The following is a 72089-nucleotide window of genomic DNA, read 5'->3' as shown; positions in this document are numbered from 1 at the left end:
CTCCCTGGAAGCCATGAGTTGGTTTTCTAAATCTGTGAATCTCTTTCTGTTTTGTGAGTAAGTCCACTGGTATCATTTCTTTTTAGATTCCATATATAAGGGATGTCATATGATATTTCTCCTTCTCTGTCTGACTTCCTTCACTCAGTATGACACTCTCTAGGTCCATCCATGTGGCTGCAAATGGCATTATTTCATTCTTTTTAATGACTAAGTAATATCCCATTGTGTATATGCACCACATCTTCTTTATCAACTCCTCTGTCCATGGACACTTAAGTTGCTTCCATGTCTTGGCTATTGTAAACAGTGCTGCAATGAACACTGGAGTGCATGCATCCTTTTGGATTATGTTTTTCTCTGGGTATAAGCCTAGGAGTGGGATTGCAGGGTCATATGGTAGCTCTATTTTTATTTTTGTAAGGAACCTCCGTACTTTTCTCCATAGTGGCTGCACCAATTTACATTCCCACCAACAGTGTAAGAGGGTTCCCTTCTCCGAAACCTCTCCAGCATTTGTTGTTTGTGGATTTTTTGATGATAGCCATTCTGACCAGTGTGAGGTGATATTTCATTGTAGTTTTGATTTACATTTCTCCAATAACTAGCAATGTTGAACATCTTTTCATGTGGCTGCTGGCCATCTGTATGTCCTCCTTAAAAAATGTCTATTTAGGTCTTCTGCCAATTTTTTGAATGGGTTGTTTGTTCTGATGCTGTTAAACGTCATAAGCTGTTTGTAAATTTTGGAGACTAATCCCTTACCAGTCACATTATTTGCAAATATTTTCTCCCTGTCTGTGGGTTACTTTTGTTTTGTTTATTGTTTCCTTTGCTGTGCAAAAGCTTTTGAGTTTAAGTAAGTCCCATTTGTTTATTTCTGCTTTTATTTCCATTATTCTGGGAGATGGATTGAAAAAGATGTTGTGATTTATGTCACAGAATGTTCTGCCTATGTTTTCCTCTAGGAGCTTCATAGTGTCTAGCTTCACACTTAGGTCTTCAATCCATTTTGAGCTTATTTTGGGGTATAGTGTTAAAGAATGATCTAATTTCTTTTTTTTACATATGGCTGTCCAGTTTTCCCAGCACCTTGAGATTTTTAAAGTACCCCACAGTGGAAAGTACTATGCAGATCATTAAAACAGAATGACATGATAGCAAGTGATTAAATGGCTACTTAGAACAGGTGGTTGGGGAGCATCTCTCAAAGGAAATGACCTTTAAACTGAGTCCTGAATGACCGGAAGGAACCAGCCGCGTGGGCAGCTGAGAGGAGAGGAGTCCAGAGGTCCAGCCAAGAGCAGAAACAGCCATAGTGTCCTTGAGGAGGGTGCTGGAGGAATCGGAGGAAGAGGGGTGGGAGGTGTGGCTGGAGCAAGGAAGCTACATCCTGTCAGGCTTCATACGCCAAGGCAGAGAGTTGAGGTTTTGAAGATTTGTTGGGAACCTATCAGAGGCTTTTAAGCAGAATGATATGATCTGTTTAGAAGAGCATTTTGGCTTTGATATGGAGACTAAACCATCAAGCAGTGGGGCTCCTGCAATTAGGAGAGAATGGGGGTGATTTAGGCCAGAGCGGGAGCAGTGAAGACGGAGGGATGAAGGAAGACTGGGGAGATGTTTTGGAGCCCAGGTTCGCAGGTCTTGTGAAAGGCCTGGATGCCGAGGCAAGGAAAAGTCAGGGACGTTCCTGGAAGGAGAAAGGGCACTCCTATAGAACGATGGAGGCAGCCTGGGCAGGGGAGGAGGTGATCAGGGAGCGTCCGCGAGTGAACAGCAGTGTGTTCGTGCGTGACACCAGGTGTGCTCACAGTTGCATTTTAGAGGCTTCGGCGTCAGCCTCAGTTTCCTCTTCCGTCAAATGGGCATGGAGATAGCATCTTGAGGCTTTCTTTTGAAGGTTAAATGAGAAAGAGTGTAAAGGGCCAGCTCTGTCTGGCACACAGTCAAGGCACAATGAATGAGCGCTCTCATCGAGTGCCCCACCCTCGACACACCCTCAACCCACCAGCCACAGACTGTCTGCGGCTCTCTCCTGGGGCGTGCACGTACGCCTCTGCCTTCTCTGGAAGGGTCCCAATTCCCAGGGAGAACCAATTCCCCTACCCGCTTCCTGGGGGATTCTTCTACTTGTGGTGCTTCCTGTAGGAAGGGCTGGGGCAAACAGCGGGGGAAACCGTGGCCCCAGGACTGAGTTTTCTCAGATGAGTGAGACCCAGAAGTCCTGCGGGGACTTGCAGAGGGGTAAGAATGAGTGAATGGAGGAAGAAGGAAGGCAGTAGACGCTGCTCCTCTGTCCCATGGGGGACCAAGGGTCACAGGACCCTGAGGACTTACAGTTCTCTGCTCAGGATCCCTCCCCACCCGTCAGTGACCCAGGGAGCCCAAAGGGCCCCAGGAACTTGCCTCAGCTTGCCTTTACTGGAAATGCTTCTGGATCTTCCAGAACTAGAACCCCTGAGCAGCGCCCAGGGCATCCAGGAGTTCCTCCTCCCATCTGTTCTCCTCCCCTACAGAGCACAAGTGCTATTTTTTTTTTTTTAAGTTATGTATGTATGTGTGGGGGAGGTATATATACATAAATACATATATGTCATATTTTATAAATATATATATGCATAGAAAGACTAAAAATATGTACATTAAAATGTTACAGGTGAATTCTCTCTGAGTGGCTAAACTGTAAGTGATTTCCATCTTTATCTTTGTGCTTTTTTGTATTTTTCCACCACATAGTGTTTTCCAACAAGGGCAAAATGTTATAAAGAACCTCCAAAATATCTTCCATGATTCTAATCTCTCCCTGAAATGGAGGGGAATGTTTGTGTAGGAGTAAGAGAGAACATTCATTTACTTACTCATTCAATTCATTCATTCTTTCATTTGACAAATATTTGAGAGCAAAATGGGTATGATTGCTGGACCCTGTGGTAACAGCAGACATGTAAGATATAATTCCTGTCCTAAGGAGCTTTTAAATTCATATTTTAAAAACTGAAAGCAGAAAACCACAAGGAAACGAGTGAGTAATGCAGGAAATGAAAGGTCCTGAGAAGGACGAGAGGACTTGCAGCTGGAAGCATTGGAGACAATGCGAGAAATGGGGTTTGAACTGGGCTTTAAGGGGTGGGTCAGACTTGGACAGGGGAGCAGGTGGAAGGATATTCCAGACAAGGTGAATGATGGAAGCAAAGGCACAGAGGCAGGAAATGATCAGGGATGTTTTCAAATTAGCAAGTAAAGCACACAGTGTGTCTTGGCCACCAACAGCTAACAAGTCAAGGCTCATTTTGTATATTGATAGTTTTGCTCAAAGTAATCCTGTGAAGAAGCAGGATTCATAGGCAGGGAAACTAAAATCTGAGGAGATAATGGCTTCTGTCCAATGCCTCCAAGTTGCAGTGGAAGGTATGGAAAGAGAAAGTTTTCAGATCTCCTGACCCCATGCGTGCTCACATCGGGGAAAGAACATGTGGATAGAGATAGAGGGTTTCTCATCAATAGAGAAACTAATGGGACTTTCCTGAGGCTCCACTGGCTAAGAGTCTCAATGCAGGGGGCCTGGGTTTGATACCTGGTCAGGGAACCAGGTCCTGCATGTCACAATTAAAACACAGGACAGCCAAATAAATGAATAAATATAAATATCTTTTTTAAAAAAGAGAAAAAAGCCAATCACTAAGAATGTGGAGCAGCATTCCATTACTCATAAACAAGTGGTCAAATGCATACAAGGGTCCATAGGCTGTGAGGAACTGAAGAGCCTCCTGATGAAGGTGAAAGAGGAGAGTGAAAAGGCTGGCGTAAAACTCAACACTCAAAAAACTAAGATCATGGCATCTGGCCCCCTCACTTCATGGCAAATAGATGGGCAAATAATGGAAACAGTGACACACTTTATTTTCTTGGGCTCCCAAATCATTGCAGATGGTGACGGCAGTCATGAAATTAAAAGACACTTGCTCCTTGGAAGAAAAGCTATGACAAACCTAGACAGCATATTAAAAAGCAGAGACATCACTTTGCCGACAATGGCACGTATAGTCAAAGCTATGGTTTCTCCAGTAGTCATGTACGGATGTGAGAGCTGGACCATAAAGAAGGCTGAGCACCAAAGAATTGATGCTTTCGAACTGTAGTGCTAGAGAAGATTCTTGAGAGTCTCTTGGACAGCAAGGAGATGAAACCAGTCCATCCTAAAGGAAATCAACCCTGAATATTCATTGGAAGGACTGATGCTGAAGCTGAAGCTCCAATACTTTGGCTACCTGATGCGAAGAACCGACCCCTTGGAAAAGACCCAGATACTGGGAAAGACTGAGGGCAGGAGGAGAAGAGGACAACAGAGGATGAGATGGCTGGATGGCACCACCAACTCGAAGGACATGAGTTTGAACAAACTCCGGGAGATAGCGAAGGACCTTGGTGTGCTGCAGTCCATAGGGTCACAAAGGGTCAGACACGGCCGAGTGACTGAACAACGACAAGCTGTACATCATTGCTTAGGCATAGAGAAAGGCGTAGAAAAATACATACTGTTTTGTCAACATTCATTTGAGTGGAGGAAGGTGCAGGAAAGAGAGAAGAAAGGTGGGAAAAAGAAGAAAGAAAATGAGTTAAAAGTTTTAGAGACGGCAGTTGGGAAAAGCATAAGAATATATGGACAAATACATTGTTGCAAATGGCAAAAATGTAAACAATTGAGGTGTTTAGGTATAGATTTTGTTGTTCAGTCGCTAAGCTGTGTCCAACTCTTTTGTGACCCCATAGACTGTAGCCCATGAGGCTCCCCTGTCCATGGGATTTCCCAGGCAAGGATATTGGAGTGGGTTGCCATTTCTTTCTCCAGGGGATCTTCCCCACCAAGGGATTAAACCCACGTCTCCTGCATCCATGGAGGCTCAGCAGTAGAGAATCTACCAGAAATGCAGGAGACTCGAGTTTGAGCCCTGGTTCAGGAAGATGCCCTGGAGAAGGAAATGACAACCCACTCCAGTATTCTTGCCTGGGAAATCCCATGGACAGAGGAGCCTGGTGGCCTGCTGTCCATGGGGTCACAAAAGAGTTGGAGTCTTCAAAAATGATAAAGAACATACATGATTATCAACATGAAATAGTGTTTTAGAAGACACATTTTTTTAGGGGGAAAATTTGTAATAGTATGGCTCAGACGGTAAAGAATCTGCCTGCAATGCAGGAGACCTGGGTTCAATTCCTGGGTTGGGAAGATGGCCCAGAGGAGGGTATGGCAACCCACTCCAGTATTCTTGCCTGGGAAATCCCATGGACAGAGGAGCCTGGAGGGCTATATAGTCCATGGGGTTGCAAAGAGTTGGACACGACTGAGCGACTATCACTTTCACTTTTCATGTATAATATAAGCCTATCTCTTTATGTTAATTTGTACTTGGAATTTACTTCAATACTGGCTGTCAGTGGCTGTGGGATTTTTTTTTTTTTATAAAAATAGCTTGGTTATAAGATGGGAAAAATTAGCAAGAATTCTAATCTTCTTTTATTTACTTTTCTTAAGTTACTTTTTCTTGTTTACTAGATTTAATCTCAGGCATTGTCCCTTCCTTTACTTCCCTGCTTGATCAATGGTCCTTCGGGAGCTCTGTGACAAGGGCTGTCTGTTTCCTGAGATACCCCACACGTGGGAACACTTGTCCTGCGACCCATCCTAGGGCTTATTCACAACAGATCCTCAACCCCAAAATAAACATCTGGGGTGTTTCCTCTTCCTAAAGGGGAAGCAGAAGGCCCTGGTGAACAGAGGGAAGGGTGAGCCCTGTCTAGACCATCATCCCAGGGGAATTCTGTCCACGCAGTTCCCCCTGGAAACCCCCAAGACCCAGAACAGCTCTGCTGACTCAGGCCACCCATTCTGGTGGCACCTCAGATCCCAGCCCTTCTCCAGCACCCCACTCCTTCCCATCCCCACAAGGAAAGGCAGGTTATCCTAGAGGCAGGTGGAGCATGGTGATCTTACAAAGGAGAATTTGCTCAGATAAGTAATGGATCCAATTAGGGCCTCCTAGGTTGATGGGCCTATCAAGTTCAGCCTTGAGCCTTGCCTGCGAAAAATCATCTCTCCCAGTTCTGGGAGCACAACTGGTGGGGGCCTGGTCCAAAGGGACTCAAAGAACAAAGAGGCATTCCAGGGGTGCAGGCTAACAGGCTCCACTTTCATTTCCAAGTAAAAGAAGCAAGGAAAGTGATTCTCAACCATGTGCAACTTGCTCCAAGGAGTGTGTTTGTGTTGCTGGCCTGAGATGCTACTAAGCATCTCAGAAGGCACAGAATAGCACCCTCCCCCATCAAAGAATTATCCAGCCCCAAATGTCAATAGTGCTAAGGCTGAGAAACCAGTCTAAGGGGTATTTTCTGCTTTACAGATGCAAAGCAAAGGGACTTGGGTAAATCCCCAGAATTGGGGACACCTGAAAATGAAGACCTAGTGGGAGGAGAATTTTCCTAAAGATAAGAGCAATGTTTCCAAGCTGTTGTTCCCCCTCAAAATATGGTACAGCTCTATTTCAAAAATATGTTTTAAATAAATGATGAATGGATAAAGAGACGTGGTACATATATAGAATGGAAGACTGCTCAGCCATAAAAAGAATGAAATGATGCCATTTGCAGCAACATGGATGAACCTAGAGATTATCATACCAAGTGAAGTAGGTCAAAAACAGAAAGACAAATATCATATGATTTCACTTACATGTGGAATCTAAAATATCACACAAGTGAAATTATCTACGAAACAGAAACAGACTCACAGGCGTAAAGAACAGACTTATGATTGCCAAAGGGAGGAGGAGAAGGGGAGGGATGGATTGGGAGTTTGGGGTCAGCAGATGCAAACTATTGTATACAGAATGGATAAACAGCAAGGTCCTACTGTATAGCACAGAGAACTATGTTCAATATCCTGTGATAAACCATAATGGAAAGGACCCCTGAAGAAAGAATGTATATATCTGTATAACTGAATCACTTTGCTGCACAGCAGAAATTAACACAACATTGTAAATCCATTATACCTCAATAAAAATTATTAAAAACATGAAATGATAACAAAAATAAATTATTGTCTTATAAATATTTTTTAAGGCAAAGAAAGAGTGTGGGAAAGAACAGAGGACAAAGGAGAAACACCTAGATTCTGGTCACTAGCTTGCTCTGGTTCTGAACATTCGGTAATTAAAAACAGACTTCTTCATCAGGAACCCAGAAGAATAAAGCAAAAGAATAAAATCCATATTTGTCATGTAACCTTTATCATTATTCAGAACCTTGGAAATATCTTTGACTGCCCCTGAAACCTATGTCAACATAAACAAAGTGAGCTAGAAATTTAATAACACTTGAGTTAACTACCAGATGGTCAAATGTCTATGGATGAAGTTGAATCAGTGAAAATTTGAATAACTACACCTGCATGGATCATATCTGCCAGATCTTCATTTGGCATCTTCCAGGAAATCTTGGTTACTTCCTTGAATATCTTGTGCCTCTGGAAGGATGCTGTGACATGTCCTCCTCCTTAGACTCATTCCCAAGATTTGATTTGATTTACCAAGCATTTACTGAGTCCTTCCAATGTGTCCAGCAGGAAGGTAGCTGCTGTTGTTCTTTAGTTGCTAAGTTGTGTCCAACTCTTTTGTGACCCCATGAACCGTAACCCACCAGGCTTCTCTGTCCATGGGATTTCCCGGGCAAGAATATTGGAGTGGATTGCCATTTCCTCCTTCAGGGGATCTTCTCAACCCAGGGATCAAACTCACATCTCCTGCTTGGCAGGTGGATTCTTTTCCAAAAAACTACCCGGGAAGCACTGCTGCTGCAAATATGTAATACAATGCATGGATGCTAATTTGGGATTAGCATCTCCAGGATTTGAGACTGAAAGCTTGAAAAAACACTGATGCTTTTAATGGAAGAGGATGCCAGGTGAGTAAGTGGGAGCTGGATAGGGCTGCAAGATAATGACTTGGCATCAGATGATCAAGGATCAGTTCAGCTCAGTCACTCATTTGTGTCTGACTCTTTGTGACCCCAGGGACTGCAGCATGCCAGGCCCCCCTGTGCATCACAAACTCCCAAAGTTTAGTCAAACTCATGTCCATTGAGTCGGTGATGCCATCCAACCATCTCATTCTCTGTTGTCCCCTTCTCCTCCTGCCTTCAATCTTTCTCAGCATCAGGGTCTTTTCCAATGAGTCAACTCTTCGCATCAGGTGGCCAAAGTGTTGGACTTTCAACTTCAACATCAGTGCTTCCAATGAACACCCAGGACTCATCTCCTTTAGGATGGACTGGTTGGATCTCCTTGCAGTGCAAGAGACTCTCAAGAGTCTTCTCCAACACCACAGTTCAAAAGCATCAATTCTTCAGCACTCAGCTTTCTTTATAGTCCAACTCTCACATGCATACATGACCACTGGAAAAACCATAGCCTTGACTGGACGGATATCCCAGTAGAAAATGTTCATGAAAATGTTGGAACTGGAGGGTTGGATCTCAAGCAGGACTAGCAGCTCAAGATCGAAACATGGAAATCTTCCCCGTAAAGATGAGTCCACTGAGGTGGGTAGAAAATAGAACAGAAGCCCAAGGGCTGGACCTTGAGATGCAATTCATAGTTGAGGGTTAGGAGGGGGAAGAGAATGCCGCAAAGGAGATGAGTAAGAGCAGTTAGAGAACTAGGAAAGAAAACCAGGAGAGCGGGCGCTATTGTAGCTGAGGAGGGAGAGTTGGTTGGTTTTGAGGGTTTTGTTTGTTTGTCTTTTTATTGTTTTTTTAAGGAACAGTCAAAAGGTGTCAAAACTTCAGAGCATAAACCCTGAGAAAAGGATCCTGGGATTCAGGATGACCAACTGTCCTAGTTTGCCCAAGGCTGTCTGGGTTTTAGTACTGAAAGTCTCACATCCCAGGAAATAGCTCAGTCCTGGGCAAACAGGACAGCTGGGATGTGCAAAGCCTGAAGCCAGAGACTAAGCTGGGGCACCACAAATGAATGTTTCAACAGCTAGTCATGTAGACATACACCGTCCAAGAGACCACATTTTTAAAAAATCAGACTCTATATTTGCCACATTCTCTGAGCGCAACCCTGGGCTCGGACAAAGGCCAAGGTTAATGAACTGAACTAGTTGGGTCCAGTCTTTGAAAACCTTCGACCAGTTTTTGAGGTTTTTGGCCTGGAGACATTTCGTATCATAAAATTTAGTTAGCCAAACTCTTATTTGGCTCAAGTACTGTTTCTCTAAATTGCCTTCACTCAAGTAATTGCTTTTACTGGAAACACAGCTGTCAAGATAAAGTTGCTGGCCTTTCAGAAAAGAAAGTAAACGTAAAAACTGATGTACCAAAACAAATAAACAACAACAAAATACCTGATGGGCCTGAGAGAAAGATGCAAGAAAATGAACTCACTCCATCAAAGCTATAGGTCCAATTTGGGGAAAACTGCAACAGATTTGGAGAACTACACGGTGCTTCTCTGGCAACTCCAGAAGCCTATAGCTTTTCTGAAGACCAAACATATTGTGGTTTTCTGAGCAGTTGTTGCCAAACTCTTTTTCTAGTAGTATCTTGTGGTGTTTGGAAATTAAGGGAAACTGTGAATTGAATGATTTTCATGTTTTCTGTTTTTGTTTTTTACATGTGTCTATTTCTGCCCATTTCCTTTAAGCTGGAGGCCAAAAGCTGGCAGCCTGTGAGCCAACTCAGACTGTGAATGTGTTTTCTTTGGCCTGCAGGCTGTTTTTCAAATTTTTGAATTAGTTGCCAGCATTGAAAAATCAGGAGATATCCCCTCCCCCACTTACACACCAAAAAAAAATCAGGATTTCCTGCTTTTCTTGGAAAATTGGAGACACAGGGTTGCATGTCCACGCTGCAATGATCCACAGGAGCCGAGCAACAATGGCCCCCTTTGGACAGGGTATGTGTTTGTCCCTTGGCCCCATCCCCACCTGGCCTGCCACCTCACTTTGCTTTACCTACCAGGCCCATCTCAAGACTCCACAGAAGAATGAGGCTTCCAAAATACCTAGCTCATTAGTTCTAAACCACTTGCCTTGACCTGCTTTCCATTCTACATCCCAAAAGGTTCCCAAGACTTGGAGGTTCTGAAATCGTGACTGATTTCCTGTTTGTGGATTCGACTCATCCACCTGGTCTAACACCTGGCACAATTTCCTCAGGCTACCTGTATTTCCTGCCCACTTTGCCCCTAGGTCTCTACACCAGGAAGACCTCCTCATGTTCCACGCTCCGGCAGCCGCAGAAACCAAGCCGGAGGCTCCTCGTCTGCTTGGCTCTCACCGTGTATCTGTCCCTTCTCTGGTTCCCCACTCACAGCTTCTTTCAGGGCCCACCTGGGGGCTGACCCTCCAACTTTGTCTCCTGTTTCCATCCTTGATATCATCTCTTGGACTTAACCACAGAATTAAGCTCTTGTTTCTACTCTGGGCCAGTCTGTCTCAAGCTTTGCTTGTGACTCTTTGTACTTATAAAATCTTCAGCTAAACCCAGCTCCAGCTCTTGGAAGTGTATTAGTCAGAGTAGTGCTCACTGCTATAACCAACAAATCCTCAACATTTCAAGGACTTAAATCCAGAAGAGTTATTTCTCACTCATATAACAGTCAAAGGGGAACTTTCCTGGTCTTAAGGCAAGACCCAGACTCCTTCCAACTGTGGCTCTGCTATCCTTGAAGGTCTCAGAATCCCCTTTATCCAGCTAATGGACAGGAAAAGGAAGAGAATGCTGAGGAACCCCTGCCTCTTCACTGCTTTCCAGCCTGAAATTGATACATGTCATTTCCACTCATTCGCTTGATGAGAGCTAACCATGCATGCTCACCTAAATGGAGAAGATGAGAAGTACAGTCTGGGGAAGGCAGGGTAGGGGTGCCATCCCCCAGTGACAGTGTCTGCAAGGGAGGGGAGAGCCTGAGTTTGCAGAGGGCAGTAGGTCTTTGCGGCCACAGTGCCCTGTCCAAGTGGAGACCTGCAGAGCTGTTTCCTGGCTGAGCTGGTACTAGTCCCCATTAAGCTGACTCATTTGAAAAGACCCTGATGCTGGGAAAGATTGAGGGCAGAAGGAGAAGGGGACGACAGAGGATGAGATGGTTGGATGGCATCACTGACTCAATGGACACGGGTTTGGGAGTTGGTGATGGACAGGGAGGGCTGGCATGCTGCGGTTCATGGGGTCGTAAAGAGTCAGGCACGACTGAGTGACTGAACTGATGGACTGACTGAAGTATGGGAAGGAAATTGCATGTTTTCCTCCAGGATTATAGAACTCTTCATGGCAACTGACAAAAACCCAAATCAGCCTAAGGAGAAAGGGCGTTTGCTGGTTCCCTGAACTGGGAAGTTCAGGGGAACGAGGCAACCTAAAGTGCAATTGGACCCAGACCCTTAACTATGGGTGTTAGGTTTCTCTTTTTCTTTGCATTGCCATTTCTTGACTGAGGACCCTCTGTCCTTCTGGAGATTTTCTCAGTGTGGCAGGTGAGGAGGCTGATAGCTGTGCTTATATCGCACCCTCCCAATTCCATGCTCTAAAAGGCAAAGGCCACTTCTCCTCCAGCTCCAAACTTTAAAAACCACAGAGAAGGCTCCAATTAGCCTGGCAGGGGCTAGAGGCCTACCCGGGAGACATACCAACTGTGAGTTCCTTTTCCAGCACATTGGAGTAGGAGAGGAGCAGCCTCCTTAGCGAGGGAGGTACTGAAGAACAGACAAAGCAATACATGCATGAACCTTTGGTCACACAGCCTCTGAGCATACCTCTGTGGCCAGCTCAGATCCCAGGCCTCATGCACGTTCCAAGGAGCAGCCCCCTGAGGCCAGAGCACACTCACTCTACACTGTTTTAGTTAAAGCCATAGTTTCCATAAGAGTTAATAGGACCTTCATGAATTTCCATAAATTCGCCACAGATGGAAAAGGCCTGATAAGTTTCTTGACAAGATCTGAAGGCCTTTTAAGTTTCATCAAATTCCACCAAAGGGAAATCTTTACATAATGAAATATCATTAGAAAATTTGTATTTTTCAGGCAGGAATTCACTTCAAATGCTAAAGTATCTCCTTTACTCATCTGTCCAACAAATAATTATTAATAATGTATAATGTGTCCAGTTAGGAGTCAGGTGCTGGGCATGCAGTGATGGATAAGTTCAATCCGTGACCTCACTAGGCTTACAGTCTCCAGAAACAAGTCAAGCTTACAGTCTCTTAAGCAAACACAGCTAAAGCAAAATGGGATATCTTGACCAAGTCTTGAAGATCATATTGTTATACAAACAAAAACACTCTGAATCCTGAGTATAGAATCAAGGGATTCTCAGGAATGGAAAAAATTCCTGGCATGTTGGATAAATAAAGGCAGGAATCAGTAGCAAACAGCAGGCAGAATATCTTGGAGTCATGGCATATGGCTAAGCAATTTGGAGAGTAGGTATCACTGGTATGCTACCTTGCAGGTATGCCGTTAGGACCAGCCATCCTCCAACTCCTTCCTTGACTGCTGCTGAGTTTTAGAGGGAGATTTTTTCCCCATGAATACACATTACCAATTTTTTAAAATAAATTTTTATTTTATTTTTATTATTTTGGTTGCCCTGGGTCTTCATTGCAGCACACAGGCTTTCTCTAGCTGTGGCAAGCGAGGGCTACCCTCCAGCTGCAGTGCCTGGGCTTCTCATTGCGGTGCCTTCTCTTGTTGCAGAGCCTGGGCACTATATTTGTGGCATTCGGGCTTAGTTGCTCTGTAAGCAACTAAGAATCTTCCTGGATCAGGGATTGAACCCGTGTCCCCTGCATTGACAAGTGAATTCTTAACCATTGGGCCACTAGGGAAGTCCCCCCCCCAGTATATTTTCAGAGACTTATAATACCATTACATGAAGTAAAGAAAATCTATACAGTCTAACTCTTGATTCTTTTAATATACTTTTTACTTATGACTAATTTTTGATTTCCAGAAAAGTTGCAAAGACAATACAGAGAGTTTCTATATAACACTCACCCAGTTTCTCCAAACAGTACCTTTGTCAGAACTAAGGAACTAACATTGCTCTATTACTATTCACTAAAGGCCCTACTTCACTTAGGCATTTTCGTTAGGCGTTATTCTGATTTCACTGGTTTCCGGCTGCTATCCTTTTTCTGTTCCAAGATCCAATCCAGGATACCACATTGAATTTTGTGGCTCTTGATTTTTAAGGATCATTATTCGTCAGGCATGGGTCAGCTGTCTCTCTCTCTCTCTTTGCTGCCAATGCCTCAGACATTTCATGGTTCATTAGCACCTGCTATAGAGTGTGAACAAGGGAAGGAAACAATTTTGAAATGCAAATCAGCCAAATGTTGTTATTTATTGGTTTGTGGCAGTTAGCTCAGTTGTTAATAAGGCCAAGGTTACTGGCTCCATCTCTGTAAATGAGTCAGCTGGCTTAGCGATGACAGGGGAAATTTTCTCCTGTGGCCATTATTTGCTCCCTAAATCTTGCTCAGCTTCTCTGAAACGCAATCTTTTTACCACAGTGGGATAGTGGTGGGAGTGTCTACCCTATTACCTTGTTACACAAAGTGTGGGTCATGGGCCAGTAGCATCAGCATACCCTGGAGCTTGTTGGAAATACAGAATCTGAGGCCCCACCCAGATCTAGGAATCAGAACCTGCACTTTAATAGGATTCGCAGGTGACAAAGAGGCATGACCATTCTGCAAACATTTCTTGAAAACCTACCCTATAAAGATGCTGGAGTCTCACGCGAAAAAAGGAAGCACATCCCACCATCAGAGAACATACCCACCACCTAGTGGGGATTCCAGACAAGCCGACTGACAATTATAATGTCATATGTAAGCTGAGAGCTGAAGAATAAGAAGACTTAGCCAGTTGAAAGAGGGAGGAAGGTACAAGGGGTGAGGGATGGAGGAAAAGCAGGCTAAGGGTGGAGAAACTCAGAGGTAAGGGAGACCATGGTATCTCCTGGGAATTGCACATAGTACAACATGGCTAGAGCATCACATGTCAACTCTGGGAATGTATGATGGGGATGATCCAGAGATTTCCTTCTCTCTGTATTCACCAGCATCATCAATGCATATCATTGAGCACCAACTACATGCCTGGCACCGTGTTAGGTGTTGGGGATATGGGTAATAAATTTCCCATTTGATAGATTCCCGGGACTCTAGTCCAGGTCAGTTAAATGTAGTAATTACCCAAACAACTGAGGGAAACGGTGCACAATACACCAGAGGCCTTGCAGGTGCAGCTCAAGGATCCCTGAGATGCCACAGTCCCAGGGAGGTTAGGCTTATGTTCACATAAGGTCAGTAGAGTGTGACAAATATTGAAGGGCTAAGAAAAGGGGACCCAACTAAATCATCCTTTAACTAGAGTTACATGAGTTCCATAGGGCCAAAAGGTGATGCCAAGGTCAGCGCTTGCATTCATTTTGTATTGCTGCATAACAAATCACCACTTATTTAGTGTCTCAAAAATAAACCCACATGTTAGCTGACAGTCCTATAGGTCAGAAGCCCAGCAGACTCGGTTAAGCTCTCTGCATAGTTTCTCGCAAGGCTGAACTCAAGGTATCAGCCAGCCTGGGTGCTTATCTGGGGACCCTGGGGAAGAACTCATTTCTAAATTCATCCAGGTATTGGCAAAATTCAAGTGCTTGTGGCTGTAGAGCTGAGGTCCCTGTTTTCTTGCTGGCTGCCAGCCAGAGTCCACCACTGTCCACTCCTAGACACCACTCACATTCTTCCTCAAGTGGCCTCTTAAATCTTCAAAGCCATCAGTGTTAGTTGTTAAGTCGTGTCTGACTCTTTGCAACCTGTGGACTGTAGCCTGCCAGGCTCCTCTGTCCATGGGATTCTCCAGGCAAGAATACTGGAGTGGGTTGCCATTTCCTCCTCCAGGGGATCTTCCCGACCCAGGGATTGAAGCTGGGTCTCCTGCACGGCAGGCAGACTCTTCACCATCTGAGCCACCAGTAAAAGCTCCCTCACACTCTGAATCTCCAACTTCCTCTTCTGCTGCAAGCTGAGAAAACTCCCTGCTCCTAAGGGATCACATGATTAGATCAGTCCCACCTGGATAATCTCCCTCTCTAAAGGTTAATTGTGCCATATAACATGCTATAATCAAGGGAGTCACATCTCATCATATGCAGAGGTTCCGGGAGTAGGCAATCTGTGGGTTTGGGGATGGGGACCAGGGACCATTTTAGAAATGCTGTCTGCTACAGGAGCTAGGAATCAAATGGAGTTTTGGAATCCTAATTGGCAGGTCTTGGTTCCACATGAGGTTGATGGTGAGAGTGGGAAGAGGAGTGTGCCATGCTTCTGATGAGCTCTGGGGAGGCGTGTCCTGGCACTGTTCTGACTGCAGACACTCAAAGATTGCACACAGATAAACCTTGTGTTTTATCTGATCTCTTGCAGGATTCTGGTGATCACGGTTACTTTTGGGGCCAAGCTCCTCCTTCCCCTAAATTAGGTCAGCCTGTAAATCTTCTTGCCATCCCCATGGTCTCTTCTGTTCTGTTCCATGAGAACCCAGATCTGGAGCTCAGTCCCATTTCAGTCTTGGCCCCAAAAGTCACTCGCTGTGGCTTTGGTGGGAGCAGCAGACCCTACCAAGCTTTGAGACATGCACCCTATCATCGCCACAAGAGCACTAAGCATTTCTCTCCCTGGAGTTCCTTCATGATGATTGGCCCTCTCCCCTCTCTACTGGCATGCTGCGGTCCATGGGGTGGCAAAGAACCGGATACGACTTAGCGACTGAAGAGCAACCACCTTGCCCCCTCCCTAACTTCCATCCTGCACCACTTTACCTCTTCCTGCCTCTCAGAAGCCAACCCCCTTTCTCCCTTTATCATTTATAAAGCAATTCCATTTTCCCCAGCTTCAGATTTTCTTCTGCACAGCTGATGACTTGGCTAAAGCTTTGGTGTCACCACTTGTAAGGATCTACTAGATTCAGTCCTTAAGTCAAGACCACCCTCCTCCCAAGTCTTTGTCTTCCCAGGGGAGTGAGGGCGGCAGTGGTTTCACATCCCTGTGGATGGAAGTGCCGAGTACAGGGGGAGTGCAGAGTTGCAGCACCTCCCCTCATGGGTCACAGGGAAGGGAAGACCTGAAACAGTGACTAGGAGGGTGGAAACTAGGTCCCAACTAAGGAGAATAGTTCGTGGTAAAGTGGGAGCAGATAGAGAGCTCACACAAAGCCTGTTTTAGAAAGTGAAGAAGCACAGAACTGGACCTTGAAGGAAGATTAAGATTCAAGTGAGTGAAGTCGCTCAGTCGTGTCCAACTCTTTGTGGTCCCATGGACTGTAGCCTACCAGGCTCCCCCATCCATGGAATTTTCCAGGCAAGAATACTGGAGTGGGTTGCCATTTCCCTTCTCCAGGGGATCTTCCCGACCCAGGGATCGAACCCAGGTCTCTCGCATTGCAGGCAGACGCTTCACCGTCTGAGCCACCAGGGAAGATTCAAGTAAGCAGAGAAGAAAAAACAGTTTTCTAAGCAGGGACCTATTGGCAGAAAAGGCAGGGAAGAAAGAGGATGGTAGGAACCTTCTTGTGAATTACCAGACCTTTCTGACTTGAGTAGAGTGCTGTCACACAACACGCTGGGTTTCAAGGCCAGTTGATAAAAGGCATAGAACATGAGGCTATTACCAGACTTCCCTCCCACAGGCAGTAAGGAGCCAATGAGGTTTTTAGCCTAGCATGTCAATTTATGCTACCAAAGTCACTTTTTATTGACTTGGCCAGCCTGTTTGCAAGTGTATGCTTTCAGATTACACAAAACCCACTTTTAAACACACACAGACACTTCCGATTCACAAAAGAACAACTGCTCGTTAACAACCTGCATTGATTTTGGTTTTTTTCCCTTTGGCTTGGTGATTTCTCAGTTCACTGGGAATCAGCAGCAGAGCTGCCACTGACAGGCAAAGTATTAGGTGAGACGAATTGGTGTTCAGCATCCAGTTCCACTTCTTACAAAAGGCTTCCCTGGTGGCTCAGATGGTAAAGAGTCTGCCTGCAACGCAGGAGATCCATGTTCAATTCCTGGGACGGGAAGATCCCCTGGAGAAGGGAATGGCAGAATGGCAACCCACTATAGTATCCTTGCCTGGAGAATTCCACGGACAGAGGAGCCTGGAGGGCTACAGTCCATAGGGAAGCAGAGTCGGACACGACTGAGCAACTAACACTTTCACTTCCACTTTTTACTGGGTCTTCTTAAAAGCTGCTGCTGCTAAGTCGCGTCAGTCGTGTCTGACTCTGTGCGACCCCATAGACGGCAGCCCACCAGGCTCCTCCATCCCTGGGATTCTCCAGGCAAGAACACTGGAGTGGGTTGCCATTTCCTTCTCCAGTGCATGACAGTGAAAAGTGAAAGTGAAGTCGCTCAGTCGTATCCCACTCCTCACGACCCCATGGACTGTAGCCCACCAGGCTCCTCCATCCATGGGATTTCCCAGGCAAGAGTACTGGAGTGGGGTGCCATTGCCTTCTCCGTCTTAAAAGCTAGAGAACCATAAACTTTGTTTCTCAGAATCCCTTGAGTTCTGAATGATGCAAATTAGGCTCCACCAATTAAATGCACTCATGAGATACTTAAATGGCAGGAGGGCGTCAGGGGGCACCTTTCTGATGCCTTGGCTGTATCTGCTGAAGGGCGATGTTGAAGCCACGTGGACAGCTACAGCAGAAGTCCCGTGTTTAGTTTCAGGATCCATGAGTGTCAGGTGGAAGTTGTGGCAGAGGTGGTACTTGATCCCTGGATTACAGCCGTGATAGTGAATCCTTAAATCGGGCAGTTTCATTCGTAGCCTCCTGCTTATGGAGGAGTCATGGTTCCCCAGGCAGGTTAGTTCTGCAGCGCTCTGGTTTTCATTCCAAGAGGGAGTTCAGTCCTCCAACTCTTCTGATAATTATAAAATTATTAATTTTATTTCTGGCTTAAAATACCTTAAGTGGCTTCTGTTTCTCGCTCTGAACCTTAAATTCTGCAGCAAGAGTATATAAAAGCAGAGTTTGCCCCTAAACAGAGTTTGAGTCTCAAACAATATTCTTAGGGTTGACATCCACACGGTGGTGAATTGAGGGTCTGGGACTACATGTGTCCAGCACCTGGGCTTTTCTAGGATAAAGTTTCCAAAGCGTGATGCATCTACCTCTAATAATACATATGCATCCCTCTGTGGGAGGATTTCAGATGGTACATGGGTGAACATTTACACAGTTTTAGTAGATGCATATTTATTTAAAAATGTTCCAGAAGAAAACTGATGGGTAGCATATCAGACCTGATTTCATGTGTCAGGGACTTCATGAATATTATTGTTTATGGGAAGGCTAGAATGGATTGTGGGCACTCCAGAAAAACATGGTAATAAATTTAATGAAAATATGAAGGAAATAACAGATGGTACACAGAATTGGCAACAACCATGGAGATGGTATTCAAGTGACTGAGTTTGGAAAACCCTTTCCTAGTAACTAATTTTTTTCTTTTTTCTTTTTTTTGGCTGTGAGGCATGTGGGATCTTAGCTCTCTGACCAGGGATTGAACCTGTACCCTCTGCATTTGAAGGTGAAGTCTTAACCACTGGGCCACCAGGGAAGTCCCCTAATAACTCATTCTTGGGTCCTATCACTGTATGAATGAGAGGAAGCAAATTGAGATTATAAATCCTGTGCTTCAGTCTCTACCAGACCCCATCCCCAAAACTGTCATTCTTTTTAAATCCAGACATGACACAAAGTCTATAATTCTTTGGAATGTCACAGAGAGAACATAAAGAACCCTTGAGTTATCATGTGCCAAGGCTGGATCAGTCCATCAGCGGGACCAAAGGGTGGGGTTGGGAGGAGAGATTATAGAACGAGCCCAGCTCCAGGAACAGTATGTATTCAGCATGGAGCCATAAGTTCAGAAATACCAGACTTGGGTGTGTTTGTTATGGAGACTTACTATAGCAAGAGGGAGAGTAAGAACCCAGGACTGTTCCCAAAGGGAAAGCTGGCAAAGTCATCTGCTAGGAGTCCCTGTCAGAAGCCACCAATCCCAGACACAGGAACAAAATAAGGGGACAGCCAGGAGCCACCCTACCTCTCTGTTCTCGTTTTTATCCCTCAGACCTCAGAAAAGATAATGCAGATATGTGACGCTAAATGTAATGAGTACAAATTGTAACTACTCAAAAGCTATACCTTGATAAAGCTTAGCTGCAGCAGCAGGGAGATAAGACAAGAAACTGGACTAGAGGACGTTTAGAAAAAAGGGTCTAATAGGTCAGTGATTTCTAAACGCCGATCTATAGACCAGTGTCCTGCTGGCTACAGAATAATCACCTGTAAGGAGGATGGATGTGTTTTTTTTTTTAAGTTTTTTTCCAGCTTTACTGAGATGTAATTGACATATAACATTGTGTACATTGAAGGTGTGCAATGTGTTCATTTATATACTTATATATTGCAAAATGATTGCCACCGTAGGATGGGTGTGTGCTTTAAAACTGTAGATTCCCAGTCACCACCCAGAGAGCATTCTGGTTCAGGTCAGAGATAGACTCTCAGGATTGGTGCCTGTAACAAGCTGCCCTGACAGTTCTGATGTTCAGTCAACTTTTCAAACTATTTTTTGGGCCCTTGTGACACATGTCTCATTGCTTCTTTCCATTCCCCGTGGTCCCAGCCTAGTTCCTTTCTCCCATGTTGGTTGACCCTGACAGCTCGCTAACCCATCTTCTGCCTCTCTCTTATCTTTAAACACTTTAGAGCCAAACCAATGCCTCTAATGAGCAGGAAAATCATACAGTAAAGAAAAATAGGATTTGGTGTCCAAAAAGAGCTTTCCTTCTTGGGAAAAGTCATCATGTAACCTCTCAAAATTGTTCTTCTCCTCATCTTTAAAAATAGTGGTTAAGAAATGTGCCCACATTACCAGGTTGTTGTAAGGATCAAACAAAACTATGGATCCAAGCATGTAGTGACATGTGATCTAAGTTAACCACATTGTTTCTGTGCTCAGAAGCACCCACTAGCTAGTGGAGCCTACATGTCTCCTTTAGTCTGGCTGACTGGCATCTCTTCCTTTGGGAACTGTCTCCCTTTCCCTCTTCTGCAGTATTCTGCAGGTCAGTCCCAAAGCCTCTGCAGTGAGCACGTGACCCAAGCTAAGCCAATGAGACTCTGTCCTTGGAATCTGAATGCTGAGTGGGGATTCAGGCATAAGAGGTTTGAAGTTGAGTCATGGATTCATCCTCTGGAGATTCCCTCTTGCTTGGTCAGTTCTACCTTCAATTCTATAAACTCCCCAATGTCCTTCCAACAGAGTGTCCTCTTTTTCATTTCAGCTAACCTAAAATTGATTCCTGTCTTCTGAAACTAAAGAGCCCTAAATGACACAGCTCCCTATTTTTTACAGAACGAAGCAGCGAAACTTCTCATCCTATGTCACAAATTCTCCACATTGTATTTGCATCTCACTTATTGGCTCTTCCCTAACTAAGCTTAAGCCCTTGTGGAACAATCCCCTGGGAGATAGCTATCAGACTGTTTGCATTTTATGGGCAAGAAGGAGGTCTAACTCATTTCTGTCCTATGCCAGATGGCTTGACGTATTCCCGATCAGATTTCCTTGAGAACTAGCTCTGACATTTTAAAGTAAGAAAAGGCATCCTGTGGCTCAGAGTAGAAATGTTTTCCAGAGACTAAGATTACAGAGAATCTGGGTATCAATCAAGTTCTGGGGAAATTTTTAGAAGTATGTTCTAGAAGATATATTCTAATTCTTTGGCTAGAAATTAGATTTGGAAACTTAAGATAGAGGGCCTGACTGATGCTCAATGAGGCCAGATGCTCCTGGATTTATATATCATAATCCTCTGAATTATGCATTTGGGTGTTCAGAAAGGTTATTTGTACCCTCAGGACATCTCAATGACCCAGGAAATCTTAAGTGCTGAGTTTTAGGAACTTAAGTCTAGGAGACCATAAAATTTTTTTGAGAAAAGAAAGGAAAACAAATTCTTAACTGATCACAAATAAAATTTAAAAGTGCTGATTTTTGATTGATCTGGTGGCAAGACTCCTAGCAAATTCTCTTTCCCTTCCGCATCTGTTCTGCTCCCTCTGTTAACATTATTAGCTCCAGTTACCAACTAGCCATTGCCATCTGTGGCCACGTTCACCAGAGGTCTTACATTTCCCAATAGTGAAAAGAGGTAATAATTAATTTATCCTGCAAGAATGATGCAATGAACAAGGCAAGCTTGGAGTCCAATGAACTGGGGTTTATATCCAACTCTGGCACTTGTTAGCAATTTAACTTCAAGCAAGTGATTTCCCCTCTCATAAGTTTCAGTTTCTTTATCTGTGGAATGAGGACAGTAACACTGTCCTTCATCTCCAAGATTCGGATTCTGTTGGTCTGTGGTGGCTGTGGATCATGGGAATTTTGTTGTGAGGATCAAATGTATGAAAGCCTAACCTACTGCCTGGTTCTGAGTCTGTCCACAATAGATGTTCCTTTCTCTTCTCCTACAGTGCCCTCTTCCCTAGTAGTTCAGTTCAGTTCAGCTCAGTTCAGTCGCTCAGTCGTGTCCGACTCTTTGCAACCCCATGGACTGCAGCACACCAGGCCTCCCTGTCCATCACCAACTCCCAGAGTTTACTCAAAATCATGTCCATTGAGTCGGTGATGCCATCCAACCATCTCATCCTCTGTCGTCCCCTTCTTCTCCTGCCTTCAATCCTTCCCAGCATCAGGGAAATTTTCACATGAGTCAGCTCTTCACATCAGGTGGCCAAAGTATTGGAGGTTCAGCTTCAGCATCAGTCCTTCCAATGAATATTCAGGACTGATTTCCTTTAGGATGGACTGGCTGGATCTCCTTGCTGACCAAGGGACTCTCAAAGAGTCTTCTCCAACACCACAGTTCAAAAGCATCTTCCCTAGTAACATCTGTTTATTTCCACAGCAGACCTCCTATCTCATTATATACAGATGCAAGTGTGCACGCTCAGTCACTCAGTCACGTCTGACTCTTGTGACCCCATGGACTGTATAGCCTGCCAGGCTCCTCTGCCCATAGCATTTTCCAGGCAAGAATACTGGAATAGGTTGCCATTTCCTCCTCCAGGGGAAATCTTCCCGACCCAGGAATCTGAACCCTATGTCTCCAGCATCGCCTGCATTGGCAAGCAGATTCTTTACCACTGAGCCACCTGGGAAGCCCCCTATATACAGGAATATGTACATGAAACATGTGATTTTAATATATAAACATATTCTATGTACATATGCATTCATTTGTTCAACAAATAGTTATTGAGAATCCATTTGTGCCAGGCACTGTGATTGAACCAGTTAGACAGGTTCCCCGTTCTCATGGGACTTACTTTCTGGTGGCAGAGTGGTGTGATAGGGAGGTGTAGGTGTGGGGGAGGAGCACCACGTGGGCTGGACAGGTGAGGGAAGACTTCTCTGAAGAGGGGGCCTGCGAGGTCCAGAAGACGAGGAGGAGCGAACCTGGAACCAGACCAGGGAAGAGCACCCCAAGCAGAGGGCAGAGATGTTGGAGTGGGAAAGGAATGGAATCCGATTTTATGTTTAAAAAGTATTGCTCTGGCTGCTGTGTCTCAGTATATGACAAGAAGCCAGGATGGAAGCAAGTCCACGTGATTACAACAATATCACCCCACACACGGGGACTCCCAGACTCAGAAAGAAGCATAGAGGAGCTCTGGCCCAGAGACGCAGGAATGCCTGGGGGGGGTCTCCAGCCTGGGGAACCCTGATCCTCATCTCCACCTGCGCTGTGCAATCCCCCAGGGGCACTGCTAACAAAGTTCCGGGGCTCCACAGCCACTGCCTCGGGTCGAAAGAATGAGAGTCTCATAGATGGGGCCAGGCTAATGGCAGTGTTGTTTTTTTTTCCCCCAAAACTCCCTGGAATATATTCAGAGTTGAGAATCATTGTGTCTGGGTGAGCTCTCCAGAGCCCAAGCTCTCTCTGATGCCTGAGACACGGTTCCAAGTGTTGGACATCCCATTATTATAATGTTCTTTCTCAGAGTGGACTAAAATCAGCCTCTGGCTAGCTTTCCTGCACAACCACCCTTGTGGGGAATCCCCACCTTCACCCCCATCTCCACACCCACCATCACCCAAGGCAAATTTTGGCAAAGGGAGAGAAATACGGGAAACTTAGACAGGAAAGGAGGAGCTGTCAGGCTTCTGGGCACCTTTCCCACCCCCTGCAGGGTCCCAACTAGCAGGTTCTTGCACCCAGGGGTACTGTGTGGGCTGCTCAGCGTCCAGGCTTGTGGCAGCAACAGCCAACACAGCCCCAGGAGGGAAACTGATGGTTGTCCCCTCCCACCCGTCCACACTGCTACCAGAGAATTTGAGAACTGGAAGGGGCTTTAGCATAAGTAGCTTAATTCTAAGTTTACCATGGGTGGGCGGAGGAGGGAGTCAGACACTAAATATAGTCAGTCTTGTATTTCTGGGGCATTCCTAGAAGGTTGAGAAGGGGGAAGGGAACTTGATCACCTACCTTCTGGCAGGCTTTGTGCTCTGTAATTTTCAGTCCTCACAAAAGCTCCATGGAGCAGATGCTTTTCTTCTCATTGAGAGATTGGGTGACTGAGGTTCAAAGAGGTAAATTAACTTACTTCGCCAAGGTCACCCGGCAGATCGGTGTCCAGGGCTCAGTGAAAACCAAGTCGGCCTCTCACTTCGGCTCAGCCTTCTTCCACCACTGTACCATGCTCCCTCTTGGTGTCCAACTCTAGAATCTTCCTTCACTGGAGGGATAAACAGCATCACCTTTTCCCCCAGGTCACTCCATTCAAGGGCAGGAGCCAGTTTCCCAACTCCTACTACCCAATGCCCATTGCTCTGTGGCCCCGGCCCCCTGGGTGCCCTCTACCAGTGCCCAGCCGATTCTGGCCCCTCTCTCTTCTTCCTCAACTGTGTTTCCTATGAACCCAGGCCAGAGCACAAAGAAACTCTAAAGTGTTAGGGGGAAAAAAGCCAAATGTGGAGGCTGAAAGGTTGTCCATTTGGCTTGCATGTTTTGATGGAAGGGCAGAGGGAGGGAACTGCTTTCACTCCTGTTTGGACATGAAGCTGATGCTTTACCTGCGTTGCAGTGATTTTGCATACTGATTCCTCAGCCATGAGAAATTTCCCAACTGCTCCAGGCCTCCTGTGATCTCTCCTTTAAAGGCTGTGCCCACAGTATTAGCACCTACCTAGGAAACTGACTTATCCTCTAACGTTCTCTTGTTGCATGTGGACATGTTATGACCAACCACTGCCACCACCCCATGGTAGACTGAGGGGTTTTGTTCTACACTCCACCTGGGTTTCCCAGCACCTGAGTTACCAATGAGTTCTTGTTGACTAAGCGATTGGCTGACCTATGTGCTGGGACCACTCAATTGAAACCAGAGAGGTCGAAACCATGCCTACACCTAGATCTCAGAAGAGCCGGGACTGGAGAAAGAAGCCATTCTTTATGATGTTTTGCTTTCAAAGCAGAAACTCAGTCCCTGGAGGAAGCCATTCCTATAAGCATGATCCTTTCCCACCTGAAGGCAGCTTCCTCCAACTCCTGGAAGACCCTCCCCCATGTCCCCCTGGAACTCAAGAGTTAACATAATTATCTCAGGGGCTCTGCCAGGCCCTTTGTGAATCTTATCTTAGTTAATTCCCACAGCCAACCTAAGCAGCATCATTCCCATTTTACAGCTAAGACAACTCAGGATCAGAAAGGGTGAGTAACGTGCTCCGAGGCACAGACAGCCCATGAAGAGCAGAAACGGGATCAGCACCCCGGTGTCCTGGGCCACAGAGCACCAGGGCGCCAGACACTCCTGTGTGTGTGCTTCATCTCGACCAGATTCAAGGCTCCTTGAGATGGGGACCAGGTTGGGCTGCCCCACAAGCCTCAGCATAGGGCAGGGGCCTAGTGAGTGTTTGCTCAGTAAATTGTCAGAGGAAGTTCACCCTGATTACCCATTGTGTGAGAGAAAGTATTGGGGGAAGGAGGAAGTGTTTGTGTAGCGATAAGGCCTGTGTGCTTGATGGTGGCCCCATGTCCTGGGCTAGTCGGTGACAAGAAGCAGGAGTGTGGGCAGCAAAGTGGGGCCCGGTGAGAGGCCCCTCCCTGACAGCCGCCGAGCGGAGGACTCGGGGGAGGCTGTGGACCTGGGACTCAGTGGAGGATGAGAGCCACATCCCGGGGCCTGCCTGGTTTTGCTTCCCTGGCATCCAGGTCTCAACCAGCTGAAGGGGCTACAGGGACAGGGGAGGAAGAGGGAGGCAGGCTCTCAGCGGACACCAGGGCCACCTGGGGGTTGAGGAAGAAACCAGCTGGAGTGGCTGTGTGTGGGGCGAAGGATTTGGGTTTTGGGAGACCCTAGGGGCAGAGGTAGGATTGGAAGGTGCTCTCCAGGAAAATGGAGGGAAACTATGGTTTGATTCAATACTTCTGGGAAGAGGACATTTTCTTGGAGGGCCCCAGCCCGAGGAGGCAAAGCCTGGAAAAGCACAGTTGGGAGGGATCAGAAAAAAAGGTGGAGCTTGCTGTGGGGAAGCTGTGGAGGGAAGGTTTGGCAAGCTGGTTCAGAGAGACAGCTGGGCCTGATGAGAGTGCAGGGGGGTCCTGTGGGGGGATCATAGAAGCAGAGTGCATAGGTAAGCAGAGGGAGTGGGGATTCAAGCTGATATTGCGCACACCAGCCTCACCATCCCCTGACTGCAGCACTCTGGGCAAGTTACTTAACCTGCCTGGGCCTCAGTTTCCTTATCTGCAAAATGGGAGGAAATAATACCATCTGCTTTATCATTGTTGAGAGAGTAACATGAGATAACACATGTACTGAGCTTAGCACGCTGCCCAGAAAAGAAAAAGATTCATTAGCAGTTAATTGGTGATGATGGGGGACGTTCCTGGGAGGGAGGGATCTAGGAATATAGTGGAAAAAAAAAAAAGCCATGCCAACCTGTTCTGTTTCATGACAACTTACATTTACTGAGTGTATACTATACGCCAGAGACTATTCTCAATGTTGTCAATGTTTTATTTCATTTAATCCTCACCATAAGCTTAAAAGGTAGACAGTATAATTTTTCCCATTTACATGAGAAAACAGATTTCAGAGAAATCACAGCAGAGAAAGCACAGAGAGATTAAGTAACCAGTCTGAAGTCATGCAGTTCACTGGGAACAGAATTTGAGTATTCTGACTCTAGGACTACACACTTACATCCTGACTCTCATCAGCTTAAAAACATGTAAGGCATCTAGAGATACAGCAGAGAAGTGGTCATGGAGTATACACAGCATGGCTTCTCCCAGAGAGATGATCTAAAAGGCACACCCCTTGGCAGGGCCCAGAAAGCCTGACTCTGGAGGCAAGGAGGACAGAAATTTGTATTTTTAATCAGCTCTGTTGGTGATTCTGATGCTGGTGGTCTAGAGGTGGGAGGGGAACACCTAGTGCAGAATTACTAGATGGCCCAGTGGAGGTAACATCTGGGTGACAAAAACAGGCAAGTTCTCCTGGATAAGGTGGCATTTGACCTGGGTTTTTTTTTTTTTTTCAACTGAGGTATAATTTACATATAACATGAGTTAGTTTCAAGATCCCCTGGAGAAGGAAATGGCAACCCACTCCAGGATTCTTTTTTTTTTTTAAATATGGAACGCTTCACGAATTTGCGTGTCATCCTTGCGCAGGGGCCATGCTAATCTTCTCTGTATCGTTCCAATTTTAGTATATGTGCTGCCGAAGCGAGCACCCACTCCAGGATTCTTGCCTGGGAAATCCCAAGAGAGAGGAGCCTGGCGGGCTACAGTCCATGGGGTTGCAAAAGAGTCAGACACGACTGAACAACAATAGTTGATTTATATCATGCTAGTTTCAAGTGTAGAGCAAAGTGCTTCTGTTTTATATGTATATATAGAAATATATAAATACACGTTATTTTTCACCTTTTTTTCCCTTACAAGTTACCATAAGATTTCTAAAATTTTTTATTTAATTAATTACTTTGTGGCCACAGCCTGGAGCAGCAGACCTGGGTCACACAGCGTGCGGCACAAGCCCTCTGGGAGGAGGTCACCATTAACCCCACCCTAGAGCCGCCGAGCAGACAACCCACAAGCTGCAGAGCAATTATACCAAACACATTCTCCCACTGTTAAGAAAGTTCTAGGACCCACAGTAGATTTCCCAACCTGGGGATCTGGCAAAGGGATTGAGAACCACCTGGGAATTTGACTTTGGAGGTCAGTGGGATTTGATCACAGAACTTACACAGAACTGGGAAAACAGACTCTTGGAGGACACAAACAAAATCTTGTGAGCACCAGGACCCAGGAGAAAAGAGCAGTGACCCCACAAGAGACTCATCCAGACTTGCCTGTGAGTGTCTAGGAGTCTCTGGTGGAGGCAGGGGTCAACAGTGGCCTGCTGCGGGGTCAAGGGCACAGAATACAACAGTGTGTGCACAAGACCTTTTGAAGGAGGTCACCATTATCTTCATTACCCCTACCATAGTTTGGTCTCAGGACAGGAGGGAGCACAGCCCTGCCCATCAACAGAAAACTGGACTAAAGATTTACTGAGCACGGCCCCACCCATCAGAACAAGACCCAGTTTCCCCCACAGTCAGTCTCTCCCATCAGGAAGCTTCCATAAGCCTCTTATCCTTCTGCATCAGAGGGCAGACATACTGAAAACCACAATCACGGAAAACCAATCAAACTGATCACAGGACCACAGTCTTGTCTAACTCAATGAAACTATGAGCCATGCCGTGGGGGGCCACCCAAGACAGACAGGTCACGGTGGAGAGTTCTGACAAAATGTGCTCCACTGGAGAAGGGAATGGCAAACCACTTCAGTATTCTTGCCTTGAGAACCCCATGAACAGTATGAAAAGGCAAAAAGATAGGATACTGAAAGATGAACTCCCCAGGTCACAAGATGCCCAATATGCTACTGGAGAAGAGTGGAGAAATAACTCCAGAAAGAAGGAAGAGACAAAGCCAAAGCAATAACAATGCCCAGTTGTGGATGTGACTGGTGATGAAAGTAAAGTCTGATGCTGTAAAGAACAGTATTGCATAGGAACCTGGAATGTTGAGTCCATGAATCAAGGTAAATTGGATGTGGTCAAACAGGAGATGGCAAACATGAACATTGACATCTTAGAAATCAGTGAACTAAAATGGACTGGAATGGGCAAATTTAATTCAGGTGACCATTATGTCTACTACTGTGGGTGAGAATCCCTTAGAAGAAATGGAGTAGCCCTCATAGTCAACAAAAGAGTCTGAAATGCAGTACTTGGGTGCAATCTCAAAAACGACAGAATGATCTCTCTTCATTTCCAAGGCAAACCATTCAATATCACACTAATCAAAGTCTATGCCCCAACCAGTAATGCTGAAGAAGTTGAAGTTGAACAGTTCTATGAAGACCTACAAGACCAAGAACTAACACCCCAAAAAGATGTCCTTTTCATCATAGAAGACTGGAATGCAAAAGTAGGAAGTCAAGAGATACCTGGAGTAACAGGCAAGTTTGGCCTTGGGGTACAAAATGAAGCAGGACAAAGGCTAACAGAGTTTTGTCAAGAGAATGGACTGGTGATAGCAAACACCCTCTTCCAACAACACAAGAGATAACTCTACACATGGACCTCACCAGATGGTCAATACCGAAATCAGATTGATTATATTCTTTGCAGCCAAAGATGGAGAAGCTCTATACGGTCAGCAAAAATAAGACCAGGAGCTGACTGTGGCTCATGATCATGAACTTTATTGCCAAATTCAGACTGAAATTGAAGAAAGTAGGGAAAACCATTAGACCTTTCAGGTATGACCTAAATCAAATCCCTTACAATTATATAGTGGAAGGGACAAATAGATTCAAGGGATTAGATCTGATAGAGTACCTGAAGAACTATGGACAGAGGTTTGTGACATTGTACAGGAGGCAGGGATCAAGACCATCCCCAAGAAAATGAAATGCAAAAAGGCAAAATGGTTGTCTGAGGAGGCCTTACAAATAACTGAGAAAAGAAGAGAAGCTAAAGGCAAAGGAGAAAAGGAAAGATACACCCATCTGAATGCAGAGTTCCAAAGAATAGCAAGGAGAGATGAGAAAGCTTTCCTCGGTGATCAATGCAATGAATTAGAGGAAAACAAAAGAATGGGAAAGACTAGAGACCTCTTCAAGAAAATTATTGGTACCAAGGGAACTTTTCATGCAAAAATGGGCTCAATAAAGGACAGAAATGGTACGGACCTAACAGAAGCAGAAGATACTAAGAAGAGGTGACAAGAATACACAGAAGAACTGTATAAAAAAGATCATGACCCAGATAACCACGATGGTGTGATCACTCATCTATAACCAGACATCCTGGAATGCAAAGTCAAGAGGGCCTTAGGAAGCATCACTACAAACAAAGCTAGCAGAGGTGAATGAATTTCAGTTGAGCTATTTCAAATCCTGGAAGATGACGCTGTGAAAGTGCTGCACTCAATATGCCAGCAAATTTGGAAAACTCAGCAGTGGCACAGGACTGGAAAAGGTCCATTTTCATTCCAATCCCAAAGAAAGGCAATGCCAAAGAATGTTCAAACTACTGCACAATTGCACTCATCTCACACTAGCAAAGTGAAGTCACTCAGTCGTGTCCAACTCTTTGCGACCCCGCCGACTGACTATAGCCTACCAGGCTCCTCCGTCCATGGGATTTTCCAGGCAAGAATACTGGAGTGGGTTTCCATTTCCTTCTCCAGGAGATCTTCCCGACCCAGGGATTGAACCCGGGTCTCCCGCATTGTAGGCAGACGCTTTACTGTCTGAGCCACCAGGGAAGTCCACACTAGCAAAGTAATGCTCAAAATTCTCCCAGCCAGGCTTCCACAGTACGTAAACAGAGAACTTCCAGATGTTCAAGCTGGATTTAGAAAAGGCAGAGGAACCAGAGATCAAATTGCCAACATCCACTGGATCACTGAAAAGCAAGAGAATTCCAGAAAAACTTCTACTTCTGCTTTGTCGACTATGCCAAGGCCTTGACTGTGTGGATCACAACAAACTGTGGATGTTAAGTATCGACTAGGGTTTTTCATATCCTTCTACCCTTCTCCACTTGGAGGCTATACTGGATTGAATTGTGTCCCCAAAAAGATATGCTGAAGTCCTCCTAATCCCTGGTACCTGTGAAAGAGACCTTAATTGGAAAAAGGGTCTCTGCCTGATGTAACTGAGTTAAGGATTTTGAGATGAGATCATCCTGGATTATCTGGGTGGACCCTAAATCCAAACACAAATGTCCTTATAAGACACAGAGGAGAAACACAAAAGAGAAGTCCATCTGAAGACAGAGGCAGAGATTGGAGCTTTGCTGCCACAAGCCAAGGAACGCCTGGAGCCATCAAGAATGGAAGAGGCAAGGGAAGAGACTTCAGAAGGAGCTTGTCCCTGCTGACACCCTGATTTCAGACTCTTGGCCTCCAAAACTGTGACAGAATACACTTTTGCTGTTTTAAGCCACCAAGTTGTGGTAATGTGTTATTGGCAGAGTGTGGAAACTAGTAATACAGAGGCTTTCATTCTCGGCCCATCCTTTGCCAGTCTTTGCAATCAGAGGTCTTTGCAATTAGATGCTGGACTGTGGAGGTCCTGGCCCAGAGACAGCTCAGCTGTGCTTGCTGAACCCCCAGCCGGGACACCAGACCCGAGAGGAAGGTGGAGGAACCTGGCTGTGAGCAATGCGGTGGCATCACCTTTGCGAGTCTGCAATTTCTCCACTATGTTTTGGATGCATGCTTATAAAAAGTCAAAGAAAGGCTCTGTTCTCAGTCTCTGGCTTCATATTTTACAAAGGAGGAAGTCAACACCTAGATGGCATAATTTCTAGCCCAAGGCCGCCCAGTGAGTGGGTGGCAGGGCAGAGCCAGGACCCCTAAAGGACACATCTCCTGCCGGAAGTCCAGGCCAAGGCTCTCACTGTGGGTTTACTACGAAGCCCTGGTTATTGCAAGCCTGGATGTCGTTACTTTAACTTCACTCCAAAAGAGTCACTTCTAATGATTTTGCTTGCCCCGACCCTCATGTGGGTAGTGGCGGTGACCTCTGGCTTAGAGACTCTGATAGTTCCCTTCCCCACAGCTGGGTCTTCTGCTTTAGGGATGCAAGTTGAGCTATCTTCGGAAGCCACTATCTGAAATGCAGAAGTTGGCCATCTGTAGAACTGACAGCACTGGCTGTGGTCTGTGAAACACCAAATCTTGGAGAAGTACCTCTTTAGCATGGTTAATAATACTTCCTTTGCCCACGTGCCACAGTGACTTTCTGCAAGAAAGAAAGGAAAAAAAAAAAGCCTCCCTCATGTGCCTGCGAGAGAACTTCCTCTTCATCTAAAGTCCTGGCTTTCCATTCCCCCTTTGCTCACACTTGAGCTGGCAGAACGTGGCTGGCCCAGGAATGAACCTTGTCCCCCAGCTTGCGACAAGGTTCCAGAGACTCCCCTTACCAGAGGTCCAATTTCATGTCATGTCCCAGGAGAAAGGGCAGCAGTGCTCAGGCAGGAGAAACCGGGATGGAAATCGGACTGAGAAATATTTATGGAGAGTGTGCTCCTTGGAAGGTGTGGAAAGGTCAGGGATGGAAATAGGAATGGCCAAGGGTTAGGTGCAGCATTAATTTGCAACTCTGGGTGCCATGTTGGGAAGTTTTAAAACATCTAAATGCCCAGGTTGCACCCGTACCATTTGCATCAGAATGTCTGGGGGAAGGGGTGTCATGGGAGAAGACAGGCATCAGTGTTTATTAAAGATCTCCAGATGGGTCCAGTGTGTAGCAAAGTTAGGGAACCACTGACATATGCTATTCCTCTGGACAAGACCCAGATATTCTGCAGACCTGGGACTGCACTGGGTCCCAGGTGGGTCCTAGGCATTGGCAATCTTTAAAAATCTGCCAGGTGAATTCAATGTACAGAGATGAATCAAGTAAATAATGAAGAGAAGGTCATGTGTGCTCTATCAAGGTGTCTGCAGCTCCTGGTCTTTTCTCATCTGTATGGTCCATATCATTCATAAGATAGAGCTTCTGGGGGAGGAGAATAACTTCTGGTAGATTTCAGAGACAGCTGGTGATGGCGGACACCAGATGCTGACCGCTTAGTGGCCTATCAAGGATGGTGCGTTGGAGAGAAAACAAAACTTTCTCAGAACCAGGAGTGAAGGCCAAAACCATTGTAGTCCTCTGCTCTTGGTCAGCAAGCTTTTTAAGTCTCAGAGGGCTTTCCGAAGTGATCCCGAGAGCTCTTAGGACCGGCCTGTGTGCAGGCTTCAGGCACAGCTGTTTCCAGGGACTTGAGGGTAGATGCCATTTGGCTATGAATCCTCCTTTGGGCTGCCTCAACTCTGGAGCTACTTCACAAAGCACTGAGCAATTTCCCCATTTCTGTCTTTCCTTCTCAATACTTTTTTTTTTCTCCTCCTCAGAAGCATAATTGGCTACAGACATAAGGTAAACATGGGACCCCTGCAGTTCCATCTTAGCTCCCCGACCCTACATCCTTCCCCACTAGAGTCTCATCTTTGCAACTCCTTTTTTTTTTGCACCTTGATACCTCCACTCCAGCTGGCCAGGTGGATTTCTTTTCATCTCATTCTTGCCTTGGGATTCTGCCTTCCTGGCCTCCAGGACTTCACCTCTCTGCCCTGGGCTCTGGGGCTGGTATTCTCCATAAGCAAACAGTGCCGATGGGACAGAAGTGACACCTCCCTTCCACTCCTGCCCTTGTCGGCTTTGGTTTGCTCTCAAGGCGTATGCATAGTGGTGACGGTTCATGCGATGGTTCTCATATTTTCTGAAACTTCTTTGGGAACATATATTTTTATCATGTGCTTGCCTCATTTTTAAAGTTCTTCCCGAGACTTTCCTCGTGGTTCAGGAGTTTAGACTCTGCTTCCACTGCAGGGGACACGGGTTTGATCCCAGGTCTGGGAACTAAGATTCCACGTGCGGATTCCACATGCCATGCAGCACAGCCCCAAATAAATACATAAATAAAAGTTCTTCCTAATAATTTTTTGTTAAATCCAGACTTCTTAGTGTTCTCAACTCACATACAGCACTAGAAAAACTTTGATCCTGGCACTAAGGATTTACAGGATGTAACATAAAGGTTGGGCCCTGATAGGCTTATCTTGCCAATGTTCTAGAGACAACACTAATGAAGGGCATTAATTGTGATGGAGGGTTAGGGAGGAGGTCATGCTTCCTACTAGGGAGATAAAAATTCAGCACCATGGGAATCTGGAGAGAAAATAAATCTTGTTTTTTAAGCAAAATGAATTAAGGGGAGATGTTAATTGATTCTACAAGTTTCACATCAACTACCAACATCTTTAAGAATGTTCTGAAAGACTTACATTTACTTAAACCCACAAAAGTTGTATTTTGAATATAAGTGAGAGTAGAAAAAGAGAACCCAGAAGAATCGAAAACTTCTTAGTAGAGTGGGGACTAAATAATACATATCATGTTTTATCAAATGTAATGACAGTTATGTCTGCAAACGGGTCCGCTCTCATTTCTATTCTCAGCTCTAACACTGACTCATCGTATGGCTTGAAGCAAGTCACTAAACAACGTTAGACCTCAGCTTCTCCATATAAAAATGGCAATTAAAATACTAGATAGAGGAACTAGCATTTATGGAGCAACTGGTCTATGCTGATGTGCTAAGTGCTTTATGTTATGTTGTAGTATTTCATTCAGCAACTATTTGACCACCCAGTGTGCACAGAATACTGTGCTTGGCCTCTGAGATACATCAGGCACACCGCAAACAGTGCTCTCTTAGAGCTTAAGTTCCAGTGGGGTTGGGTGATAATTAACAAACAAAAATGAAAGAACAAGATACTGTCAAATAATGGCAAGGGCTTCCCAGGTGGTGCTCGTGGTAAAGAACTTGACTGCCAATGCAGGGGATGTAAGAGATTCAGGTTCCATCCCTGGGTCCAGATGACCCCCTGGCAGAAGGCATGGCAACCGACTCCAGTATTCTTGCCTCAAGAACCCCATGGACAGCGGAGCCTGGCAGGCTAAAGTCTGTAGGGTCGAAAAGAGTTGGACACGACTGGAGCGACTTAGCATGCACATGCACCTTATATAGATAATAAAACCAGATCACATGATAGAAAGTAACCTGGGGACAGAGTTACTTATGTAAGGTGGGCTCCCTGGGAGGTGACATTGGAATTGGGACCTGAACAGCAGGAGCAGCCTGCAGAGTCCAGGGTCCATGGGACAAGCTGTGGAGAAGAAAGTTCCAGGTAGGCGTTCAGTGCAAAGGCCCTGATGAAGGCAGAAGCTTCAACTGTTTGGAAGGCCAGGTGACTGCAGCGGAGTGACTGGGTGGGTGGTAGGAGGAAGTGATCATCGAGTAAGGTGAGATTAGAGAGGTAGGCAGGAGACTGATTGCAGGGGCGATCAGTGGGACGTGCTAAAGTATTTGGGCTTTATTCTGATCCGTCTGATTTACATCTTTTCAGGAAAATCAAGAGATGTGTTAAGGAGTGTGGCTACAGTGGTGCAAGAATGGAACAGGAGGGAGGCTGTAGTCTTATCTTGGTGAGAGAAGAAAACTTTTCTGTAAAGGGTCAGATAGTAAATAGGTTTTGTGAGCCACATAAGCGCTCTTGCACACATTCTACCTCTCCCCCCCTCTCTCCTACCCCTTCTCCTTCATTTGTAACAATCCTCTGCAAGTGTGGAAACCATTCTTAGCTCCCGGGCAATATAAAAGCAGGAGGTTGCTGGATGGATTTGGCCTGCCTAGCTGGGCAGTATTTGGCCTATCTCTAGCTCAAGAGAAGTGGAAACTGATAGGCATATATTTAGGACACAGAACTCATAGGACTTGCTGATGAACTGGCTCTGTGTGGGTTGGGGGGTAAGAGAAAGAGGAAACAAGGATGGCTTCAGTGAAGAAGTAGAAAGTAGTGTCATTTACTGAGATGGGGAAAGAAGCAGATTTGGGAGTAGGGGGAGAGGGCAAATCAAGAGTTAAGTGTGAGTTGCCTATTAGTCATCCAAGTGGAGATGTCAGGTCAGGAGCCTAATACAGACTCTGGAGTTTAGGGGAGAGGGCAGGGCTGGAGATTCACACCTGGGAGTTATCCTCTATGGATGCATTTCAAGTCCTGGATGGGATGAGATCACCCACAGGCAGCATAGAGTTTCCAGGACCAGCTCCCCGGGGGACTCTAGAACTTAGAGGACCCACAGAAAAGGTCCTTGGAGTCACTCTCTGGGTCAAAGAGTATGACACATGACAAACTGCTTTCCAAAAGGCTCTCTTGTCTCTTCACAGAACCCATCTTGTTTGAGCTATTCAAATACAGCTTTGTGAGTGGGACTGTACACACAAATGGGCAGGGACACCAGAGTTAGGCATCCTTGACTGCTTTTGCGTGGGAGCCGGGGAGCCTCAAGCCACACCAGAGGATTAGGCTGCTTGAAGGAGGCATCAAGGGGCCGTAGCTCGTCCAGCGACTCCCAACCACAGAACTGCCCAGCAAGCTTATTACAAATGCAGATTTTTAATAAGAGCTTCTGATTCACTGTCTGGAGTGAGGTGTGTGTTAAATAAACTCCCTCTCATACAAACGAAAGTTTGTGAATCTGTGGCTTAAGGACAGACTGGGTGGAGGGTGTGTCTTGGTGACATCTCTTCACCTTCAGAGGCTGGGATAGGGGAGTGGGGTTTTCAGGAATCTTAGGTGAGGCTGACTGGGGAAGTTTCAGGATGATGGGACAGCAGAGCACTGTGAGGCCAGGGAAAAAAAACCACCATTTTCTCTAATTGGGGGACACTTTCCATTTGCTCTCCAATTCAGAATGAGGCCGTTTCCCCAAACAGATGTGAAATGGTACCTTATTTGCCATTCCCTTCTCCAGGGGATCTTCCCAACCCAGGGATCAAACCCACATCTTTTATGTCTCCTGCACTGCAGGAAGATTCCTTACCATCTGAGCCACCAGGGAAATCCTTATTTAACACAGAGGCAAAGTTGAAAAGTTCTAGTTCCCTGGAGTATCTACTCTGCCCTCTAGTTACATAGCAGAGAGGGGAGTTTTTTGGTTTTTTTCCCTGTAACCTCGTATGGAAACAAGAACACGTTTTTCAATTAAAAAAAAATGTTGCTGAAACTGAAGTGGTATCCTATACTTTGGATACATTATGGATTAAATAAATTTGTGTGAAAACAGCTAAGGAATAATGGAATAGATTTACTGTTAGACCTCCTGCTAGGAGCTAAGAAATTAATCTTGCATTCATTGAATCATTATTTATTGTGCCTTCTAAGTGCCAGGCACTATTTGAGATTCAGAAAATAAAGTAGTGAACAAAATAGACAAAAATCCCTGCGCCTAACAAATAGATATCCTAATTAAGGAGACAGATTAATATTAAGACAGATTTATCATTAAATTATTAATTTAATGATAAATAAGTAAAATGTATGCAGCATTAGATAGTGATGAGTACTAAGGAGAAAAATATAAAGGAGGGAAGGGTGAGCAGAGGGGTGGGGGACAGGAAAGAGCTGGGGACCAGGATAAGTGAGACAGGAAAGGACTTGACAGCTGTGACTGAGGAAAGTAACTCAATTTCTCTAAGTCTCAATTTCTTCACCTGTAAAATATAAATAATATTAATAGCACCTTTTAAAGATAGTTCAGGCCCTCAGACTGACTTTGTCACTTTTAAACTATGGGACTCTGGGTACAAGAATTCCCTGGGGTCTCAGAACCTCAGTTTCCTCATCTATAAAATCAAAAGATTTGCCCAGCCTATGTCACACTGGTTTTTGAAACTGCCAAACAAGATAATTAATATGTGTGAAAATATTTTAAAACATGTAAGCTATTATTTAAATGTAAGAAATCTAAAGAAAACATACACATAGGTTTTTGGTTTTTTTTATAGTTTTTTTTTTTTTTATGGTTTGCAAATCTCTTGCTGATGATCAGCAGAGCCTCAGGACTGTCAGTAAACAATGAATTAGATAATGACTTGGTACTGATTTCATGCACTGGCAAGGAAAAGACCAATGCAAATTATCAGGATGTAGTGGGAAATCCCACGGACAGAGGAGCCTGGTGGGTTACAGTCCACAGGGTCACAAAGAGTCAGACATGACTGAAGCAACTTCGGACACACACACACAGACAGCGTCCCTGGTGGCTCAGTTGCTAAAGAGTTACCGGCAATGCAGGAAACTGCCTGCAATGCAGGAGACCTGGGTTTGATCCCTGGGTTGGGAAGATCCCCTTTAGGAGGGCATGGCAACCCACTTCAGTATTCCTGTCTGCAGGATTCCACTGACAGAGGAGCCTGGTGGGCTACATTCCACGGGGTCACAAGAGTCAGACACAACTTAGTGACTAAACCACCACCGAGTAGATTAGCAATCATATCTCTTGTGAAGAGGGATAAAAAAATCAAACTAAGTGTTCCTAAGTAAACACCTCATAAAATAATTATTATATGCCTTTTGTCAAATTTTAAAATGATTCACGAAGAGCTGACTCATTTGAAAAGACCCTGATGCTGGGAAAGACTGAGGGCAGGAGGAGAAGGGGACGATAGAGAATGAGATGGTTGGATGGCATCACCGACTCAATGGACATGGGTTTGGGTGGACTCTGGGAGTTGGTGATGGACAGGGAGGCCTGGCGTGCCTCATGGGGTCACAAAGAGTCGGACATGACTGAGCGACTGAACTGAACTGAAAATGCTTTACAGCTCCTTTATGTTTGTTCTTGTTTTGTTTGTGCGACTTCAGCTCCAGGAAAACTAGGTAGACTGAAAGAAGTTATAAATACGGAACAGTTATTTAATTTGCTAAGTGCAGACAGTCCACCTTCTGGGTATTTCTGTAGATGCTCAATAAACATGAATCAAAGTAAGATAATTTCAAACTTAAGTACTCTTTTTTTCACCTTCCTATTTTTTTAGCCTTGAATATTTCACAGCATCCCCATAATGATTAAATCTATAAACATGTCAGTATGTACGAATCGTATAGAGTCTGGCACACAATAGGTAACCAGTAAATACTTGTTACAGGAAAGCATGAATGATTACTATGTAAATTTTCTTGCTATGACTCGTAAGACGGTTATTTTAAACGTTTAAAATACACCAATACTTGCCCTCCATGTACAACTCTAATCTGGTAAACCACATTAGGTCCATCTACAGTGTTCATTCAATTTAAATATTAATCCAAATTTAGCGTGAATAATACCTGACAGAGTAGGTGCTCAATATTTGCCAAACAAGAGGCACATTCAGAAATTAGTTACTACAGCCCAAATAAACCCCGCTCAGGCGCACGAACTGGACACCTCCAGCTCACATTCACCAGGAGACTTCCACCACTTCTCTGAAGTTCTGGCCCCAACTCTCCTAACAGCGAAATTAGAATCTTCCCTCTGCTTCTCGAAGTCTTCCTCTTAAGTGCGCTACGTCCCAACTGTCACCAAGGTGCTAGGACTGCCCCACAGTCGGTGGGGGGTGGCCGGTGGGCGGGCCCAGCGATAGGCAGTGTGGCTGTTTCCTATTGGGGCTTGGTTGCTATGGTATCACCGACCTTAAACCTCGCGGGCGCTACTTCCGGAAGTTAAAAGAAAATTACTTCCTGAGCTGCCCGTACTTGCTATGGCCGACTGAGCAGGCACTGAGCTTAATAAAAAACTTTTCCTGGAAACTCCTGGAAAAATCTGATTTAACCACGTTAACTTGTGGGCATGACGTAGTATCATATCCCTTCTTCACTTTATAAAGGTTTACTAATACATTTCCCCCGCCCCCATCTATTTGCCAGTCTCCAAAATGGCGCCGGCGACTTTGAGAAGGTCAGAGGTGAGTTCCGTGGGCCCTCCCGGTTCCGGCGCGATCGAGGCCCAGGGCGGCGAAGTCTCCGGCACCATGTCTGGCTCCTCAGGCCCACAAGCTCGGCGTGGCCCTTGCCCGTTCGCGTTGCTGCTGTTACTCCTGCTCGGTCCCAGCTCGGTCCTCACCATCTCCTTCCACCTGCCCGTTAACTCCCGCAAGTGCCTCCGCGAGGAGATCCACAAGGACCTGCTGGTGACGGGCGCGTACGAGATCACCGACCAGTCTGGGGGCGCCGGCGGCCTGCGCACCCATCTCAAGGTGCGGGGCGGGGTGGGGCGGGGAGGGGAGACCGCAGGCGCCGGCGAGGTGGCCGAGGATCGGGGAGTCGGGCGGGCGGAGGCCTGGAGGGCTGGCCTGGCCGCGCGGAGAGCGAAGGGCGCGCCGTCGAGACCGCCCCCTCACCCCGCTCGTTGGCGGTCGCGGGGCGGGACTGGGAACCGCGCACCGAAGCCGGGAACCCTTTAGAGGGCCCGCCAGGGCCTTGGCGGATGTGGTAACCGCTGAGCGGCCGCGGCCTTGACTTTGGGTCCTTGTCAGGGTCCTGTCCCTGTTTTGGTTTTAGGTACTTTGAACTGGTTACTAGGGGTCTTCGAAGAAGTCTTTGGAGGCTGATTATTTGTGGGGATCAGCATCATAAGACATTGATACCTGCAGGAAAATAATGAAATCACTTAAATTTACTGCGAATAATAAAAAGCTGTTATTTCTTGAGCATCAGCTGTGTTTAGGTCCCGTGCTGCTATACACATATTAGCAATTAGTTCCTACCCTACCCTATGAAGTAAGTACTGCTTAGCCTCATTTTACACGTGATAAAACTGAGGCTCAGAAAGGTAATAGAGCTGGTGTCAGAGCTGAAGTGGATTCTTGGGTTGGGAGTTAAGTAAGGTGACAGAAAACTGCTGCAGTCCTATTCTCACCGTGTCTTTTATTTGTCATTCCTGTGATTGATTAAAGTCGGTTTTTGGTGACAAAACGGTCTCAGTCTCTAGTCCTTTCCTTTCTGGTTCCCCAGAGTCTGGGCTTGGCCAAGTTTTCTGTAAATCTCAGTGATACTCTTGGATGGTGACAATGATTTGCTGTAGTGCCAGTTTGGTCCCATATTGACGGGGGATGATGACCAGACCTGATCTTTGAAGCGTTAATGTGTTTGATATCTGTCAATATTTGATTGTATTTTAGGTAATTTTATTCATTCACTATAAGCACCTGGTTTTTGTTTTTGGCAGGAGGGGTCTTGAACCCAGACAGGAAGAAACATTTTTACACTTTATTAGAGCTTTGGGTGTAACAAGACCATAGTTTATTTTTAAGGTATTGGAACCCAATAGTGGTAACAGATGGCCTCCCAGGTGGTTCAGAGGGTAGAGAATCCACCTGCAGTGTAGGAGGCTCTGGAGATGAGGGTTGGATCCCTGGGTCAGGAAGATTCCCTGGAGAAGGGCATTGCAACTCACTGCAGTATTCTTGCATGATGAATCCCACAGACGGGGGAGCCTGGCGAGGGCTACAGTCGCAAAGAGTTGGGCATGACTAAAGTGACTGAGTATGCACAGTGGTTAACAGATGCAGATTATTTGAACTTTGAGAGATGTAAACTATTTTCACCACTGTTGCACCATGACCCAGACTTTTGTTATTCTCTTCAGGCCCCACACTTCTCTCTGGCCAAGAAAGGAATGATGGCGTAACTTTATAGACTTAGATACAGTATTTTGGGGGTCCTGCTTCTGGCTCTTCAAAGGGTGTAGTGCATAGAATCAAAAGAATTTGAGCAATGAAAGAGAGTTTACTCAAAGAAAAAAAAAGAAAGAAAGAGAGTTTACTCTCATCTCTAGTGTTGCTCCTCTGATTGGTACTTATGTTTTAAAACCTTAACTATTCTTTACCTGGTAAAGTTTAAATTTTCCAACATACCCTGTAGCACTCTTCATGATCTGTTCCTGAAGCTTTATGCACTTTGTCATCACTCCCCTTTGCATTTTATATATGAGCCACCCTGAACAGTACCTTAAACTCAGTTTATTTTCATCTTACAGTGTAACTACTTGTATTTATATCTTGTCTTCCTCATTAGACTGTTAGTATTGTGAGGGCAGTAATTATTTTCATGTTCATTTTTTTCTGAATGTCAAGCATACTGACTTGCTTCTAGTAAGCACTTAATACAGGAAGCATATAATATAGCAAGTTCTTACAGGAATTACATTTATATCCAAGGCTGCTGAAGGGACCTCAGCAGCAGGAATCTGTATCTACACGCTAGCACTTTACCATCACACACTTGCTCTCCCCATGTCTGCTCTGTTCTCTTACTTTGTGGTTGTTTATTTCTAAGTCATGCCCAACTCTGCAACCCCATGAACTGCAGCACACCAGGCCTCCCTGGCGTCCTTCACCATAACCCAGAGTTTTCTCAGACTCATGTCCATTGAGTCGATGATGCCATCCAACCATCTCATCCTCTGTCTGCTCTGTTCTCTTCGCTACTGGCCAGCTTACTCAGACTACTTCTGAGGTCCTTCTCCTAGATGCCAAGTAGGTAACATAAATGAATGAGTTGGGCCAGCTATAAGAAAAACAGCAGCTGTGATGATAAATGGGGGATAACGAGGAGTAGTGGAAACTCTCAGTTTGGAATAGCCAGTACTTATCTCTTGATGTGGACCTGTTGCCACATCTGGTTTTTCAAATGAAGTTAGAAATCCAGATTTTGAAGCGAAAGCTCTTGATTTTAAAATATCACCAACTAATTCAAGTTGGTCTTGGTATTTGTTTATTTTTTATAGAGAAGAGTACAGTCTGTCCACCATGTACACATTACCCAGATTATCGGAATCATGTCACACTTGTTTCATCTTAACTGCTTCTCCCTTCTCATTTTATGCTGAATCGTTTTAAACTAAAGTCTAATTATCATGGTGTTTCAGTCTTTCATACTTCAGGATGAATCTCTTTAAAAATACGAACTTAATCACAATGTTATGTGGCTGTTTTCATGCCTTGCAAAGTTAACAATAATTCCTTAATGCTATCTAATAATTGATTGATGTTTAGTCACTAAGTTGTATCTGACTCTTTTGTGACCCCATGTACTGTAGCCCTCTAGGTTTCTATGTCCATGGGATTTCCCAGGCAAGAATTCTGGAGTAGGTTGCCATTTCTTCCTCCAGGGGATCTTCCCAAACCAGGGATCAAACCCTTGTCTCCTGCATTGGCAGGCGGATTCTTTACCACTGAGCCACCTACCACTTCATACTCAAATTTCTCCACTTGTCTCAAAATAGCTATTTAAAATTAATTTGTTGTATCTCTCAAGTCTCTTTAATCTACAATAGTTTCACTCTCTCTTCCCCAGCTCCCTTTTTTTTATATGCTTGAATTATATTATTGGAGTCAGTAGTCCTTAAATCATGTCCTACATTATAGGTTTGTCTCTGCTTCCTTGAGGTGTCATTTGACGAGTCTGTCCCCCTTGTTCTTGTAAAAGTAATCAACTATAAAGAGGTAACTGGATTCGGGTTTATGTGAGGTTACTTCACAAGTGGTATTGTGTACTTCATGTGACATCATGACACTGCACACAGTACTTTTGTGCCCCTTGGTGCTGCTAAGGTAGATCAGTGGGTTCAGTTGTGTGTATTAAAGTCCATCTGCTGCTATAACAAATCATCATGAACTTAGTGGCTCACTGATAGCTCATCTGCTAAAGAATCCGCCTGCAATGCAGGAGACCCTGATTCTATTCCTGGGTCGGGGAGATCCCCTGGAGAAGGGAAAGGCTACCACTCCAGTGTTCTTGGGCTTCCCTTGTGGCTCAGCTGGTAAAGAATCTGTTTGCAATGTGGGAGACCTGGGTTCGATCCCTGGGTTGGGAAGATCCCGTGGAGAAGGGAAAGGCTACCCACTCCAGTATTCTGGCCTGGAGAATTCCATGGACTATATAGTCCATGGGGTCACAAAATCAGACACAACTGAGCGACTTTCACTAGTGGCTCACAGCACACATTTATCTTCCAGTTCTAGAGGTCAGAAATCCTAAAATCAAGGTGTCAACAGGACTGTGTTCCTTCTGCAGGCTCTAGGGGAGAATCCATATACTTGCCATTTCCAACTTATAGAGGCCACCTGTACTCTTTGACTGGTGACCCCTTCCTCCATCTTCAAAGCCAGAAGCGTAGTATCGCCAAAACTTTCTCTTCCTTTCTCCCACCCAAACCTCTCTCCCTTCTCAGCTTCTATCATCTCATCTCCTCTGACTTTCCTGCTTCCTTCTTTCCCTTATAAGGACCCTTAATTTAATCCACATCTGCAGACCCCCTTTTGCCACATAGAATCACATATTCACAAGTTCTGGAAATAAGGATATGGACATCTCTTGGGGGTTGGGGGCATTATCCTGCCTAGGAAGTTGGTAACAGCCTGGAGCCTCTAATGTAAAGCTGCCAATTAATCTTTAACTTGTGAAGCTATTGATGACTTATGTGGATATGTTGTTTCATTAAGATTGTGAAATGATGATTTTCTAATTGTTGCTTTCGTATTTACTAGCTGGAATTATTATTAAGAAATTCATCACTTAAGGCCATTTGATTACTCTAAAATTTATAATTCAGGAAGGAAAGTTGGGCTCAGTGTAGAGTTCATTCCTCTTTATTGTTGGTTTTCAGAGCAAGCAGTTGTTGCCCTTGTCATTGCCACTGTAATCTGAAGAATGTTGTTGTTTTAAGTATTATACTGAGATCATTTTTTATTGTTGTTTACTTCCATTTTTGGAGTGATTGTTTTAGTCAGTTGCAGTCATTCTTTATGCTCACTTGTCCCTTTGGCTCCTATATCCTTTTGACCCAATCCTGTTGGACTTTGATGGCTTACCTGTTTTGTGGAATAGCTAGGTGGTGCCTTTGGCTCATCTTTTGTATGTCGAACCCTTGACCTGGATGCAGCTGTTCCTCCGAAAAGTTGTGGTTCCTTTTTGTGAGGCATGGTATTTTAGAGACCATAAGTCAGGTGTCATTTTTAAAAGTTTAATATATTGTGCAGGCTGCAGAACCTATATGTGAGCTTGATCCCACTCCTTAGCACAATTTGCAACCTTTTTCATAGCCTCTGTCCACTTAGTTCTGCTTTCTCTTAAAGCAGTGGGCCATGAGTGGTCCAGACTCTGCCTCAAGAATTCTCTCTGTGCATCATTTCACCTTCTGAGGTGCAACTCCAGTGTGCAAGGATCTGGTTGGTTCAGCTTCTTTTTATATCCCAGGCCACATTCTAGGTCTCCAAACAGCCTGTTAATTATTTTCCTTTTGGTCATATATTCACCCCTGGTTTAAGCAGCCACGGTTTGGAGACATGGATACTTTCTGCAAAAGTTGGTCACCTGGGCTTGGCATTTAGCTATTGCCCTGATGGAGGCACTCTCTCTTAGAAGGATCTTTGTGAATGTAGTGTCTTGATGAACCTGTCTCATTCATCATCTTCCTGTCAAGGAGCAACTTAATGTCCAATGAATACATGAGTGTTACCATATATCACTCTGCCTTGTAGTTCAGTGTTTACCTAACTCTTCAGGTAGACTTTAAGCTTGAGCAGAGCCTATGTCTGAATCGTCATTGAAATGCCTATGTCTAATACAGTGGATGGTACATAGTAGAACTTCAGCCTAAGGAATGAGTGAACAAATGAATTGGCACTGTCCTAATCTCATCTCTGATCTTTTCATCTTCACTTGTCTCCTCCTACTCCTCACTGTAGCCATTCTGAATACCTTGCAGTTCTTTGAACACAAATGTTCTTTTAAGCGGGACCAGTCTTTGCCTGTACAACTCTCCTGTGTGCTTCCCCAGTAATGGAAAGTAATATCATGCCTACTGTGTAGGCATTATTGTACAACTGAGTTAAACATTTTAGTCTTATTGAGCTTGGGTCTGGAGTCAGACAGATTTGGGTTCAGATCCCATCAGCTCCACCATTTAAAGGGGGCATGGTCTTAGGGGAATTACTTAACCTTTCTCTTTGAGTCTCTTATATGTAAGATGGGGATGATAGTGTTCATAGAATTATTAGAAGGGCTAATGGAGGTGAGCTCTTTATTGTGCAGGGCTTATTACAGTGGGCCATAGATATTAGTACTTTGCTTTTCTCTCTAGTAAATGAAAATTGAATTGCTTATCTCACTTCCTCTCCCTGTGTCATTGCAGTGACAGATAAAGAGCATTTTAATGAGAGTAATTCTGAAGTTTTGTGATTTTCCCACTCATTCAGTAAATATTTATTTAATACTTAGCACAAATGCCAAACATAGCTGGGGTTATAGGCATGAATAGCAGACAAGGTCCTTGACCTCTAGTGAGAACAAAGACAAAATACAAGTTTAAAAAGATACAGACAAATCTCAGGTAGTAATAAGTATTATAATGAAAAGCAATAGGTGGTAAGGAGTGGTTAATAGGGTAAAATGTATTTGAGTGGCCAGCCAAGGCCTTTTTTTTTTTTTTAATAATTTAATTAATTAATTTTCGGTTGCTCTGGGTTTTCATTGCTGTACATTGGCTTTGCTCCAGTCACGGGAGTGGGGGCTACTCTCTGGTTATGGTGAGCAGGCTTCTAGTTTGCAGTGGCTTCACCGACTCTAGGACTCCCGGGCTTCAGTAGTTGCGGCATATGGGCTCAGTAGTTGTGGCTCGCAGGCTCTAGAGCACAGGCTCAATAGTTGTGACCCATGGGCTTAAGTTGCCTGGTAGCATGCGGGAATCTTCCCAGATCAGGCATCAAACTTATGTCTCCTCAGTTGGCAGACAGAGTCTCTACCACTGAGCTACCAGGGAAGCCCCAGCCAAGGCCTTTCTGAACACAGAGAGAAGTGGATTGAGATGATGGGTGGGACTATGTTGCAAAGATTTCTCCTTCAGGCCCATATTGGGATGTGTTTTCTGTTGAGATTTCCAATTGAGGTTATCCCTTCCCTACTCGTTTCATAAAATGAGGCTAAATCGGGCTAAATAGTTTCAGATTTAAAGCTTGCTGCACAGAATTGAAGCAGGAAGTACCAACTCATCATGCATAGTGAATATAGAAGTTTTCTCATTACTTCAGGGCCATAATAAAAGCCTGTTGTAGGGACTCAGAATCTGTGAGTTACAAACCACATTTTCATAAAGACTAAATGATATAGATTCCAGTATCAGTTCTTTGGAATCTGTGTTAATAGTGAAAATTGGAGGATGAATTAATTTTAGGGAATGAGATGAGTTACTGCCTAGGGTGATTTATACTTTGGAAATACATTACAGGAAAAAAGAAAGCAGTTGTGAGGAGATGTCATAATCACCACCAGAAAAGAAAGAAAAGCCTAATGGTAATAATTTAGGTCACATACATTTTTAGCCTCTTCCAAATAATCCAATTGGTCTAACTTTTTTCTCATTGTTATTCTTCAAGAGTGCTGTTGCTATTAATAATCCATTTTGCCAAATGAGATTATTTTTTATTTGGCTATTATACTCAGATATGGTCCCAGTGTTTCCCAGCTAGCTTACAGATAAGAAAGCCAAACAAGATCATTTGGAAAGTTCACCCTTGAGTCATAGGCCTATGACAGTTTAAGCCTAAAAATGATCAAGAAGAACCTTGGCCATTGGGAAACCATTGGCCTATAATTTTTTTCACCACTAAAAGCTGTATGAAAAGGTTGTGTCTGTGTGTGCATGTGTGCACACACATGTGCACTACACCTTTAATTGATTTTATTTGGAGTAGCTATGCTTCAGCTCATGATTACTGTTGTCTATGCTGAGGGCTGATCTTTTTCTCTTAAGAAAAATACATCTTTCTCAAATTTACATTTGATGTGACTGTTGTACAGTGGATTAGAAACAGATCAATAAATAGTTTAGTACAGAAGGCTGATTGGTACATTAAAATGTAATGATATTAAAATCTAGTTTATTTTTTGTATTATATACTGATTTCTAGATTTAAATTAAAACCTGATTGTGTGTTTCCGTCTCCACAAAAGTTAAACAGCGTTACTTCATTTAAACCTCTCTCATTGGACATTTGTCCACAGCCTTCTCTCTTTTCAAGTGATCTAGAGAAGGGGGCTGCTTAGAATTTGAAATTGCATCATATCTTTATGATGACTTCTCATGTTTCTAGGAACAGGGAACCGATTTCTAAAGGTAACCTGGTGGGGTGTGGTGGCTTCTTTACTGTTTCTTGTGTGAGCTGCTGACTGGTGGTTGATCCTGAGCTGCGGCCCCCATATGCATATGCGGCCTCGCAGCCTGGACAGTGGCGCCTTCTGTGAAAGCAGCCAGCTGGCCACAGACCAGAATTTGGGCTCCCAAACAAGCCTCCGACTTGAGGGAGGTTGATGTCATCTGCTTTATCCTGTGGCCCCAACCTCATTGTTCCACACAACTTGTGGGAAATCAAGGGACTAGTTGTTAAGAAAGAACAAGGCTTTGTTTGTGCCTGAAAGGGTCATGCTGGAGGTTTTTACCGTAAATAACTTTGGAACAGTATGAAAAAAAACATTTGATCTGGCTTCACCCCCGCAGCAGTATTGTTAGGGCAGCAACTGGTCTTTCCTTCTCATTCCCCTTCCCTTCCTCCCTCTCTTTCTCCCCTCCCTACCCTGCACTCCCCCTCACTCAGACCCCACCCCCACCCCAGTCAATAATGACGTATTGCCTGTGTTGAGTTAATACAGTAAATGCTGATGGACTCAGGAAGAGAGCATCTATCCATTATCATACCACTGCCTGGAAATTTTCCATGTCTAGTTTTCAGTACTTCAGAAGCCTCCTTAAACATCACTTCTGTGCTGTGCTATGCCATTGCTGAATTATGTTGGAAATTTGAAAGAATTTAGTGTTGCTTGATGCTGCTTATGGCCTTCTAAGTTTGACTTTGTTCTGGGTAAAATCTAGATGTCCTTTGATTTCAGGGATGCTGTTGGTAGACTTGATACTTAATCTTGTTTGAAAGATCAGAGTAAATTTGTTTTATGACCATTAAATACAGCTGCTAGGCTATCAGAGTCACCCATATTCTTTGTATATAGAACTTGTGGTAGCCTCTTGGAAGTATTTCTGATACTACTTTTCTAGTGTAAAACTATAGTATCTTCGGTGATTTGGTGTTCTCTCCCATTAGAGTAATAGACCCTACAGATTTAGATTCAGCGTGAACTCTTACGAAATGAAACGTATAGACCTGCAACCTCTGAGCATAATATATGCATCCACAGTCCTCTCTTCTACTCCCCCAAACTTAATGTTGTTGAGTCCTTCATGTTTATTACATCAGTAAAACACATGCAGGAATTGCTGAAGTCGTCTGATATTTCTTACTGTGGCTTGGTAGCAGCTAAAACAATTCATTGAATACCTGCTTTGTTGAGTTCAGTTGCTCAGTCGTGTCTCTTTGCGACCCCATGACTTCATCACGCCAGGCTTCCCTGTCCATTACCAACTCCCAGAGTTTGCTCAAACTCATGTCCATTAAGTCAGTGATGCCATCTAACCATCTCATCCTCTGCTGTCCTCTTCTCCTCCTGCCCTCAGTCTTTGCCAGCATCTGGGTTTTTCCCAATGAGTCATCAGCTAGCCAAAGTATTGGGGTTTTGGCTTCAGCATCAGTCCTTCCAATGAAAATTCAGGCCGATCACCTTTAGGATGGACTGGTTTGATTTCCTTGCAGTTCAAGGGACTCTCAAGAGTCTTTTCCAACACCACAGCTCAAAAACATCAATTCTTCAGCGCTCAGCTTTCTTTATAGTCCAGCTCTCACATCCATACATGACTACTGGAAAAACCATAGCTTTGACTAGAAGGACCTTTGTCAGCAAACTGACATCTCTGTTTTTTAATATGCTGTCTAGGTTGGTCGTAGCTTTTCTTCCAAGAAGCAAGTGTCTTTTCATTTTATGGCAGTAGTCACCACCTGCATTGATTTTGGAACCCAAGAAAATAAAGTCTGTTACTGTTTCCATTGTTTCCCCATCTATTTGCCATGAAGTGATGGGACCAGATGCCATGATCTTAGTTTTTTGAATGTGGAATTTTAAGCCAACTTTTTCACTCTCCTCTTTCACTTTCATCAAGAGGCTCTTTAGTTTTTCTTCACTTTCTGCCATGAAGGTGGTGTCATGTGCATATCTGAAGTTACTGATAATTCTCCCAGCAATCTTGATTCCAGCTTCTGCTTCATCCAGCCTGGCATTTCGCATGATGTACTCTGCATGTAAGTTAAAGAAGCAGGGTGACAGTAGACAGCCTTGACGTATTCCTTTCCCAATTTGGAACCAGTCCCTTGTTCCATGTCTGGTTCTAACTGTTGCTTCTTGACCTACATACCGATTTCTCAGGAGGCAGGTAAGGTGGTCTGGTATTCCCATCTCTTTCAGAATTTTCCACAGTTTGTTGTGATCCACACAGTCAGAGGCCTCAGTGTAGTCAGTAAAGCAGAAGTAGATGTTTTTCTGGAACTCTCTTGCTTTTTCCGTGATCCAGCGAATGTTGGCAATTTGATCTCTGGTTCCTCTGCCTTTTATAAATCCAACTTGAACATCTGGAAATTCATGGTTCACGTACTGTTGAAGCCTGACTTGGAGAATTCTGAGCATTACTTTGCTAGCATGTGAGATGAGTGCAATTGTGCAGTAGTTTGAACATTCTTTGGCATTGCCTTTCTTTGGGATTGGAATGAAAACTGACCTTTTCCAGTCCTGTGGCCACTGCTGAGTTTTCTAAATTTGCTGACATATTGAGTGCAGCACTTTCATAGCATCGTCTTTTAGGATTTGAAATAGCTCAACTGGAATTCTTTCACCTCCGCTAACTTTGTTCGTAGTGATGCTTCCTAAGGCCCACTTGACTTTGCATTCCAGGATGTCTGGCTATAGGTGAGTGATCACACCATCGTGGTTATCTGGGTCATTAAGATCTTTTTTGTACAGTTCTTCTGTGTATTCTTGTCACCTCTTAGTATCTTTTGCTTCTGTTAGGTCCATACCATTTCTGTCCTTTATTGAGCCCATCTTTGCATGAAAAGTTCCCTTGGTATCTCTGATTTTCTTGAAGAGATCTCTAGTCTTTCCCATTCTTTTGTTTTCCTCTATTTCTTTGCATTGATGACTAAGGAAGGCTTTCTCATCTCTCCTTGCTATTCTTTGGAACTCTGCATTCAGATGGGTGTATCTTTCCTTTTCTCCTTTGCCTTTAGCTTCTCTTCTTTTCTCAGCTATTTGTAAGGCCTCCTCAGACAACCATTTTGCCTTTTTGCATTTCATTTTCTTGGGGATGGGCTTGATCACTTTCTCCTGTACAATGTCATGAACCTCCTTTCATGTTCTTCAGGCACTCTATCAGATCTAATCCCTTGAATCCCTTTAACATGTTTTGTTAAAGTGCTGCATTAAGGAACCAAGTACCTGCTTTGTTAGTTACTTTGTATCCCTTCAGTTTCTAAATCTTTCTGCAGCTTCCTCTAGGTTTACCTGTCTTTTCCTTTTTCGTGTAACAACCATGTCGGCCCTAGTCATCCCTGGGTTTAGTCAATGTAGACTACTTTATTTAGTTTGCCATCCATTAGCACTTTTAGGTTGGAAGTATGGTTAGTTACTTAAATGTTTAATTCTCACAATAACCTCATGAAGTACTTACTCTTGTCCTTATTTTACATATGAGGCACAGAGAGGTCAAGGAACATAGTCAAGGCTTCACAGCTGGTAAGTGGCCCAACTGTGACTTGAGCACCAACTTGAAGCTTGAGTCTGGAACCTTCGGTCTAGCTACTGTGCTCTGCTGTCTCTCAGAGGGAGAGAAGGGTAGGTGTTTCTGTTTTGGTTCACTTTTGTTCAAGGTATAGAGCTTCTCTATACATTGTATAGGGTTCATTTGGTTCTGTACATTTGGTTCATTTTGTTCAGTGTATAGGGACTTGGTTGTTTCTGAATTCCTTAGTTGTTCAGAAGCTACAAGGTTGATGTTTATCCTTAAAATGACATGTACGCTTTGTGTACTCAGTATTATACCACAGACTGATCATAAACCTAAGGAAGACAGTGCAGGGTAGGAGCCTATATGAAGGAGATTACATTTTCAGAATTTCACCAACTACACTCAAGCTGCAAGTTGATTGGCCTCTGCTGCTATGGCCTGAGTGGTGCGTGGAGCTGGGCTGCCGGGGTGTGGAGCTGATTCAGCAAACGGAAGCAGTGTGTGAACTGTGCCAGTCGAAAGACACAGCCTTGCCACCTCCCCGCAGACAGTATGTCACTTTACAAGAGTCGGTGCAGACTTGTCCGAATTACCTGTGTGGGTTTAAGTACATCCTGGTGGCTCAGACAGTGGCAAATCTGCCTGCAAGGCAGGAGACCCAGGTTCGATCCCTGGGTCAGGAAGATCCTTGAAGGAGGGAATGGCAGCCCACTCCAGTATTCTTGCCTGGAGAGTCCCATGGGCAAAGGAGCCTGGTGGGTACAGTCCTTGGGGTCGCACAGAGTCAGACATGACTGAGCGACTAACACAACATACGGATATGAAAATGTTTGTTTGCTTGCTTGACTTTGATTATAAATTTCTTAAGATTCTGGAGGTGTATGTGTATGTATGTGTTTGACTTCATCCTTCTGAATAGTATTTTTAAAATAAGCTTTTTATCTTAGTTTTAGATTTCCAAAATAACAGTGAAGATAATGGAATTCCAGGTACCCCACACCCAGTTCCCTCTGTTGTATGGTACATTTGTCACAGGAATGAACAAGTATTTATACATCATTTTTAACTGAAGTCTGTACTTTATTCAGATTTCCTTAGTTTTTAACCTAATGTTTTGTTTTCCTGTTCCAGGATACCATCCTTGATATGTAACGTTTAGTCATATTTCTTTGGGCTCCTCTAGATTATGATAGTTTCTCAGATTTTCCTTGTTTCTGACAGCCATTTGAGTTTTGAGGCATACTAATCAAGTATGTTTTAAAGGACTCCTCTGTTAGAGTTCATCTGATGTTTTCCCTGTGATGAAACTGGGATTATGGGTTTGGGGAAGGAAGAACACAAAAGTGTCATTTTCATCATATCATATGGAACGTACAGGAGCATACTGTCAACATGAATTATCACTGTTGTGTTGACCTCGATCATATGGCAGAGGTCGTGTCTGTCAGACTTCTCAAGTTACCCCCCTTCTGTACTGCACTCTTTGGAAGGAAGTCACTGTGTACAGCCCACACTTGAGTGGGGAGTTATGCTCGACCGCTTTGAGGGTGTTGTCTCTGTATAAATCATTTGAGAGTGTTCTTCATGGAATATTTTTCTCTTCTCCCCTGCTTGTTTGTTTGATCATTTATGGATTCATGGCTGTTTATTTTATACTCTGCATTACATTCTAGTACTACTTTATTCTGTTGCTCAGATTGTTTCAGCTTTGGCTTTTGGGTGTCCTTTCGTTCAGTTCGTGTGTCCCTTTGACATACCCCGTTGTCGTTTTTTTCTTGGTTTGTTTTGAGCGCTTCTCTACTTTCTGGCTCTACAAGATGCCCCAGGCTCATCTTGTGTGTTTCTTGCCCCAGTCCTGGGTTCAGCCATTTCTCCAGGGGGGCCTTTTATTGAAGAATGGTAGTTAGAACCCAAGATCTGGATGGGTAGTATTATTTTAAGGTATCTTTTCCTGACATTTAAACACACACACACACACGCACACACACGCACACACATACACACTCTCGTAGTAGCAGTAAGTGGCCAAAAGTAGTCCCAGCCTTATCGCAACTTTTCGTAAGGCTAAGAGTTCTCAGGGCAGCCAGAAGAGCTAGGATAGGGTAAAGGGCGGAGGCCTGGGGCTCAGGAGCTTTCACCCACTTCCTTCAGGTCCTGCCTCTGCATTAGATCAGGCAGATGTTATGGCGGGTCACTAAAAGGATCTGTCTCAGTTGTATTAATATTTGTATCTTTAGCCAGGCCATGTTTGAAAATGGAGAGTCTAATGTTGGTTACAGTCCTTTCACAAGGACCTTCCTGATAAATTGTTCTTCTCGTTTAGTTCCAGGAAAATTATCTTGGAAGATAAATTTGTGAGCTTTCATCAGTAAACAAATGATGTGTAACCCAACTTGTTTCTTTCTTAATCTTGGCTTCCGGAAAACTGAGAGCCAAATTTATTGTGCAGATACCATTTGCTTAGTTCTAATTGTTAGTACCTTCATTCTATTTGATAGTACCTATTTGTTTCTTCTTCCAGGTGAACTCTGTTCCTTAAATTCTTAATTGCTTTATTTGCCTGTTTGGGCCTAAGCTACTTGATCCTTTTGAAGCAGGCAGGGTATTATCTTGAGTGTGTGGCAAAGGAAGAGGGTCAGGCTTCCAGAGCAGGACCTGCCCAAGAACCTGTCTTCTCTGACCAATACCTAGAATGGTCCAAGAAAATCAAGTTCTAAATGAGTCTGTATTCCCAGTGGACCTGTATTCTCACTTGTTTTATGATGTGAGTATTCACATATTCTTGACATCAGCTACTGTGCATGTACAATTAACACTTTCCTATTTTATAAGTTGTGAACTTTACCTTGCCTTTTTTCTTCCGAAGGTGTTATCTAGAAACAGACCTTTATTACTTCCTATTCCTTGATGTCATATGGACAGATTTTATGGCTTGGTATTACCTTTGTTTAATTAAGAACTTCACAGTAAATTTTTAAACTGTTCTTTTATTGTTTAAGAGGGACCCTTTGCGAGCTTGCTGTGCCCTTTTGCGGACTTGTACTGGCCCATTGGACTCAGTTTATGCTGCCTGCTTCATCCTTGCGGGCATACGCTTTGTGGTCTTGTTCTGTGGGCTCTCTGTTTTTAAAATTTCTCAAATCTGGCCCCTGTCTCTCCATACCCAGAGCCTTTATCATTTCTAACCTGGATTCCTGGGTTAGTGTCCTAACCCATCTTCTTATCTCTAGTATTCTTCCCTCTTGAATCTCTTCACAGTATTGGGTCTCTTCACAGTGTTAGCAGATTTATCTTTCTGAATTGCAAGATGAATCACATTACTCTCATTTAAAAAAAAAGTATAGAGAAATCTCACTACTCAAAAATAACTAATGTTATTAAAGTGCTTTAATTAAATATGTTTATATGTATGCTACTCAATTTTTGTCTTTAAAATCTCACCTATAATTGAATCTTGATTTACAGACAGCATTAGAACATCCAGTTTATTATAAGGAATCTACTCCTTTTGAGTTCCACATCGCAAGTAGCTTCCTGTCTTAGGTAATGAAATGTGCCTTCTGCCCAGACACTCATGTGCTCTAGAAAAGAAGCCTGAGACCCAGTCTGTCATAGTACTGTGTCAGACCTTTGCTTTATTTGCGACCATTCACTTAGCAGTATATGCCGCTTCATCTGTTACAGGCCTTTCTCTAGAAATGGAGCAGTTTAAGTTTGGAAAACCTAGAAGAGCCAACAACTTAGAAGACAGGGATTGTTATTTTTGGGAAGCAAAGATGTCTTTTTTTAGGAGTAACTTCTTATCCCCATGCCCATCTTCCCACACCTCCTGTAGCCCTTGGCATAATTAATGTGAAATTTGCAGGAGTAGCTCTCCCAGACTTGTCCTCCGTCAAGCCATCTTTTCTGCCTCTCCTTGTATCAGGGGCCCTGATACAAGGATATTTCCACTCTCCACTCGCACCACATCAAGATTTGTGTTATACAAGAAATGTGTCCTCATATATCTTTCTCCTTTTTGCAGTATATTCTTTTGGTAATTGTCCACTTGTATTTTTGTGACTCATCTCTCTCTAGGAAATGATCTTGGCCTACAGTGTATAAAGTGAGCTTTTGCTAATAAAGTCACTTAAATCAACTGTATCAACTGTTAGAATGTTTGAAATTTACTGTATTTGGGTTTCACCTTCTAATCTAATTCTTGTCTTTGGGAGTGTTTAGACCATATCATCATAATAGACTGTCTTTTATAGAGAGTGTTTTCTTCCATTTCTCCAGTTTCTATAAGTTCTCTTCACAAGTATTATTTGCTACCTGTTCTTACTTACTTTTTACTTTTAGATCACAGATTCTGCTGGCCATATTCTGTACTCCAAGGAGGATGCAACCAAGGGGAAATTTGCCTTTACCACTGAAGATTATGACATGTTTGAAGTGTGTTTTGAGAGCAAGGGTAAGTAAGTTTTCCCTGAATTAAGCAGCATCTTCCAAGTAAGTTAGAGCATGAACTTTTTCTCTCCTGGCCTGGGCAGGAAGAGGAAATGAAAACTACATTTGCTGGGGTGCAGAGACATTACTTTGTCAATAAAGGTCCATTTAGTCAAGGCTATAGTTTTCCCAGTGGTCATGTATGGATATGAGAGTTGGACTATAAAGAAAGCTGAGTGCCGAAGAATTGATGCGTTTGAACTGTGGTGTTGGAGAAGACTCTTGAGAGTCCCTTGGACTGCAAGGAGATCCAACCAGTCCATCCTAAAGGAGATCAGTCCGGGTGTTCATTGGAGGGACTGATGCTGAAGCTGAAACTCCAATACTTAGGCCACCTGATGCGAAGAGCTGACTCATTTGAAAAGACCCTGATGCTGGGAAAGATTGAGGGCAGGAGGAGAAGGGGACGACAGAGGATGAAATGGTTGGATGGCATCACCGACTCAGTGGACATGGGTTTGGGTAAACTCCGGGAGTTGGTGATGGACAGGGAGGCCTGGCGTGCTGCGATTCATGGGGTCGCAAAGAGGGGGACACAACTGAGTGACTGAACTGAACTGATATACATATAAATGAAAGTCGGTGAGTAGGTAGAGTTCTGCATGTGCAAGAGTAGGCATTTCTTGAGTGCTATACTTGGCTTGAATAACAGAGTTAAATTTTGTATAGATGCTAGAAAATAGTGTATTTATATGCTAGTGACATGTTTTCTTAGAGGTTAGAAGTAGGGTCTGTCTGACAAATCACATCTCGTCAGAAACACTTTTGATCTCCAGGGCACTTGATGTTTCCCAGTCCTGGTGTCTTGCTGTGGCTTCTTCTGTGCATATCAAGGCCAAGAGTCCTTAGAAACTTCTAGGCTTATTGATTACCTGATGGCTTCTGCGCATGGTGGTTGGTGAAAAAGCAGATGCTTCTTCACTTCCTGTTCTGCAGCTTTCAGGACACCAGACTCTAAAAACTGTATGCATTTGTACCTGTCATATTACTTGGGACCCTTTGGGGCTGCAGGACAAAAGGAACGAAATTCAAACTGGCTTAAAGGAAGACTGTGTGACTGTGAGCCGTGGAGTCTACAATGTGGTCCTGACTTCAGGCACGACAGTATCTTGGGGTTTTAATAGCATCATGGGCATTTTACCTCATTTTTGGTGCTTTTTACCTCCATTTGACTTTATTCTCAGGCTTTCTCCATAGGGTAGCAAAAGGACTTCTGGCAATTTTACATTTATACAGTGTTCAGAACATAATGATCCTAGAAGAAGAACAGGCACCTTAGCCAGCAGCACCAGTGGATTCCCAGGAATAGCAGAAGAACTAGCAGCCTTTAACAGTTAACCAGAAACTGACCCCTTGACCTCAAATGGGTCAGTTTAGTCTGAAAGAAGTTCTCCCAAAGTAAATGGAATAATAGAATGGAACATTAAAGACTGTGATAATGATTCCATGATTGACACCCTTCTCCCTGCCTCTTGCCTTGCCAGTTCCAGGATGTCTCAATAGTATTCTAGATGGTTGTACTGTTCTTACCTCAAGACTCAGACATCTAAGACTGTACTCATGACCACCTCTTTCAGACTAGTTCCCTTTATTCATCAGTATTACCACTGTCTTTCCAGTTATCTGGGCTCGCATTTTTGAAATTACATACTTAAGTCTTTTCTGGTCTGTCATCAAGTTGTGTTGATACTTCTTTCAAAATACCTCCTATATCTGCCACCACACAACTCTGAACTCTCATCTATAAAATTGTGGATTATGTCAGTAGCCTTCTAACTAGTATCCCTGCTTTTCATACATCCAAATACTGCCACCAGATTTATCTCCTAAAACTTGCATTATATCAGTCCTTTGAAAGCTTTGTAGCTGCTTTGTAGTGGCAGTGATGTTCCTGTTCTGTAGAATGAACCCCAGAATCATGAAATTTTCAAGCTAGATGAGATTTTAGGCACCGTGGCTTTTAATAGCTTTTATACTTTTGCTCCATCCAGCCTTATCTCCCTCTGCCCATCAGGCTGCAGCCATTCTGGTTCATTTTTCCCTCTAAACTTGTCACATTTGTTCATTTGCTGGAATACCCTCTTCCTATATTAAACATAAGTTTACTTTTAGAATACATCCCGCAGCCATTCTGGTCTGCTTAATATCTCAATCAACTGATTGATCCATCGCAGTTCTAGGTGTTGGGGAGATAGCAATGAATACAACAGAAGTCTCTGCTCTCGATGGAGCTTACATTTTCATTGGATCAAATAGACAGTAGGCAAATATAAGTCAGATGGTCATGAGGGCTTTGGGGAAAAGCAAACACCTTGAGATGCTGAGCTTGTCTCAGAAATAGCAAGGGGGTAACTGTGGCTTCCTCCGAACAGCGCATCACTCGCTACTGAACAGCGCATCACTCGCTACTGGAGATACACATATCTCACACACACCGCCTTGTGTTGTTTAAATGTCTTATGTGTATATTTTACACTCCCAATTTTGAGTTCTTTGAAGGCAGAGATCTTTTGTTTTAAATTTCTTATATGCTGATGCCGTGCATGTAAATGTCTAGGAACTAGTTTTAAACTGTGTGTGTGTGTACATATATATATAAACATGTATATATACACACATATTGTAGTCAACACTCAATTTCTAGTTTTATTTGAGTTTATCCATTTGTTTATTCTGTTATGAATATCTGATACCCCGTGGTCTTTGGAGCACCTTTTAAAAGCTTGTCCATTTGCCAGGTAAATGCAAAGAGAAATTACTAATGGGTCTTTTTACAAAGGAGACCCTTTAAAGCCATGATGTCAGCTAAGGGGATAGGCTGGCTATTCTGTGCAAGAAACTATGGTCTGGACTCCGATGGTCTATGGTTTTGTGGTTTCACTTGTGTTTGAATAATGCTGAAGCTGTGCTGTGACAGAGAGATTGTGGGAGAAGTCTGTTAGGAGAGTATCTTGATCATTTGGAACAGGTGGAGCTATGAGCTGCTTGGATTTCACTTTTAAATAAGGAAAAAGAAGCAAAAAATTTGGATTTGGGAGAGGAGACCTCTCTGAGGGACCCTTTTTTGTTTTGCTTTCTTTTGTTCTTGGAAACCTAATTGGTTTAATGCTCAGAAGGGATCTGTGATTTGGCTTAGTTTCTTTTTTTTTTCTAGTATTTATTTATTCATTTGACCGGGCCTTAGTTTTGGAATCTTCAATCTTTGTTGTGGCATGTGGACTTTTTAGTGGTGGCATGTGAATTCTTAGTGGTAGCATGCGGGATCTAGTTCCCTGACCAGGGATCAAACCCGGGGTCCCTGTGTTGGGAGTGCAGGGCCTTAGTCTCTGGACCACCAGGGCTTAGTTTCTTGATCCTACCTATTCAGTCTAACTTTATTGCTTTCGACTTGATCTGTCTGGTTTATCCAGAAGAACATCTTTACTGTCCTTTAAACATGCTGCACTCTTTTCTCCCTTCCTGGTTATTCATTTTTGGTTGTGCTGGGTCTTTGTTGCTGCTCACAGGCTTTCTCTAGTTGAGGCGAGTGGGAGCCACTTTTTAGTTGTGGCGGGTGGCTTCTAATCCACTGCACCACCAGGGAAGTCCTCCATTCCTTCCAATAGCTGAGTCTTTGCCCATGTGTTCCCTTCTGCCTAGATACTTTCTTTATCTGCCTTCAGGTGTTGACGTCTGTCCACAGCTAATCTCTTCCCTCTTCTAACCTTTGCTCAATAGCCGGGATTATCTGAACCATTTTTGGTTTTGTTTTTTCCTTAAAGTTTTAGACTGCTTTGTATTTTCACTGTGCTATTATGCATATTTGTGTCTTAGATGCCCATCAAATTATTTGAAGGCAAGGATTGCAGTCACCACCACGGTCCTAGCGCTTTGTGAGTTCTCAGTGAGTTGCTTTTTGAATTGATATTTCAGAAAATCTCCAGTGTTTCTCAGGGTACAGTACCATTCTCTATGGCTTATGGTCTCAGGAACCACAGTGCTTAAATGGCACTGTTTCCCAGAACTCCTGATTTCATGCAGGTAGTTGTTAGTTTTATAAGTAATCAGGTGAATTCCACAGGATGAGGACTGAGCAGTTTTCTGGGGCTTTTTGCAATCTTTCCCTTTCTCCTACTTGATAAGGATAGAATTCTTGTTGATCAGATTACCATTTCTCATGGGAGCGTTGCTCTGTTGGTCCTACTATATCCCAAATGGACTTTTCTGTTTGTAAGAGGTATCCCTGAGAATTGTATTCTTACTATTGAGTTTCTTCTTGGGCTCCTCTAAGGGCTTTGTGGGGATAGTCCTGCACCAGTTTATTTACCTGTTGAAATGGCCTTACGTTGACTAAAACCTTTGAAAGAAGTGGAATAGTAGACAAATCCTGTGTACTTTTCAGTACTCATATTTATGTTAAGTAAATCCAAGCTCAGCTTATACCTAGTAATCCTCTCAGAATTTCGCAGGCCTTTTTCAGATGTGGAAATGTGCCTGTTCAGCCTGCGTGGGTGCCCACTACCTACTGGTCTGTATGCCACGGTGGTGCACGGTTCTGACTCTGGTTTCCTAACCCAGTGAGTCTGTGTGTGTTCTCTTCTCCTACTCTGTCCCCCTGTTCTACCAGCTGCAGGATCGTGTGTCCCGCTCCCTCAGAGATGTTTGCCAGCAGCATGTTCTTGTCGCTTTCCGGCACCCCACACACACAGAGGCTTTGTCTGGAATGCTTGTGATTTTTAACCAGAGCCAGGAATTTTCTGCAGCTGAGTAGGGGGAGGAGTTGCGACTGTTTCCCTCTATTGAGAGGGTAGGGGTTAGGGAGAGGGAGGGCGGGTGGGTGATTTCCCGGAATTTTAAATATTCCTCACAATGAACCCTTTGATTTCTTTCTCAGGAACAGGGCGGATACCTGACCAACTCGTGATCCTAGACATGAAGCATGGAGTGGAAGCAAAAAATTACGAAGAGGTACGTCCTGCTTAACAGCCAGTGGAGGCAGTAGCTTGCCGTTCTGTGAGGTTTCTGTGACCTAGTCAGGCCAACAGGCTGTGCTTTGCCCAGAAGGCTGTGGTTTTCTCAGCAGTCATGTGATAGCCAGCTTGATATAAAAAAGTTGTGTTAACAGCCTTGAACAATAATTCTGGCTGTGCTGTCAGCCAAATGACTGGACCAACTGTCCCATAGAAATGTTGGTGTGATAAAACACTCAAGCACATGCCAGAAGTGCTCTTGAGACAGAAACCAGATATATATTTAGAATTTCTAAAAGCTAGAATTCATTAATGTTAATGTTCAAGGTTAAGAAAAGTGATTTTTTTTTTTATTCCTATGGTTTTTATTCCCAGACTGACAGCTATGTGTAGGTATAGCTAGGGCATAGATTCAGTGCTCTTTAGACTTGAACAATTGTGTTGTCTTTGAGAAACACAATAATCAAAAGTAGCTTTTAATTAAAATAATTTCAAATTTTTCAAAAAGAGAGCAAGATGGAAGGAAAAAACTACAAGAGACTTGGAGTTTTGCTAACAGCATGTATTGTAGAGAATAAAAATAGGCGTTTATTTGGGTGGTAGGGAGCTGGAAGTGTGCTTAGAATTAGGGGAGGGGGACTGGGCTCTTTTAATCTATTGTGAGAGACTCTGGGGCAGCACAAAACGCTTCTTTAAATGAAGAGCACCTGTGAAAACCACAAGACCTATTTAAGACTGGAGGATTGATCTTTACAGAAAGATAAGAGTGTTTTTTACCCGAGGTCAGTCTTTTTATGAAAGTACCTGAAGGCATATAGAAGAGACAGGCTACAGGAAATGTAAGTGGATTTTGAAGAATGTAAACTGAATAAACAAAGGAAAGTTGTTTTAAGTGATTTAAGGTAATTTTCTAGGAATGGTGGAACCGGAGAGGTTGTTCTGTCTTTGGTCAGAATTTGGAAGGGAAATATCCTAAAATGGAAGAAGATTGGAAGCCAGTGGCTGGCTCTGCAACAGGAGGTAGTAGTACAATAATTGGGGCTCTCCAGGTCTTTCCTCTTTTTTCTTAGTTCATGCATTCAACTGAACAAAACTAGACTGAATTATTTGTAGGCAGTAAATCGGAGCAAGTGATGCAGTTGTGAATGGAAGGCAATTCCTGGTAGAGACTTTGGTTGCTTGTTTCTGTCTCCAGGCTGGTTTAATTAAAAGAAATAAAGCCAAGAGCTTTTTTGTTCAGTGAACTTAAGAGTAAATTGAAAAATCCTTTTGAACTTTTATGAGTCAGAGGAATCCTAATTGTATTTAGTAAGTTAAAGCACTGTTGTATGATATAAAACACTACGAAAAATGTTGTATTATTATGAGGTTGAAGAATAGGTAAAAGAATTTTCAGTTTTTGAATACTGCTGTTATATTCTCACCCTCAGATTAGATGCTAGACATAGCTGCTGCTTCTCTGAAACAGACAGTATTATTCTGAGTTGACATATACAGTAATGTGGACATCACCACTGTATAGCATTTTAGAACCCCCATACCCCTGTACCTCCTGGAATTTCCGTCATCCTTGGACTTTGTTGACACTAGGAAAGGGCCTTTATCTTTCCTGACCTTTTACTTAACCCAAGAGGGGAATCCCTAGCAGAAAGGAAACCACGGAGCTTCCTCTGCTGCTTCCTGCCTCAGCAGTCTGGCACGTCCTAAGCCTTTCTTTACGCACATGGTTACAACACAGCTCCAGATTCTCTTTCTTAACCAAGAAACTCCTCCCACTACTTTCTTCGGTGCCCTACCTCCCCTTTCCCCGACCCCTCAATCAGAAAGCAGATCAAACTGAGACAGAGGATGACATGTGATTATGACACAGGCCAAAAACCGGCCCTTTTCTCAGGCCAGGGCTAGGCTGGCTCCCTTGAACCTTGCTCAGAAATAGCTGTTTAGTTGTCGCTGGTCCGATACCTGTGACAGGAACGTGAATAATAGGAGCACTTGCTGTGTAGCTTATTACCAGAGAGCACTGAACATACGTAGAGGTTTTGAGGCGTTTAATTTCAGGCCCTTGGGGCAAGGGAAAGGCTTTATCTCCAGAGGATCGGGGCCCTTTGGCATCAGTATTTAGATTCAGGAAGGTGGTATGTTGTTTTTTTTTTTTTGGACTGGGATCAGGGAATTTATTTATTTTTTTTTCCGTTTATTTTTATTAGTTGGAGGCTAATTACTTTACAATATTGTAGTGGTTTTTGACATACATTGACATGAATCAGCCATGGATTTACATGTGTTCCCATCCCGATCCCCCCCCCCCCCCCGGTATATTTCTTTTAATGTTTTTTCACATTGAGTATATCTCTACCTCACATTTGTGGACTTCATAAATCTGAAATCCCACATGGTCCTGTACAATTAAGTAGTAATCATTGTCTAAACAACTGGACAGAGTACCACACTACCTACCAAATTATTATGGAGGTTTAGTTAATGCATGTGAATGCATTTGTCTACATTTGCTATGTAGACAAATGTAATTTGTTTACAAATTACAAATGTAAGGTAACATTATTTGAAGGCAGAATGGTTGACATTTTGTAAAGAAATAGTTTTGTAGCTTGAAATCTTTAAATAGAAAAAATGCTTATTTCCTCAGAAATAAAACATTTTTAATTCCCTCCAATAGATTTTAAGGATCTCTCACCACTGTCTTTTGCCCCCTAAGAGGGTCCCATTTTGGTAGAATCAGTATGTGAATTGAGCCCTTTCTTTTTAGTTTGTGGTCTGTGAACTAGAACAGCTGTTTGCAGGCACTTATTATCTAATCTTAGAAGTTGTGGGGATGAAGGCAGTTATCCCACCAGGAAGGAGCTGTCTGACATATCCTCTAACTCACTGGGCTGTGTATGTCCCTTCTTGCTTAGGTGTCAGTATTTTCAACACAACTAAAATCATGTTTTGCCTAGAGGTTCTATTAGTATACCATTTGCTACCGACAGATACACCAGAAACACAGTTGCACTTTGTGAAGCATCAGCTGAAGCCTTTTCAAAAGTTCTGTTTCTCTGAATGCCCTCATGAGGAGGAACTCTGGTTCTGCATACTAGATCCAAAAGCCCTTTCTTGATATAGCTTAAATGAAATAACATGGGTAAGCTACTTGACACATAGGCGATCAGTTCAGTAGATTTTAGCTCCCTTCTCTTACCCTGCCTAGAAGCTGCCGCATGGCTATGACAGAGTGAATAAAGGATCTTTCTAAATTTCACTCATTGAGTCCTAAGATTGGCAGTCTTTTCTGGATTTATTTTGGCATGTTGTTGACCTTCTGACCTTCGTTGAAGAAGCCTGTGATCCATGTGCCCTCGTGCATAAGTAGACTTGGCTTTGGGTATAAGTCTGTCTTCATTGTCTTGATTGTGTTAAGACTGGGTGGTTTCCTCTTTTATTGCTATGCTTCTAAAATTTGCAGGGGCTGTGAGTGCGGGTATGGAGATAACAGTCATTTGCTGTTTTGAATTTGGCTCTCCTCATGAAGCTTCTGTCTTGAGTTTCTCAAAGTTCCACCAAGGGAAAGAATGCAGTGATTCCCTAGAGGCAGGTTCCACGTGTGTGTTTCAGGAAGCAGTCTTTCAGATTTACCACCTTCCCTTGGTATAATTAGATAGAACTCTGAGCTCTTCAGAATTCAAATCATCATTAGAGGAATGGAAGATTTGGGTATAGTTTAAGGGTAACTTTACAGTTATTTGGGAGGTATTGTAGATGTGCAGGGAAAGCTTTTTCAAATAATACCTTCCACTCCAGATGAGAGTGATAGATATTGTGGTAGAGAAAACTTTCTCCTAGGCAGTGGGCCTGGTGAAAATGAATGCTGAGTAACAGTTGATGCTCTTAACATTCAAGAAGTACTTGCTTCAGGGGACCAGCAGCACTTAATATCTGCTATAGGAAGTTGACTCCTTAAAGAAGGCACAGAATGGATACAATGGGTCAGCTTCAAGTATGTACCTTCTATCAGGCATGTGGGACTACACAAAGTATATATCATTCTGATGCTGTTGCATTCAAGATCCAAACTAGTGGGGGGGAAAAGGATAAAAAGCAAAACAACATGGATATGCCAGTGTATGATTGAGTGTTAATAGTGTGGCACAGTCTTAAATGTGGGGCTTTAGAGAAGAGGGAATCAGTGTGGACAGTAGTGGTTAAAGGAGGCGTCATGGTTAAGGCTGGAAAGATAGGTGGGATTTGGATACACTGAATGTGTATGCTTTTGGAAGTCAGGGATTCATTTTTGCTTACATTTTATAGCAGAGCTTTGCAGTTTTGATGCTAAATAAATGCTTTGGTGATCCTGAATAGGGAGTCATGAGACTATGGTACTGGTGGTCTTGGTCTTGCACTCCGAGGACTGAGTAACTTTATGAAATTGTCAGTTTCCTTATTTGTAAAATGAAGTCTCTTTTAGCCCTGGTATTTATTTAATGGTTAAATGCAGCCTGAAAGGGGAATGCTACCTCCTAGTGGAAAACCTGTGAAATAGGCTTTTGCTTTTATCAAACTTGGCAAAACACACGTCATCCTTCTGATCATGGAAGAGAAAAGTAGACTAGAATAATAATGGCCTGCCTTCATGAAACAGGTTTAATTTCACATTCTTAAAGATTATTTGAACATTAAATCAGATGTTTAGAGTAGCAGAACAGTCAGTGGGGATATTGATAGAGATTTTTTTGTTAGCTCTTTGTACTGATGTTCCTCCCACTCAGAAGTCTGGAGATAATTTACTGAATTAAAGACAGGATTGAGTAGGGATTTCATTGGGGAAATGAGATTCAACTTGGATGACATGTTATGAGTAGAAGTATAGAGTAGAGTAAGATCTATACCAGAAAAGGGGTTAGGAAATTGAATGCTTAAACACTGGCCTGTGTACCATATGGAATACTGTGCAGCAGTCAAGAAGAATGGGGTCAATCTACAAACACTTAAGTTTTTAGAAAGATTTTATTAAATGAAAAAAAGGAAGCCATAGAACAACATATATATTATGGTCACATTTATAGATAACGTTTTAAATTATATTTCCCTTTGTACATTTGTAGACACACAAAGGCATAAATAGTGTGTTATCTTCTATCAAGGTCTTGAAAGATATACAGTAAATTCATAACCACAGTTACCTTTAGGAAGGAATGGGTGGATGTAGGGATTGAGGAGCTGTGAAGATGGGCCTTTTGTTTTTATTTTCTTTACTTCTGAATAATTGAAATTCCTTAGTAGGAGGAATGTGTTTCTTGTTTGGGATTGGGATCAGTTTTAGGAGACTACTGAGGCTGTTCTCAGTACCAAATTTATTTTCATTCCGTCCTCCTGTTTTGGATCTTAGGCCTTTGGGGTATTGTCTCTTAACCCAAAAAAAGGATGGGGAGTTAGAAGTAGTCTTCAAAGTAATTTTTAAGAATATTATTTCCAGCCGGCAGAGAAAGGTACAGCCACAGTTTCACTTCCAGTTCCTTTTGTAAGTTTCTGTCTGCTTGTGCTTATGCTGAGGTGTCCACTGTGTCCGACTCTTTTCGGCGCCATGGACTGGAGCCCTTCCCAGGCTTCTCTGTCTGTGGTGATTCTCCAAGCAGGAATACTGGAGTGCACTGCCAAGCCCTCCTCCAGCGGATCTTCCCAACCCAGGGATCAAACCCGGGTCTCCCACACAGCAGGGAGCTACGGGGGGAAGCTGAGCTACCAGGGAAGCCCAAGTTTCTATCTAGGGAGCCTTAAATCACTTACCTCTATAAAGACGTATTATGCTGTTGCCTTTATACTATCACATTCAAGAAGCTTTGGAGGGGAAAGCATATACCAGGAGGGAAAATGTTAAACAGGCTAACGTTCGGCTTATTTAATTATGTGTCTTGTATCCTTTTCCTGGGGGGGTTTCTTTGCTCTCCATCTCTATGTGAGATCAATTAATAGATATATATTGTAGGTTAATGGTAAAGCCTGACATTTGTGTATTCAGCTAGGAGTGTTAGCTCAGTGTATTGACTGTTGTGTAAATCTCATACCCAGTTAGCTTTATTCTGTTCTGCATCTGTCAGTCGTGCCATTAACTCTACCCAACCTTTTATAATTATTAGAAAATGTACATCCAGTGAAAGAAAACTTAGATGGATCATTAAAAACCCATCCCCATATTTTTAGGTACCTTAAATATAAAGTCAATTTTTATATTCCTATCTTAACAGTTTCTAGTTTTCTTTTTTTTTTTTTTTTAATAACTTTGGCTTGTTCTTCAGTAAATAGAACATAAGAACACCCTCAAGCTGTTCCCATTCACCCCATGTTAAGCGCTGTCAACATTTAACAGAGAAAGTACAAGAAAGTTTCATTGGACAAAAGAGAAGAAAAAGTAGGGAGTTATGTAGAGAATGTATAGGGAATAAAGAAGCAGATGCAGAAATATTTTTTGAAGAATTCTCTGTGGTAGAAAATTAAGAGCAACTGGTACATGAGTTTTAAGATTTGGAAAGCTCTGATACTATATCCACATTTTTAAAGCAAATCATAATCTAAGATTGATAAGAAAACACAAATAGAATAGTGAAATCCTTGCTCTGGTCATATGTGCTTTCAGTTACTAGATGCTTTTAGAAGTTTCACAGTGGTCTGGGTTGAAAAAAGAAGCAAGTTTATTTCTCACACTCTATGCTCCTTAGCACACGAGGGTATCCTTGGGGATTTATTTTGATAACTGGCATTGCAGTTTGAGTTATTATCTTAGTGCTATAGTTATCTGTACTCTCTCATTCCTGTGCATTCTCTATTGGGAATTTGGTATGTTTTCTTCTTAAAATCACATTTGACTAATACTATGATGCTCACACTTATGTCTAGTAATATTGCTTATTTCTTAGACAAAAGTGAAATGTCAAGTAAAATGCTTTATTAAAGTCAGAAAAATTGGGAAATATAGCCTACCATGTTATTAGTATTTCTAAGGAGGTTTTAATCAGAATGAAAGTATAAAAAAAGTCTGAGATAAAAACATCTAGACAGTAGGAAAGGGAAGAAGCCCAAATTTTAAAATGTGTTAGAATGATGACAGATTTTAAGATCGGTGAAACTTTTTAAAAGACTCCTCTGTTACATAGTGTTCTTGACCAGAGCAATTTTTTTAGGGAATGGGTTCATAATTCCTTTCTTTTCCAGATTGCAAAAGTTGAGAAGCTCAAACCTTTGGAGGTGGAGCTGCGACGCCTAGAAGACCTTTCAGAGTCTATTGTTAATGATTTTGCCTACATGAAGAAGCGAGAAGAAGAGATGCGCGATACCAATGGTGAGAGGAGGGCGACTCTTACTTCTCAGTGAGTGCACCATAAAGGAGATAGATCCCCATACTTTAAATTCTGATGTACCCTTTTCTCAGTTTTACCAAAGGGTGTGTTATGAAGGGTGATTTGCTCACTTCAGTGCTGTTGCTGTTACAGGTAAATGAGCCTTGTTTGATTTTCAAGGGAATAACATTTTTTTCTGTAATAAGCAATTGATCATATCAGTCAGCTTAGTGTATCAAATTAATAGCACTAATCTTTGTAATTTTAACATATATATATAGGATAATGAAAATTAAAGAAAAAACTCTCTGAAGTCCTACTGTAAGGTTTAGGGGCAGAGTGAAGCTAATTAATTGCCTTTTCCCCTGGCCATTTAGCCTGCTGAGCCTCACTTCATTATGTTTACACTGCTTTTTGTTTTGTTTTAGAGTCCACGAACACTCGGGTCCTGTACTTCAGCATCTTTTCAATGTTCTGCCTCATTGGTCTGGCCACCTGGCAGGTCTTCTACCTGCGTCGCTTCTTCAAGGCTAAGAAGTTGATTGAGTAATTAAGCCCAGTCTCCTCCCACCTTGAATCTTGGCCAGCAGAACATCGCTGGCAAAAGGCATCCTACCAACAGCACCGTCAAGGCACCTTGGAGCTTTCTTGCCAGAACTGATCTCTTTGATGTGGGAGGACGTGTGTTACCACCTTCACCCAAGAAGTCAAAGAGGGACTTCTTTTTAACCTGGTAGGATTTGGACTGGTTTTGCAACAAGACTATTATTAGAGTCACCTATGACAAAAAATAGGGGTTACCTAGATAATGCCAAAGCCAGCATTTGTACTGGGTTTCCTCATATGATCTGTTTGAACCATGTTTTCTTTCCTTCTCCCACTTGCTCACCAGCTTGGGCTTCCATTTTACTTGTTTTACCAACATTTGTATGACCATGTTGAACTTGTTTCTCTCTGATTGTCCTCTTTGGATTTCTGTGTGACAACACCCTTAACTTTCTCTTGACCCTTAGCCGAAATGTTTAGTTAGCTTCTGGTGATACCCTTTCATAATTTTATGTCTCTTGAAAGGGTGATGGCTGTGACACCTCATAGAAATGAGCTTTGAACTGTAGATAGCTCTTAAAGAAAATTTCACTTTAGAGAATTAAAACATTTGTGCTCAGCTGCTTGAACTTTGCTCTTTTTGTGTATTTACGTGTGTTTAGTTCCATGCAGTTTTATCACATGTATGGATTTGTGTGACCTCCACCACGAGATGCAGAACCATTTCATCACATGGATCCCTTGTGGTTCCCTTTTATAGCTGCAGTCACCTCCTACTGTAACCCCAAGCCCCAGCCTCTGGCAGCCACTAAGCTGTTCTCTATCTCTCTAATTTTGTCATTTCAAGAATGTTACATAAATGGAATCATACGGTATATACATAAAACCTGTTGAGATGGACTTTTTTAACTCAGCATAATGCCCTTGAAATTTATCCAAGTTGTTGCATATGTCAGTAGTTTGTGTCACTTTATTGCTTAGTAGTCTTTTGTGGCGTGGGTGTACCATGGTTTCACCAGTCACCTATTGAAGGACATCAGTGTTGTTTTCAGTTTTGGGCCATTACTAATAAAACTGCTGTGAACATTCATGTACAGGTTTTTATGTGAACACAAATTTCATTTCTCTGGGATAAGTGCCCAAAAGAGCAATTGCTGGGCTGTATGGTAAACAGACGTTTATTTTTGTAAGAAACCGTCCTGCTCTTCATCCAGAGTTACTGTGTCATTTTACGTTCCCACTAGCAATGTCCGACCAGTCCAGTTTCTCAACATCCTCAGTATTTGCTATTATTTTTTTTTAAAGTTTTTTTAGTCATTCTGAGAGGCATGTGGTTTTAATTTGTATTTTCCTATTAGCAAATGATGTTGAACATCTTTTCATGTGTTCATTTGCTATCGGTATATCTTCCTCAGTGAAATACCTATTCTTTTGCCCATTTTATGATTAGATTGTGTGTTCTTTTCACTACTGAGGTTTTTTTTTTTTTTAATTGAAGTATAGTTGATTTATGCTATTGAATTTGAGAATCCCTTATATATCCTAGATACAAGTCCTTTGTCAGTTTTGTGGTTGCTTAAATTTTAACATAACTTCTACAGAAGAAAAAACAAGTAAAATTTGCCGAGTATTCTTACATGGTAAGTCACTGACTTGATTTGATTTGTGTTCTCATGTGTTCATGAGGAAATTAAGATATATGACGTAAACACACCTAGAAGGATCATGAATCGAGTAAATACTTGAAAATATTTGTTGTAAAAGCAAAGCCAAGAATCGCTTTGGGACACATGCCTGCCTAAACGGCAATACTAATATGAATAAGAGAAAGTGTGGGCACAGATGACCATGTTCATTGACAGTGACATATAATATCACTTGACATTTTCCCCACTTCTCCCAGTAAAGTGGGTGGGAGTTTGTCCTTTCTGTAATCTCTTTTTTTGTTTTTTTTAAGTCTTCTGACTCTTACAGGGCTTGTCCCATTGCAGTGACAAGAATTATAGGAGTTAGGGCTGTGCAGCTTGCAGTTAAGAAGCAGCGTATTAGAATTAACAGAACACTGTTGTGATGACCTGGATAAAGTACCAAGGGGGAAGGGGGGCAAATTATGTTGCTAAAATCTCAGCCTGTTCTGTTAATGTTCCAGCTACTGTAAACACAAAAGGCTTTTCACTGTCTTTTGACTCCCCGTATGAATTCTTCTTGGACTTCCCAGATGGTGGTATAGAATACACCTACTAATGCAGGAGACATGGGTTCTGTCCCTGGGTCAGGGAGATCCCTTGGAGAAGGAAATGGCAACCCACTCCAGTGTTCTTGCCTAGGAAATCCCATGGATAAAGTCTGAGCCTGGTGGGTGACAGTCCATGGAGTCCCTAAGAGTTGGACATGACTTAGCAACTGAGCACACACTCAAATTCCTCCTATGTGGCATGAAAGTGGTTCTTCCATCAGTTTGTGTAACGCTGCCATCTGCTGTTGAAAAATAGGTACTGCTTCTGAGATCCTGACAGCCAAATCTCATCATAAGGGCAACAGTGTTTAGTTTCAGTGAAAGTCGCTCAGCTGTGTCCACTGTTTGCGACCCCATGGACTCTACAGTCCATGGAATTCTCCAGGGGTTCTTCCCAACCCAGGGATCGAACCCAGGTCTCCTGCACTGCAGGCGGATTCTTTACCATCTGATCTGAGCCATCAGAGACACCCCATAAGAGCAACAGATGTTGAGAGAGTCTGTGGTATTACATATACTAAACAACAGAGGCTATTACATATTACAGATACTAAACAACATCCAGACAGGGCGAGAATAACCCAACTTGTGAGTTAAGCTCCATCTTCAGACATTTAAAGGTGAAATTCTGTTTCAAACCATTAGCCAAACAAGATCCTCTTTTCCATTTCTAACTGGTGCCTTCCCCCTTTTTAGAAGCAATGAAAGCTGCTCCGTTGGTTATAGTCTTCTGACAGAGTGTCAAAGAAGAAGATAGGAGAGGAAAATATTTTATTTTGCTAATGTTTTGTTCCCAAACGTGACTGTGAAATTGAAATTCTTTCACATCCTTTCCTTTACTCATGTCAAGACTGCCAAGTTGGACATTTGTGTTTTGGGTTTAAAGTTCATTGATATTACACTTTGATTTTATCTGAAAAGTAAAATTATTTGCTTTTGATAAAAGACTAGTGCAAGAGCAAATCAGCTTTAAAAACAAGGATGTTGTCTGTTTTCCTCTATTTTGGGCTCTGTTGTTCAACACAGTCTTAAATTACTGATCAGAGTGATAGTTTTAAGTAAGCTTTGTTATATCATTGTCATAAGCCCCTGTCATAAGCTGTTTTTGTGTTTTTTAGTGGAAAGAGGCATGTGGGATTTATACAGATTCACTTGTAAGTGTTGGATTGGGATTTTTGTGTAAATTTTCTCAAATAAAGGCTAGCAGAAACCATCTTAGCTGTATTTTTCTGTTACTCATGAGTATCTCTTTGTCTGGATTGACAATAATTCCTCCACATTCCTCAGTATTAAAAGTATGGCAAGGTATATGTGACAGATTAGAGAAAAAAATATTTGTAATGTACTCCAGATGGATAAAGTTTATGTGAGGTAGCATAAATTCATTATGCTTTATTTGTAAACGTATAACTATATAATATGTATATTAAAATATATTAATTTGGAAAGACTAAATAGGGTTCTGTAAGCCAGGAATTCTCTGTAGCTTCTCTGTTTTGGAACCTGCTGTTGAAGTTATTCCTACAGGGTCTTCTCCCTTTCCTTCCATTCTTAAAATACCCCTCCTAATTTAGAACCTCTAGGACTTATTTTTTTGGACCATCACATCTATGTAAAACCCTACTCCAGCAGGTAAAGGCAAGATCATCTTTCCTTTTACTTGCAGTTGAGTATTTTCTGTGAAGCTTCTTAAGAGTCAACGTGAAGTGCTTTACGCATT

General features: G+C 43.3%; 1 protein-coding gene and 1 non-coding gene across 3 annotated transcripts; one reads left to right on the top strand and one right to left on the bottom strand.

Moving 5' to 3' along the window:
• Positions 1-26782: 26782 nt before the first annotated feature.
• On the bottom strand, positions 26783-26889 carry LOC122444367. Its single transcript, XR_006270211.1, has one exon. It is a non-coding gene; the product is annotated as a U6 spliceosomal RNA (small nuclear RNA).
• Positions 26890-38255: 11366 nt separating this feature from the next.
• Positions 38256-71582, top strand: TMED10 (transmembrane p24 trafficking protein 10). Of its 2 annotated transcripts, none has more exons than XM_043472586.1 (5): positions 38256-39357; positions 55164-55275; positions 60184-60257; positions 67463-67617; positions 68016-71582. In XM_043472586.1, the coding sequence occupies exons 1-5, from the start codon at positions 39037-39039 to the stop codon at positions 68119-68121; spliced, it is 768 nt and encodes a 255-aa protein (XP_043328521.1). In that variant the 5' UTR covers positions 38256-39036; the 3' UTR covers positions 68122-71582. The 2 variants fall into 2 exon arrangements, with proteins under 2 accessions (XP_043328521.1, XP_043328520.1); XM_043472585.1 differs by having other exon boundaries at positions 39074-39357; positions 67463-67589.
• Positions 71583-72089: the final 507 nt, after the last annotated feature.

The sequence above is a fragment of the Cervus canadensis genome, chromosome 6 (genome assembly GCF_019320065.1).
Source record: "Cervus canadensis isolate Bull #8, Minnesota chromosome 6, ASM1932006v1, whole genome shotgun sequence".
Lineage (NCBI taxonomy): Eukaryota > Metazoa > Chordata > Mammalia > Artiodactyla > Cervidae > Cervus > Cervus canadensis.
Note: the sequence above shows the minus strand (reverse complement) of the source record. Positions and strands in the feature narration are given on the sequence as shown.

Excerpts from the sequence above, each read along its gene's own strand:
- TMED10 (XM_043472586.1), top strand. The coding sequence starts at position 39,037 with ATGGCGCCGGCGACTTTGAGAAGGTCAGAGGTGAGTTCCGTGGGCCCT. Across the intron at positions 39,358-55,163 it reads GCCTGCGCACCCATCTCAAG|ATCACAGATTCTGCTGGCCA; the intron begins GTGCGGGGCGGG and ends TTTTACTTTTAG. Across the intron at positions 60,258-67,462 it reads AAGCAAAAAATTACGAAGAG|ATTGCAAAAGTTGAGAAGCT; the intron begins GTACGTCCTGCT and ends TTTCTTTTCCAG.